Source organism: Lycium ferocissimum, chromosome 6 (assembly GCF_029784015.1).
Source record: "Lycium ferocissimum isolate CSIRO_LF1 chromosome 6, AGI_CSIRO_Lferr_CH_V1, whole genome shotgun sequence".
NCBI lineage: Eukaryota > Viridiplantae > Streptophyta > Magnoliopsida > Solanales > Solanaceae > Lycium > Lycium ferocissimum.
This window is the reverse complement of record NC_081347.1, coordinates 54,386,986-54,459,074: the sequence shown is the minus strand read 5'-3', so window position 1 is coordinate 54,459,074 and position 72,089 is coordinate 54,386,986. Positions and strand designations below refer to the sequence as shown.

General features: G+C 34.9%; 3 protein-coding genes across 5 annotated transcripts; 1 reads left to right on the top strand and 2 right to left on the bottom strand.

Annotated features, from left to right (window-relative positions):
• Nucleotides 1-19,988: 19,988 nt before the first annotated feature.
• LOC132059835 (uncharacterized) lies at nt 19,989-41,609 on the top strand. Of its 3 annotated transcripts, none has more exons than XM_059452629.1 (15): nt 19,989-20,100; nt 21,737-22,162; nt 23,534-23,611; nt 23,834-23,889; nt 24,716-24,835; nt 24,953-25,023; nt 25,233-25,326; nt 25,458-25,664; nt 38,849-39,100; nt 39,322-39,430; nt 39,570-39,637; nt 40,266-40,335; nt 40,449-40,523; nt 40,612-40,703; nt 41,220-41,609. In XM_059452629.1, exons 2-15 carry the CDS (start codon nt 21,860-21,862, stop codon nt 41,293-41,295), a joined length of 1,671 nt encoding a protein of 556 aa, XP_059308612.1. In that variant the 5' UTR covers nt 19,989-20,100; nt 21,737-21,859; the 3' UTR covers nt 41,296-41,609. The 3 variants fall into 3 exon arrangements, with proteins under 3 accessions (XP_059308612.1, XP_059308614.1, XP_059308615.1); XM_059452631.1 differs by lacking the exon at nt 19,989-20,100 and adding an exon at nt 20,469-20,489; XM_059452632.1 differs by lacking the exons at nt 19,989-20,100; nt 21,737-22,162; nt 23,534-23,611 and adding an exon at nt 23,658-23,739 and having other exon boundaries at nt 23,838-23,889.
• Nucleotides 41,610-42,263: 654 nt separating this feature from the next.
• LOC132061400 (pentatricopeptide repeat-containing protein At2g03380, mitochondrial-like) lies at nt 42,264-50,178 on the bottom strand. Its single transcript, XM_059454229.1, is given in 5 exon segments — nt 42,264-43,097; nt 43,100-43,293; nt 43,295-43,637; nt 43,640-44,912; nt 50,044-50,178. Coding segments are annotated over 5 exon segments (2,277 nt in total). The 3' UTR covers nt 42,264-42,765.
• Nucleotides 50,179-50,207: 29 nt separating this feature from the next.
• On the bottom strand, nt 50,208-55,992 carry LOC132059834 (uncharacterized). Its single transcript, XM_059452628.1, has 4 exons — nt 55,558-55,992; nt 53,790-54,022; nt 52,874-53,609; nt 50,208-52,473 (listed from the first exon to the last, which is right to left on the bottom strand). Exons 2-4 carry the CDS (start codon nt 54,018-54,020, stop codon nt 50,474-50,476), a joined length of 2,967 nt encoding a protein of 988 aa, XP_059308611.1. The 5' UTR covers nt 54,021-54,022; nt 55,558-55,992; the 3' UTR covers nt 50,208-50,473.
• Nucleotides 55,993-72,089: the final 16,097 nt, after the last annotated feature.

Sequence of the window (72,089 nt, the reverse complement as noted above, 5' to 3'; positions counted from 1 at the left end):
TCTTAGTTTATATTGTTCAAACATAGCATGTTATAAACGCGGAAACAGTTTGAAAAACGAACATGTAATCTAGACAACGAGCAATTTTTATTTTTATTTTCTTAGAGGATTGTGTAAACCATCACGGACCAATGGTCTCTGACACAAGAATTACAACGAGCAATTTCGAGATACAAAACCATAAAATGAAGTATCTATTCAAGTGTGAACAAATATCATCAATGAGATAGCTTTCCAGTTCCGCGCTCTTCTGTTGTGCTACCCTAATAATTTTCGGACTATGTAATACTTTTATTGACAAATATTTCTCTCCAGAAATCGTATGTATAAAATGGTGGAATAAGACCTTATTTATAACCACACGCAAACAGATTAAAACCCTTCGCGGACGTGATAGGGAACAACTCACACACGTTTTTGGGTACAAACATATCTCCTAGTCGTGCTAGGTAACTGTTAGGTCTTCCTCTGCCACGAAACTTAATTTTGTAAATCCTAATTATTCAGGCACAACAGTGACTGCAATATTAATTATCGAGGCATGCTATTATGGAATTAATTCATTTCTTGCTGAAATACCGTAATAAATTACAAATTATTTCACTAAAAATTCGTAACTACACTTCTCAGTTCAATTTCAAATTCTTCTATTATACCTTATTTAACTGTCCATGTTTAGATTCAGATACTAATCACAGTTTAATTTGTTGATTATTTTCTTTAGACTTTCGCTTAACTTATTTCATGTGACAGATATAAAATCCACATGCACTATTTACACATGAAAATTATAAGCTTTTATAAATGTGTTTCATCAATCTCTAGACCCTGACATGGCTTTCATTACTTCATCGATGTATATAATTATTATCCAATTTATCAGGCATATTGTACCACAAATATATCCGCCTTTTAATAAATTATAATAAAAAAAAAATACACACAATTAATACTAATAATTATCTCAAGATTTAGAGTATAAGTTCATTTAATAGACTAGAGAATTTATTTACTACGTCAATATAAAATACTTATCTCTACATGATCCGTCCAATTCATACAAAATATACAAGCACAAGAAGTCGAAATTATGTCATTCTCATAATCCAAATAAATTATATTTAATCTTGTGCGATAATGATACCGATTACTTGTCCAATTTTTATATTTAGAAATAATTTAACTTACAACTTCCCAGTTTGCCCCTAATGAAATGACTTACAACCACACAAATATCTATCACTTGTTTTAAATTACAAGTTTTAAAAGCCTCCTTTCTTTCTTAAACTCACTGTCTAGTCAAACTATATCACATATATTGGGGGAGGAAGTATTTTATTAAAAAATACTACGACCAAACGCATCGTTTATAGTATAAACGAAAAAGGCTCAAATATGCCATCCAACTATCAGAAATGGCTCATTTATGCCACTCGTCAATAGTTTGGCTCATTTATGCCATCAAACTATAGGAAATGGCTTATTTATGCCATCGAACCATGGGAAATGACTTATTTATGCCATCGAATAACGGAAATGGGCTTTATTTGCCACTATCAATAGTTTGACTCATTTACGCCATCGCTAAACGCTATCAAAATGACTCATCCATGCCATATTTCATTAAAGCTGGTTTTAAAATACCATATATGACACGTGACCTCCAACTAGATTATCGTTTTGGGTGGGTAAGGTGTATGGGTCGAATTTTTTATTAATTTGGTCTTTAAAATTGGGCTGGTTTAATTAAACGACATAGACCTCTAATTGGAGGCCACGTGTCATATCTGGTATTATAAAACCGGCGTTAATGAAAAATGGCATAGATGAGTCCATTTTTGTTAATAATGTGCGTAAGATAAATGAGTCAAACTATTGATAGTAAGATAAATGCCATTTTCTATAACTCGATGGCATAAATGAGTCATTTCCTATAGTTTGATAGCATAAATGAGCCAAACTATTGACGAGTGGCATAAATGAGCCATTTCCGATAGTTGAATGGCATATTTGAGCCTTTTCCGTAGTATAAAAGTATTTGCTGGCCGAATATGAACATGGCTTTGCACTTGCTTCCAGTTGGAAAATGTCCTTGAATGGATCCATTCAGTTGACTATGTGATAAATTTAGAGTATGAATATCACTTAGGAACCCACGTTCGGGAGGTGCTGGACCTATCAATTTATTCACAGAAAGATCGATCCCAGACATATAATTCAAGATGTTTTCTGTGTATGATTCAGACCTACTCTTTGACAAAAATTCTATTTCTTCTGCCACATCTGATGAGAGGAATCTAGCTATAACAAATTGGTTTACAATATTTGTACGTCCTGAAGGATCTCAAAGCAATATTCATTCTCCAAAAGCAAGTTTACTCAGTGTCTTTCTGCATTAGATTGCTAGTACCATCAATATTTCTAGTAGCAAGAGGTAAGATATGTGTTGTTTCCCGTATTCAATATTCATTAAACATCTTATAACCTGTACCAAGTCAAGTGAACCATTGAGTAACAAGAAACTAATTTCAATTTGTCCTCCTAGCCAGTATCTTTCACTCTCTCTCTCTTTTTTTTTTACAAATAAAAACCACATAATGGTAGTTGACTTGCTGAAATAAACAACTGTACAAGCCATGGTGCGGAGCTAGGCCGAAACCCCAATGGATTAAAATGAAAATTCTAACATGTGAGAAAAGAGACAAGCCTCTACTCTCTTTACATTTATTTCCTCAATCCAACTTAACTACAATTGAGTAATAACAAGAGATCTATTAAAGATCCAGTAGCATGATACCAGAATCAGATTTTCATGTAACAAAAGCATAGACATCTTAAACTTCTCCACTAATCACCCCAAATAGCATAGGCACCGCATGGTACTTCTTCTTTTCAAAAATTTATATGGCACTGTTAGTCTGTTACTCTTCTGGAAGAATGTTTTTTATCACTATTTTGTTTCAAATATCTTTTGAATTATCAACAACTGTGACTTATGTACCACTTACTATATTATTTCCAAATATATAAATTCATTTCAGGAAAAGAATCTATATCCGAATTCAGAAACAAATTTAACTAATTTGACCCTAATTCCGCCACATAAAATTGAAGATTATATTAAGAGTTAATGGACAAAAACACACCTGAACTATCATTTTTTTGCGAATTTCACCCCCCAACTGTCAGTTGTTCCCTTTTTCTACCTAAACTAGCTTCGAGGTTTGTTTTAATATAGAGATCAATGGTGACAATTCAGGTAGAATATGGGAACATCTGATAGTTGAAGTGTAAAACTCGCGGAAAAGTGATAGTTTAGAACTTGAGGTATGTTTTTTACCATTATCTCAAGATTATATTAGTTGAAACATAAGCTACAACGAATCCACTTGCATACTAATCAGAAGTAGGGGTGTTCACGGGAAACCAAAAAATGAAACCAAACCGAAAACCGACACGTTGTTGGTTTGGCTTTTGATTTTAAAAATCGTCAAAATTTGGTTTCGTTTTGAATTTAAGCAAAAATAACCGAACAAAACCGACTATATAAAATTATAATTGCACATATATTTACATAAAAATCTTAATATTTTATGATACATATTTATAATCCAAGTGTTCGCCTTTATAGTAATCAAATTCTTTCCTTTAATAATTTCTAGTAGTTTGATTTGTAATCTTTATTTTGATAATTCCAAGAATCTATATATTTCATGTTCAAAATAACTTGTCTTTGAGTCCTTTAATTATTCATCATTGTTTAATTCAATTATTGTCAAGATATCTTGCATGTCACAACTCTTTAAATCTTTGCACAAAAAGATATTCATTGTAAGAAGTTTTATTAAGTTTCTTGGAAATAGCTAAATTATTAGACAATGCATACAATTTTCGTGGAAAAGCTACATATATAACTTGATTACATGTATAGCTCCTCCTTTTTTTAAGGAGTAAATAATTTCGTAGTGTTATGTTGGAATATAATCAATTTAAATATGTGCTTGGACGTATATTGTCATATTTTTTTTTTTTAAACTGAATTAACCAAAACACCGACAAACCGAACCGATGAAAAACATACTTAATTGGTTTGGTTTCAACATTTGAATAACCGACTTAATAGGTTTGGTTTTCTTTTAGACGAAAACCGACCCAAACTGAACCATGATTAACCCTAATCAAAAGAAGGAATAAGAATTGACCTTTAGGGTGTGTTCGGTATGGAGGAAAACATTTTCCAATTTTCTCATGTTCGTTTGGTCAAAAATTTTGAAAAACATTTTCTTTAGAAAAATAAGTTCCTCAAAAATGGGGAAAATGACTTTCCTAATAAAAGTAGGGAAAACAAGTCCACAAGTGCCACCACCTAACCCACCCCCAATCACCAAACCCCAACCACTCCTACCACCCCACCCCCCACCCCACCCCACCCCACCCCTGCCCCCAACCCCACTCCCAAAAAAAAAAATTAATTTTGCTTTTGAAAAAAAAAGGTTTTCAATTTTTTTTTTGGTTTTTTGCACCACCCCCCTCCCCCAATCCCCCAACTATCAAACTCCAACCACTTCCGCAACCATGCACCACCCCACCCCCAACCACTCCCGCAACCCATGCACCACTCCCCCCGCACACCTAACCCCACCCCCATCCCCACCATCGCCCCGCCCCCGACCCTCCTAATTTTTTTTTTAAAAAAAAAATCTTTTAGGTTTCTACACCCCCACATCCCTCCCCCCCCCACCACCTCCCACTCAACCCACCCCGAACCACTCCCCATACCCTACCCCCACCCCCAATTTGTTTTTCTTTTTTCTTAAAAAAAGTTATAAAAGTTTCTTTTTTTATTTTTTTTCACCCCACCCACACCCATGACCACCACTCCTTCCAAAAAAATTAATTTTTTTAAAAAGTTTTGAAAAGTTTTCTTTTTTGATTCTCTACACCCACCCTCCGCACGCACCCCTTATCCCCTCCCGAATTTTCTACTTTCTATTTAATTTTACCTTTATTAAAAAATTGTAAAAATTGAAAGTTTGCATGGTTATTGGAGGGGGTGGGTGGTATAAAAATCCGAAAAAAAGTAACTTTTAAAAAAATATAAGAAATTTTTTTTGGTGGGGGGGGGGGGGGGGGGTTGTGGTGGTGTAGAAACCAAGAAAAGAAAAATTAAAATTTCAAAAACAAAATTGGGAGGGGGTGGGTGGATGTGGGGTGGTGTGGTATGGGTCCACATAGGGGAGGGGGTGGGAGTTTGGAGGATGTGATGGTTTAGAAAATCCAAGTGAAATAATCTTGGAATTGCTGTGTTCTTGAGTCCTTGAGGTAAGAATTCATCTTATTTCCATGTTTATGAGTTTATTTGGTGTTTATACTAGGTTTGGAGGGAAAGAAGTTGGAGGGAATGTTCAAATATGAACTTGAGTTTATGTAAAGTTTATGTGTTTTTGAGATAAATTCTTGTTGTATGGATAGTAGTTGGTATTGAGGTTGTTATACTTGGTGTATTTGGAAGAAGAAGGTGTGTAGGTGTCGTATATGAAGCATATGTCGAACTGTTTTGGTGTATACTCATGTATCTTGATGGATTGAGTTTTAAAAGGAGTTAATTGAAGTCCTTGTTGTTGTTGTTGGTTGCTGATTGTGTGGTAGTTAAGAAGAAGTAAAGGAGGTGCTGCCCGTTTCATTTTAGAATCAAATTATCATTGATATACGTGTATATAGTAACGCTATCTGAGTTCGTATGTGCATTCTTTATTTTAGGATTGGTGCACTAGTTGTGATAAGTTCGTTATTGGATTGCAGTGATGACTTGAGGTAAAGGCTAACCTCTTCTTTCTCTTGGCATGATCATTATCAAACGAAACATATCTGAAGCTCTACATCATGATGAATCTGCTTTTAGTAGCTAGAGATGTTTATGTTGGTTCATGTTCTAGTAATATTGTTCTTAGCAAGCCTTTCTCCAGATTTAGTATGCTTCATATAGTCACATGTTGATGGAAATGCTATCTCATAACGATGTTCGGAGGTGTAACAACCTTACGTCAATCCGACAGATTCAGGATGTATTATATCATACTTATGCATTATATACACATATGATATTATGATGATGATTGCCCACAGAGGCTTGATAGGCGTTATATATATATATGTGACAGGCGTTATATGTATATGTGACAGGCGTTATATACGCACCACTGATCAATGTTTAGGATGATGATGCCCACGGAGGCTTGACATGCATTATATACGCATATATACAATACTTATGCATATCGCGGCCCTCAGAGGCAATCCAGATATACAGGTTGTACCTTTACCTGATGTTGCTCTCATGTCTTCTTTATGTTGCTTTCATGCCTTAAATACTCAGTACTTTATTCGTACTGAAGCCCCTTTTGCCTGGAGGATGCTGCGTTTCATGCTCGCAGGTTCAGGTAGACAGGGTGACGGTCCGCATCAGTAGGTTGTCATTCAGCTGATATTGGAGCACTCCACTTGTACCGAAATTGCTGTCATGTCTTGGTACGGTATTTTTGTTGCACATATGGGTATGGGGGGCCCCATCCTGACCTTATTATGTCATGTACTCCAGTAGAGGCTTTTAGACAGTTATGACACAGTTAGACTTTGTATGGCCTTCTCGGCCAGTATTTTGTTGTATAGATGTCTGTGGCGGCCTTGTCGGCTCGTACTATCATGTTCAACATGTTTATATATATATATATATATATATATATATATATATATATGTCCTTTTGGGTCTTGTCCCTTACTAGTTTATTTCCCATACGAGTTAGCAGGTTATCGTATGATAACCCTCCTGGTCCACCTTTATTATGGTTATGTTATGAAAGGATGTCTAGTGGTGCTCGGCAAGTAAGGCTCGAGTGCCCGTCATGACCCTCCGGTTTGGGTTGTGACAAAGAAATTAACCCTTTTTTAACTTTTTTTGTTCCAAACATCCTATGACCTACTTAGGAGGGAATGAAAAATACAATGGTATATGTGTAATTGCATATAACCTTTTTTTCTAATTCTTTTGATAGAAACTTATTTGAAATATTATTTTATATTTAATAGAAATAAATTCCCAAATTAAAGTTTCAATTAAATTTAATAATTAACAGGTAGTACTATCTAATGACTCCTGAAAAAGAAAGTCAAATAAAACTTGGTTTGAGGGAGGGGCTATGGGAAACATGTAAAAAAAGAGTTTGAAGAATAAGAAAGGAATTAATGAAGTAAAAATTTAACAGAGATTCGAACGTCTAACCTCACAAGCAATTTTGAAGACTCTTTTTTATTTAAAAAGATTCTAACAATGTCAAGGGTGTGCAAAGTTAAGTATATGTTATATTTAATAAATTTTGCCCTTACACGGTATAATTTTCCGACGAAGTGTGTCACTTTAAGTTAAAATCAATAATTAGTTTATTTTCTTGAATGTGTGGTATGTGTTCAGTAAAAATCTCGACCCATTCATTATAAAACTATTATATGTTTATACAATTTACCATGTTGTTTATAACTAAAAGCAACCCAAACTGAAAAAAAAAAAAAACAGATGGTTTGTAATTGGTGGAAAACAAATTATTGACGTCGTACATGGTATAGTCGCTAGGTTGAGCAAGATGGATGTGAACCCACTCACTAATTTTTTTGGTTAGTTGGTTCTTTAAATTTTCTGTAGGTCTTTCGGAAACAACTCTCTATCTTCCGAGATGGGGGTAAGGTCTGCGTACACTTCACCCTCCCCAGACCCGTACTGTGGGATTTCACTGGGTATGTTGTTGTTGTTATTGTTGTTGCTTCTTTAAATTTTGCAAACTTCATAAAAATTTTGGCTCCGCACTAACCACAAAGTAAATAACGAGGCTTCCAATTGTGGCATTAATTTGAAATATGAATGAATTAATCCTACCACGATAAATTACAGATTATTCCACTAAAAACTGTAATTGCACTCCTCAGTTTAAATTTGAATATTTCATTAAATTTTATTTGACTCTTCGACGTCTCGATACCAATCGATAGAACAAGCGCGGTAATAAAGCAAGCAACAATCAATGCTTACATGTAAACTAGACAACAATAATAATAAACGAGATTGGAATCACTAACCTCTTGAAATTCTTACACAACTCGACCGCCGCACAACAACCCAGGTATGTAGTCTTCTGCTATGTAACCTTATTATTCTTTGAACAGAAAATACTTGTGTAAGCGAGTATTATGGCTTAGGAAAAAGTGTGCATCTTAGGGGAATTTTTTTTATTTATAACTATGTTTTAGGGTGTAAACCCTTGTCCAAAACGTTTAGGCATAGCAGTAAATTTCCTCCAAAAAATTTATTTTCCAAGTCCAAGAATAATTAAGTATAGCAGGGGCCACAAAGTAAATAACGAGGCTTCCAATTGCTGCATTAATTCGAAATATGAATGAATTAATCCTACCATAATATATTATAGATTATTCCACTAAAAAGGTATAATTTCACTCCTCGGTTTAATTTCAAAATCGTTCATTAAATTTTGTTTAATTCTCCAAGATGCTCTGATACCAATTGATAGAACAACAGTAGTGGAAGCAAGCAGAATCAGTTACTTACATGTAAACTATACAACGATAATAGTTAACGAGATAAGAATCACTAACCTATTAAAGCTCTTACACAACTCATACATCGCACATCAATCCAGGTCTGTAGTCTTCTGCTGTGTAACCTTATTATTCTTTGAACAATTATACTCGTATGGGTGAGTATTACGCATCATGAAAAAGTGTGCGTCTTAGGGCTGAAAAACATTATATTTATAACGTTTTAGAATATAAACCCTACTCCAAAATGTGTAGGCTTAATTTTTCTCTAAAAAATTATTTTTAAGTCTAAGAATAATTAGGCATAGCAGGTACCGCAGAATAAATAACGAGGCTTCAAATTGTGGCATTAATTCGAAATATGAATGAATTAATCCTACAACAATAAATTACAAATTATTCCTTTCTATTCTTTTTTTTCCTTTTGCATTTAGTTCTTATTTTCCTACTTTAAACGCTATACAACGTTAATACTTAAAACCATCTTAGGAGTGTCAAATTTACTACTACTACATACAAAAATCCAACAAGTTAATACATGGATGGGTAGAGTTATTAATATCTCACATAATAAAGAGAAAGACTTCACCTTTCATTATTCATAGTCTTTAATGGGAAACTTCTTATCCAGTTCGTATTTCAAGCCATAAAATTGTACCTTTTTTCAGTATTAGAGTGAGAAATTAAAAAGTGAAACAAAGAAGAAGGCCTAAATGAGCAGTCCGTGAAAAAGCAGAAAACTCAACAAAATTAATCGGTGACTTATTAAAGAGTAAAATATTTAAGAATGAAATTACTTTACATTTTGTCTTCGCCAATGCTAGCCATCTGCCAATGCAACTTCGTATCGCCTTCCTTTTTGTCATCAATATCGTATCCTACCTTTTTCTACCATTTGTGAGAAATTAAAGAGAGGATAAAAAAAAGTAAAGTAAAAAAAAGGAAGGAATGAAAGAATTTCGTGGCATGAGAAAAATCCTATGAATTAATCCTACAACAATAAATTACAGATTATTCCATTAAAAACTATAATTGCATTTCTCAGTTAATTTAAAATCTTCCATTAAATCATATTTAACTCACCAAGATGCTCTGATACCAATAGATAGAATAAATGCAGTGGAAGCAAGCAAAATTAATTACTTATATTTATATATACTAGACAACAATAATAGTAAACGAGATTAGAATCACTAACCTCTTGAAACTCTCACACAACTCGTCCACCACAGCAATCCAGATCTTCTGCTATGTAATCTTATTATTCTTTGAACAAGAATACTCGTGTAGGCGAGTATTGCGCATCATGAAAAAGTATGTGTCTTAAGGCTGAAAAACATTCTATTTATAATGACGTTTTAGGATGTAAACCCTAATCCAAAATGTGTAGGCTTAGTTTTCCTCCAAGAAAATTATTTTTCAAGTCGTAGAATAATTTGGCATAGCACGGACCACACTGTAAGTAATGAAGCTTCCAATTGCAGTATTAATTCGAAATATGAATGAATTAATCCTAGCACAATAAATTACATATTATTTCACTAAAAAAATTTAACTGCACTACTCAGTTTAATTTCGAAAAATTTCATTAAATCTGATTTAACTTCCCAAGATGCTCTGATACCAATTGATAGAACAAGTGTAGCGGAAGCAAGTAAGAATCAATTACTTACATTTAAACTAGACAACAATAATATTAAATGAATTGGGGGTGGGTGCTGGGGGTGGGGGGTTAGGGTGGAGTTGTGGAGCTTAATTGGGTGAGTATTTTCCTGAAAATGCTTTTTACCAACCAAACAAACATGAGAAAATAAGTAAAAAACTCACTTATTTTCCGCTACCCAAACGAACATAAGAAAATAAGTAGAAATTCACTTATTTTTCAAGAACACATTTTCCTCCATACCAAAACAGACCCTTAAGGAAGTTAGAAGCCAATCTTAACTCCTGCAGCTCCGCAAAGGGAAGAAATAATGAGCTCTCTATGGATAAATCAACACTTCTCCTTAGCTCCTTTGGTCTTGTATCATTGAGTGAAAGTTTTAGTCACCCGCTTTGTGGATTCACTGCAACCAACTTTTTCCTGCTTACAAGAATCTATTTTTGAGCCACCCCAAGACAAAAGACCCGATCCTTGGGTAGTTTAAGGCATCTTTGAGTTTCAAAAGAGCAAAATTTTCTTCTTCCCAAAGAACCTAACAGCTTGTTTGGATGGTTGCTAGCTGTTGTATTGTATCGTGCTGTTAGTTTAAACACAATTTTTGTTTTGATTGTTACTCTAATTATATTGTAATTGTTAAAATTCATCGTCCTATAACAACGAAAAGTCTCATCTTGCGTAACACCAATTTGGTATGAATTGTGTGATTACCATATTTCTTTTCTCATTGTCTTTCCTTATTATCTAATAATCTTATTTCATACAACACAATACAATATATAATACGATATATTATGAAATAATATGTACAACCATCCAAACAAAATGTAAACTTCCATGAGCATGAAGAAGCACATGTAGCAGAACTCATAACTGCAAAATTCCTAAAAAAATCCGTCATGCCTAAAGATTAATCATAACTGTTTAGACTACATTGTCATTATAATATAGTCATAGCAGCAGCTGTTAGGATATACTATTAATTATGCAGTTTAGCTATTGTGTTATTTTTTTATGGAACCATTGTTTATTTATTTTATTCAATTAAATAAAAATAATAATTAAATAGATCATTTGTTTGCATGTGCGTTCTTTACTTATATAGTAGACGATTTAGTCTATGGATCTTTAGCTCATGCACAGAAGATTAAATTGTCGATTCTTATAAGTTATAAAGTTTAAATTCACAATCGAAGATGAAACTGAAAAAAATATCTTGATAATTCCATCACAAGATAAAATATATTTTTTCTTGATTAGGGGAGTGATTTTGTGCTATTACATTTTATGTATTGAACGGACCAAGTAGAGATAAGTGTTTTTTGTACTGAATATATAAAACAGCCTCTCTAACTCATTAAATATACTTATACTCTTAATCTTGATATAATTATTATGATCATGTGATTTGTTCATTATTTTGATTTATCAAAAGGTACAACTCAATTGTAGTGAATGTATACCCGATATATTGGATAGTAGCCAATAACATTTGCGAAATAATAATTAGTTGATAGAATTCATGTCTTAACTTTGAGATTGATGATACCCCTCTATGGATGCTTACAAGTTTTCATGTGAAAATCCTGCATGTGCATTTTGTATCCATCACATGAAATAAGTTAAGCGAAAGTATAAAGGATTGAATAATTAGTCAATGAACTAAATTATCAGTAATTTAATTTAATTAATTTGTATCTGTAATCTTAACAAGGGGAATTAAATATATAAGAGTTAATGAAAGATTTCAAATTAAACTGATGAGACCAATTAAAATTTGTTAGTGGAATAATCTATAATTTATTGTGGTAGCATTAATTCATTCATATCTTGAATTAATGTCGCAATTGTAAGCCTAATTATTTCTCTGTGGTAGCTGCTATGCCAAATTATTCTTGGACTTGGAAAATAATTTTATTGGAAGAAAAGTAAGCCTACACGTTTTGGACTAGGGTTTACACCCTAAAATGTGGTTATAAATAGAATGTTTTTCATCCTTAAAACGCACACTTTTTTCTGAGCCGTAATACTCGCCTAAATGAGTATTCTCTATTCAAAGAATAATAAGGTTACATAGCATAAGACCTAAATTGTTGTGTGGAGGACGAGTTATGTAAGAGCTTCAAGAGGTTAATGATTCTAATCTCATTTAATGTTATTGTTGTCTAGTTTAAATGTAAGTAATTGATTCTTACTTGCTTCCGCTGCACTTGTTCTATCAATTGGTATCAGAGCATCTTGAGAAGTTAAATCAGATTTAATGAAAGATTTCGAAATTAAACTGAGTAGTGCAGTTAAATTTTTTTAGTGAAATAATATGTAATTTATTGTGCTAGGATTAATTCATTCATATTTCGAATTAATACTGCAATTGGAAGTTTCGTTATTTACAGTGTGGTCCGTGCTATGCCAAATTATTCTAGGACTTGAAAAATAATTTTCTTGGAGGAAAAGTAAGCCTACACATTTTGGATTAGGGTTTACATCCTAAAACGTCGTTATAAATAGAATGTTTTTCAGCCTTAAGACACATACTTTTTCATGATGCCTAATACTCGCCTACACGAGTATTCTTGTTCAAAGAATAATAAGGTTACATAGCAGAAGATCTGGATTGCTGTGCGGTGGACGAGTTGTGTGAGAGTTTCAAGAGGTTAGTGATTCTAATCTCGTTTACTATTATTGTTGTCTAGTATATATAAATATAAGTAATTAATTTTGCTTGCTTCCACTGCATTTGTTTTATCTATTGGTATCAGAGCATCTTGGTGAGTTAAATATGATTTAATGGAAGATTTTAAATTAACTGAGAAATGCAATTATAGTTTTTAATGAAATAATCTGTAATTTATTGCTGTAGGTTTAATTCATAGGTTTTTTCTCATGCCACGAAATTCTTTCATTCCTTCCTTTTTTTTACTTTACTTTTTTTATCCTCTCTTTAATTTCTCACAAATGGTGGAAAAAGGTAGGATACGATATTGATGACAAAAAGGAAGGCAATACGAAGTTGCATTGGCAGATGGCTAGCATTGGCGAAGACAAAAGGTAAAGTAATTTCATTCTTTAGTATTTTCCTCTTTAATAAGTCACCGATTAATTTTGTTGAGTTTTCTGCTTTTTCACGGACTGCTCATTTAGGCCTTCTTCTTTGTTTCACTTTTTAATTTCTCACTCCAATACTGAAAAAAGGTACAATTTTATGGCTTGAAATACGAACTTGATAAGAAGTTTCCCATTAAAGACTATAAATAATGAAAGGTGAAGTCTCTCTTTATTATGTGAGATATTAATAACTCTACCCATCCATGTATTAACTTGTTGGATTTTTGTATGTAGTAGTAGTAAATTTGATACTCCTAAGATGGTTTTAAGTATTAACGTTGTATAGCGTTTAAAGTAGGAAAATAAGAACTAAATGCAAAAGGGAAAAAAAAAGAATAGAAAGGAATAATTTGTAATTTATTGTTGTACGATTAATTCATTCATATTTTAAATTAATGCCACAATTTGAGCCTCGTTATTTATTCTGCGGTACTTGCTATGCCTAATTATTCTTAGACTTGAAAATAATTTTTTAGAGAAAAATTAAGCCTACACATTTTGGAGTAGGGTTTATACCCTAAAACGTTATAAATATAATGTTTTTCAGCCCTAAGACGCACACTTTTTCATGATGCGTAATACTCACCCATACGAATATAATTGTTCAAAGAATAATAATAAGGTTACGTTGTAATACTGGCACTGGATTGATGTGCGATGTATGAGTTGTGTAAGAGCTTTAATAGGTTAGTGATTCTTATCTCATTAACTATTATCATTGTATAGTTTACATGTAAGTAACTGATTCTGTTTGCTTCCACTACTGTTGTTCTATCAATTGGTATCAGAGCATCTTGGAGAGTTAAACAAAATCTAATGAACGATTTTGAAATTAAACCGAGGAGTGCAATTATACCTTTTTAGTGGAATAATCTATAATATATTGTGGTAGGATTAATTCATTCATATTTCGAATTAATGCAAAGAATTGGAAGCCTCGTTATTTACTCTATGGTCCCTGTTATACCTAATTATTCTTGGACTTGAAAAATAAGTTTTTTTGAGGAAATTTACTGCTATGCCTACACGTTTTGGACAAGGGTTTACACCCTAAAATATAGTTATAAATAGAATTTTTTTCCCTAAGATGCACACTTTTTCCTAAGCCATAATACTCGCTTACACGAGTATTCTATGTTTAAAGAATAATAAGGTTACATAGCTGAAGACTACGTACCTGGGTTGTTGTGCGGCAGTCAAGTTGTGTAAGAATTTTAAGAGGTTAGTGATTCCAATCTCGTTTATTATTATTGTTGTCTAGTTTACATGTAAGTAGCTGATTGTTGCTTGCTTTCGCTGCGCTTGTTCTATCAATTGGTATCAGAGCATGTTGGAGAGTCAAATAAAATTTAATGAAATATTCGAATTTAAACTGAGGTGTGCAATTACAGTTTTTAGTGGAATAATCTGTAATTTATCGTGGTAGGATTAATTCATTCATATTTCAAATTAATGCCACAATTAAAAGCCTCGTTATTTACTTTGTGGTTAGTGGCGGAGCCAGAAATTTTATGAAGTTTGTAAAATTTAAAGAAGCAACAACAACAACAACAACAACATACCCAGTGAAATCCCACAGTACGGGTCTGGGGAGGGTGAAGTGTACGCAGACCTTACCCCCATCTCAGAAGATAGAGAGTTGTTTCCGAAAGACCCTCGGCAAAATTTAAAGAACCAACTAACCAAAAAAATTAGTGAGTGGGTTCACATCCATCTTGCTCAACCTAGCGACTATACCATGTACGACGTCAATAATTTGTTTTCCACCAGTTACAAACCATCTGTTTTTTTTTTTCCAGTTTGGGTTGCTTTTAGTTATAAACAACATGGTAAATTGTATAAACATATAATAGTTTTATAATGAATGGGTCGAGATTTTTACTGAACACATACCACACATTCAAGAAAATAAACTAATTTATCGATTTTAACTTAAAGTGACACACTTCGTCGGAAAATTATACCGTGTAAGGGCAAAATTTATTAAATATAACATATATTTAGCTTTGCACACCCTTGACATTGTTAGAATCTTTGGCGCAGCGAAAAAGAGCCTTCAAAATTGCTTGTGAGGTTAGACGTTTGAATCTCTGTTAAATTTTTACTTCATTAATTCCTTTCTTATTCTTCAAACTCTTTTTTTACATGTTTCCCATAGCCCCTCCCTCAAACCAAGTTTTATTTGACTTTCTTCTTCAGGAGTCATTAGATAGTACTACTTGTTAATTATTAAATTTAATTGAAACTTTAATTTGGGAATTTATTTCTATTAAATATAGAATAATATTTCAAATAAGTTTCTATCGAAAGAATTAGAAAAAAAGGTTATATGCGATTACACATATACCATTGTGTTTTTCATTCCCTCCTAAGTAGGTCATAGGATGTTTGGAACAAAAAAAGTTAATAAAGGGTTAATTCTTTGTCACAACCCAAACCGGAGGGTCATGACGGGCACTCGAGCCTTACTTGCCGAGCACCACTAGACATCCATTCATAACATAACCATAATAAAGGTGGACCAGGAGGGTCATCATACGATAACCTGCTAACTCGTATGGGAAATAAACTAGTAAGGGACAAGACCCAAAAGGACATATATATATATATAAACATGCTGAACATGATAGTACGAGCTGACAAGGCCGCCACAGACATCTATACAACAAAATACTGGCCGAGAAGGCCATACAAAGTCTAACTGTGTCATAACTGTCTAAAAGCCTCTACTGGAGTGCATGACATAATAAGGTCAGGATGGGGCCCCGCCATACCTATATGTGCAACAAAAATACCTTACCAAGACACGACAAAGAACTCCGAGACAAGTGGAGTGCTCCAATATCACCGAATAAAGAACCTCACGACGCGGACCATCACCCTGTTTACCGAACTCGCGAGCATGAAACGCAAGATCCTCCAGTAAAAGGGGCTTGACGAATAAAGTACTGAGTATTTAAGGCATAAAAGCAACATAAAGAAGACATGAGAGCAAAATCAGGTAAGGGTACAACCTGTATATCTGGATTGCCTCTGAGGGCCACGATATGCATAAGTATTGTATATATGCGTATATAATGCCTGCTCATACATATATGTGCGTATATAATGCATGTCAAGCCTCTGTGGGCATCATCATCCTAAACATTGATCAGTGGTGCGTATATAACGCCTGTCACATATATATATAACGCCTGTCAAGCCTCTGTGGGCAATCATCATCATAATATCATACGTGTATATAATGCATAAGTATGATATAATACATCCTGAATCTGTTGGATTGACGTAAGGTTGTTACACCTCCGACCATCGTTATGAGATAGCATTTCCATCAACATGTGACTATATGAAGCATACTAAATCTGGAGAAAGGCTTGCTAAGAACAATATTACTAGAACATGAACCAACATAAACATCTCTAGCTGCTAAGATCAGATTCATCATGCGATGTGTAGCTTCGTATATGTTTCGTTTCATAATGATCATGCCAAGAGAAAGAAGAGGTTAGCCTTTACCTCAAGTCATCACTGCAATCCAATAACGAACTTATCACAACTAGTGCGCCAATCCTAAAATAAAGAATGCACATACGAACTCAGATAGCGTTAGTATACACGTATATCAAATGATAATTTGATTCTAAAATGAAACGGGCAGCACCTCCTTTACTTCTTCTTAACTACCACACAATCAAAGAACCAACAACAACAATAAGGACTTCAATTAACTCCTTTTAAAACTCAATCCATCAAGATACATGAGTATACACCAAAACAGTTCGACATATGCTTCATATACGACACCTACACACCTTCTCCTTCCAAATACACCAAGTATAACAACCTCAACACCAACTACTATCCATACAACAAGAATTTATCTCAAAAACACATTAATAACATGGCTCAAACTTCTTTCCCTCCGAACCTAGTATAAACACCAAATAAACTCATAAACATGGAAATAAAATGAATTCTTACCTCAAGGACTCAAGAACACAACAATTCCAAGATTATTTCACCTTGAAGTATCCTCCAAAGCTACTACAAGAAGGAGAAACAAGCTTCAACAACACTTCAAAAACTTTTGGCACTTAATTCTCACTTTAATTCCTTAACTTCACTTGGGGGTTGATTACATATGTTAGAGAGGGTTTCTCGGAGTGTTAGGGGTCTGGGGAAATGAAGATAATGAGATATAATGAGCAAAGTACGAATTATATACTAAAAAGGGCTGCCACCGACTTCAATTTACGGTCCATATATACGGACCGTAAATAAAATACGGTCCGTATAATTGGACTGTAAATTGACAACAGTGGCTCACCACTACTGTTATCAAAATACGGTAGGGGTCAAAACAAATATACGGTCTGTAAAATCCAGCCATAAATCCCAATTTTCGTCGAAACACATTCTTGTCGATTCATTTAACCTCTAATCCTTCCAACACATACTAAGAATGAACTTAAACCCTCGTATACTCAAGATGAACACGTCTAATCTTATAAAACCTTAAAGATAATTCCGCTTTCCAAATCTATAACAACTAACTCACGAATTGACTCAACATATAAAAATATGAGGTGTAACATCCTTCCCCTCTTAGAAACATTCGTCTTCGAATGCTAAATTCTCAGGGGTCTACAGAAATTTTGGCAGAGTCTCCGCTATAATCACACCACTGCCAACTTTCCATACAACCCAACAATACAGTACAATGACACACAAGGCTACAATAATCAATAACAATAATGGCCCGATGTGACCAACAAAAGTAACTGACAATATAGTGCATACCAGAAGATGATGGTATCGTGGTCTGCACCTGCTCTGGGGTCAGAAACAATTGAGGATATCTAGACTTCATATCTTTCTCGGCTTCCCAACCTACGAACCTGGCGATCTAGAATAGCAACAGGGACTTCCCTATATGATAACTACTCTGTAACCTGAAAATCATCCACGGGTACAACTCTGGAAGGATCCCCGATGCACTTACAAAGCATGGATACATGAAAGACCGGCTGTACAGACTCAAAGTTTGAAGGTAAATCTAACTCATAGGCTACTTGGCCTACTCTACGTGTGATCCGTAAGTGTCGATATAGGGGTGGCTAGGCCCGATGTACCTAGGGCTAAGCTTGCCCTTATTACCTAATCTCATGACACCTTTCATAGGCATCACCTTCAGAAACACCCAGTCATCTACTTGGAACTCCAAGTCTCGCCGTCGATTAGCTGCATAGGACTTCTGACGACTCTGAGCAGTTAACAATCTCTCCTGAATGAGCTTAACTTTCTCTACCGCCTGCTGGACCAAATCAGGCCCTATCAACCTTGATTCTACGACTTCGAACCATTCGATAGGAGATCTACACTTCCGTTCATATAGGGCCTCATACGAGGCCATCTGGCTACTGGAGTGGTAGCTATTATTATACGCGAACTCAATAAGCGGCAAGTGATAATCCCAGCTACATCTGAAGTTTATCACACATGCTCGTAGCATATCCTCGAGCGTCTGAATAGTATGTTTAACTTGCTCGTCTGTCTGGGGATGAAATGTTGTACTAAGGTTCACCTGTGTCCCCAGTCCCTTATGGAAGGATCTCCAGAAGTTAGCTGTAAACTTCCACCCGTAAACCTCTATGATATCCAAGTACATCTTCGTTGGCCCTGGATGAATAGAATAGCGGAAATAATGAGCTTCCGCCATAATCTGCTGACATAACCCTGCAACATCCGGAACACACAATCTGCCTCCATACTTCAGAACTCAGCTCTACTATAATGGATGGGATTAGATAGAAACATTGGTAATCGGCACATTAAAGTAGGATGGTTGGCAAAGAATGTGAAAAACAACAGGTCATGGGATGCTATAGTGGGATTCCTCTTCTCAGTAGCTGTCTACTAAATTTGGATAGAGAGAAACAACTGCAGATTCAACATGAAGAAGAAGACATACAAGGCTCTCATCAGAGATATTGTATTGCCCTGCAGCTCACATTGTAGGGCAGAAACATGTTAAATGGGCAACCCACTTGCATAGTTTAGATAGATTTCCAAGAGTGTAAGACCAAACTTGAGTTTATAACAGGCTGGTCATTATAGAGTTTCCTGATGTTTCTTTTGTTGGTTAGTATTGAGAAATCTAGCTGAGTCCAAAGCTAATTGTATAGAATTGCTTACTGGTTAAATAAAATCTTTTCATTTGACCGGAAAAAAAAAAATCTTGACCCATCCATTATAAAACTATTATTTGTTTATACAATTTGTTGTGTTTTTTATAACTAAAAGCAACCCAAGGTGGAAATTTTTCTTTTAGATGGTTTGTAGTTGCGTAAAACAAATTATTGACGCCGGACATGGTAAAGTCATAGGTTAAGCAAGATGGATGTGAACCCACTCACTAAAAATTCTTGTTAGTTGCTTATTTAAATTTTGCACACCGTTCGTAAAATTTCTAATTCCGCCATTTGGAGATGAGTGAAGATGACGTGTTGGAAGGTAGGCAGATAAGCATGACACAATCAACGGTTATTCCCTACATCAGGTCTCATTTAAGAACTATTTCCTAAAAATCTAAAAAATTTGACCAAACAGTAAAATTCGAAAACATGACCCCCTCAAAGGAAAATAATTGCACAAATTCGCAATACAATTCGGAGAAGGGAGTCGTTGTTTCTTGCTATATTCACGAAACCCCACATTGATTTCTTCAGGTAGTGCTTGTGTATGTATATTAACTGTGATGTTCAACAATTGGGACAACTTTTGAATTGGGTTTCTTTAACTACATGCTTCATTATTGGTACTAAATTTTGTTAAATTGATCAATTTTAGACTTGTTTATAGAAACTTACTTATATGGGGTTGATTTTAGATTACAATCATGGAGTTGTTGATACTAGTTATTTACTCCTACTCAAATTTATATACTCCCTTTGTCCCAATTTATGTGACATTTTTTCCTTTTTAGTCGGTCCCAAAAAAATAAAAAATTTCTATTTTTAGTAACAATCTAACTTTAAACTTCCATTTTACCCTTATGTTTTCTGTATTTGCTTTGCTTCTTGCTGTATTCACGAAACTGCACATTGATTTCCGCCAGGTAGTTGCTTAGACTTTTCAATGTAATTTGCATATTTATGTGTCTCTGTGAAAACCTGTTGTGTATGTATTTGTGGGTCTTTCCTTTTCTTTTTTTTTATTTAACCTGTGATTTTGAACCATTAGGAGAAATTTAGTACACGCTTCAGTATTGGTACTAAATTTCGTGTAATTGATCAATTTTAGACTTCTTGATAGAAACTTATATGGGGTTGTTGAGTTTGACACATAATGATTTTACTCCCTCTCTCCCAATTTATATAACCCCTTTGTGTCAATTTATGATACATTCTTTCTTTTTTAGTCAGTCCCAAAAAAACGACATCTTTCTTTAGTTATTGACAATTTAACTTTGAACTTTCATTTTACCTCTAATGAGATGATTTATAGCCACAAAAATATCTACAACTTATTTTATACCACAAGTTTCAAAAGTCTTTCCTTTTTTACTTAAACTCCGTGCCGGTCAAACACCTTCACATAAATTGTGGCGGAGGCAGTACTACTTTGGGACATCCAAAAATGTTTGACACCATGTATTTTGTGTGCAATTTTGGCAACTTTCAAGAATTTCAGATTCATTAAAAGTATTCAAATTTTAAACTTTGACACGATGGTTTCTACATTAAACTATCGTTTCGACAGTTACTTTAATATTTTCTTCTATTGTGATATTTAAGTCAATTTAACATCTTAAGCTCTGTCCGGTCAAATGACGTCATATAAAAGAGAACGAACAGCTGTATAATGCGACATATCGAGTATTTCGTGATTGAGCATCAGTTAAATCAGTGTTACTAAATCAAGCCATTCATTCAGAAAATTGTGTGCTTCAAATAATTACGTCCAAAGTGATCTCAACAAGAAGTGGTCGATTCTTTGAATCTCCAACGTTGTGAAGTTGGATTAATATCAGAATTATTGTATTGGATGCTGAAATTGTGAATTTTAATTGAAATTTGATTATTATAGTACTGTATTTATGTATGTTTAGTATTTTTAAATTTTCCTTAAGTTGCGGGCTTCACTTCAAAGAAAAGTGCGCTTCACTTTTCACTTTTCGTTTCAAGCTCCATACATATTGTTGCTTCTTTGCGCTTTTCGCTTCTAAAAATACTGAGTTAAATATGAGAAGCTATTTGGATGTAAAGATTCTATTTTTCTTTGAAATGCTACTGCTCTTTGGGTAACTAGTCATGGTTTGGCATCCTTATATTCTAATACCAAGTCTTTTTTTTTTTTCCTCAGGGATTTGAGTTCTTTTGGTATAAATCCTTGTCGGGTTATTAAGATATTAGTATGAGTTTAACATTAGCAATAATCAAATAAAGGGGAATATTAGAAGAGAAATTTGATAAAGTGTAGCACAATATGTATCGGCCTGTGCCTACTAGTACCCGAGGTGGGGTACCTACAGATAGTGGAGATCCTGTGGTGACATTGGACCAGGTTCCATGTTGGAGTAATGCTGAATTTAGGTATGTATATGAGGATGAAGATCCTACTAATTCGTACTTTCCGGATCCTTTGGCATCTGTTTCTGGGTCTGAGGGCAACGCTTGTGGCATGGTTTCCAAGTTTCCCGTGGATCACGAGATTAACTCCAAGATATACTTGTGGAGAGGAGACCCTTGGAATCTCGAGATAGATGCTGTCGTTAACTCTACTAATGAGGTAAGAGGTGACTCTCGCATACCAGTATTTGTTTCAGATAATTACTTTTTGGGACCGCTCAAAAGAATAATAGCCAGCAAATGCATAGGTTTTGTAGATTGAGGAGCCGTATGGACATGATTTGAAATCATGAGATGAAATCATGATGATTTGAAGTTGAAATTTTGTTTGGACATGCAATTTGGATTTCTTAAGTTGTATATTTTCTTATAGACATAAAAACCCCACAAATTGTGAAAATCATCAAAACTTTTCCAATTCTTATACAATCTTACCAAATGCGAAAGTCATAGTTCATAACAAAATGAATACGCTACTAGAAGGCCTTTTTGAAAAATACAACATCAATTGATCAAACTTTAGTTCAATAAAATGGAAAATTGAACATGAGTTGTAGTGAAACTACTCTTTAATATAATCCTCCCACATGGCTGGTGAGAGTAAATTTGTTATAAATATACTGCCAGCTTGTAGATCCTTTAATATTTCATATTAATGGTTGGTAAACATGATTGGTAAATATATATACCAACTTATGGATCTATTTTTACAAAATATAAACTTATGGTTCAACTTTTACATTTAAAATATTTGGAATCCTAAATCATGCCTTTTTGGATGATTTGGGATTTCATGAGATCGCATGTCCAAACGCTGATTTCATCTCATGATATGAAATCGCATGTCCAAATGCCTATTAAGTATAAATATACATATCATATACATAGTTAGTGTATAGGTTTTGTATATTTTGGCTAGCATCCGTAATTAATTTTGGCTGATGGGCTAAATATGAAAAAAGCCCTATTTGCTTTGCATGTCCATCATAAATGTGAGCATCTTTTGTTGTTTAGCATTGAACATCTAGTTTGCGTGCATTTTTTCATGTGCGACGGCAACATAAAGGTGAACTTGTAGCCAACAGTTCCTAGTAGCTCATCTGTGTATCTCTGATTTAAGTGAACTTTGTCTAACTTTATTAAGCAAGGGGATGACTGTAATTGTATGCTTGTTCTTGAACTGAGATTCAAGGTCCAAAACATATATCTTAAATTTTAATTTTATTTCTCTGAAGGAATGGGGTAGGTAGGAGTGGGTTAGCGTAAAAGTTGATAAGTCTTTTCGGGTTTGCAAGTGTGGAACTTGTCTAGAAATTGAAACATGTAGTTTTTTGTTTTGTCCCATACACGTCTTACTTGTCACTTCCCTAAACACTATGTGGACAAACAATGTAATGGAATTGTCCAAATCAATTGTCTATTTAAGATATGGTTTCACCTGTTTTATACTTTTATGTAGACATTATTTTTATCGTCTATTGATATATATGCTTCAACATGAGATTTACTCCTCTATTTTGGTGGTCAAAAGAACTTAGATGAAGCTCACAGCAGCCCAGGATTGCATGCTTCAGCTGGACCTGGTCTTGCAGAAGAATGTACCTCATTGGTAAGTTCTTTACTCTATTAATTTGGATTGCTTATTTTCTGAGCAGGTTTGCAAATAGAAGTTGGAGTATGACTTGTGGCAAACTGTTGAAGTTCCAATTTGTACATTCCTTCTTCAAACTTAAGGAAGTTATCTCCCACTTTTTAAAACTTATGCTGTTCAATTTCAACTGATGACATTGATGTTGGAAAGACTAATATATGGTTTACTTTTCCTTCATAGGGAGGCTGCCGAACAGGAATGGCAAAAGTGACAAATGCTTATGAGCTTCCTGCTAGGTGGGTATACGGGATTATTTTCTCAGGACTTGTGCTACAAGCTTTTTCATCATCTTCATATTTCTGCATGTGCTAGAAGTAAAGAAATGTATTACAATGTTCTCACTTGTAGAAATACCTGTCCTATGCATTCTTTTTTTGTTAAATCTGTGAACCCAACTAAGCTGGCTGTTCATAAAGGAGCATGTACTCTGAGAAATATACCTCTCACATGGAGCTTGGAGTTTTTCCTTTGGATCGTTACTGCACTCGTTGAACATGTAAAGAGATCCATAATCTTATGTTCTACAGAACAATAGCAAGTGGGTTGGTTAGAAATTTGTGTCTGCCAGCTAATTTGCAATGATATTTGACATATTTATAAGAAATTTCAGTACGCACAAACAGTTTGACACTTTGTTTGGATTTTCTGAAATAAGAATCCAGTACAGTAGTAGTTTTATGAAACGCAGTCTTATTTTTAATTGTACTTTTTAAGTTCTTATCCATTCATTGAAATCATTAGGCCGCTATTAATTGAAGCAATCTTGGCACCTTAACTTTGCTGATAAGAACATGGTGATTCACACTTAACCCAACCTAAAGATAAAGGAAGTGAGAGTTCACTTAATGTTTTAATTGCCATTTTAATTTCGAAGATCTGTATCATGGTTGTTCAGGTGGAGTAGCTATATTCTTGTATCACCTTAAACTGCTAATAGATTATGGTCTGTTAAAGTTAAAAGCAAGAAATATTAAGTGTTCTACTTCCTTTGAACTTTGTTTTACATACATTAGCATCTGCTAACTATTGACCTCATATTCATTTTATTCTTGCATTGTGCAGGAGGGTAATACATACTGTGGGTCCCAAGTATGCTGTAAAATACCATACTGCTGCAGAGAATGCTCTAAGCCATTGCTATCGCTCTTGCCTTGAGCTTCTAATAGAAAATGGGCTCAAGAGGTTGTCTGATTGTCATAATTTCATCTCTTACGTTGCAGTTCCCCTGATGTTATTATTAAAGGAAAATAAAAAAGAAGCGAAAATTTAAAAGACTGATCTTGTACCATGTGGGTGCAGCATTGCTATGGGATGTATATATACAGAAGCGAAAAATTACCCACGTGAACCAGCTGCTCATGTGGCAATAAGTGAGATATCTCTGTTGTCTATTTTCATAATTTCTGCCTCAATGTTTCTTAAGTGATATTCAAGTTGCAGATATACATAACTCTGTTTTTGCTGTAGCACTAATGCTATTGTATCTCCATTATAAAGATGTTTTGATGTTTTAAACGTCTATTCCAATGATCTTTTGCTCCACTGCTTCATAATGACATCTTTATTTCACTTTGATTAGGAACCGTAAGGCGGTTCATCGAGAAACAGAAAGATAAAGTAGAAGCAGTTGTTTTTTGTACTACTACATCACAAGATACAGAGATTTATAAAAGGTATTCTTGTTGCATCAATCTTCCAGTAGATAGATAGCAGAGGGAAGGAATTCCGTCAGTTCCTATTCTTTGGGAAGTCCATCCATCGATCTCTCGAGTGGTATTAATTCATACATATCTTTATTCTGCAGATTGCTTCCACTCTATTTTCCTCGGGATAAGCATGAGGAGGAAGTTGCCCTTTTAAAACTTCCAGCAGATGTTGGGGATGAGAATGGGGAGACAACTATAGATGAACGTAAAATTAGAATAAAACCGTTACCAAATGCAAAAAAGTCCAATCCAAGGATTCCCCAGGCCTCTGTTGATTTGTCTATCAGTAATGTTGGTTTGACCAGGTTAGTGGCCAATGCTGCATCCACACTATACAGGGAGCCATGTTGCTCATATATTATGCAAAATTGAATATATTTGTCCTCCATTATATTTTTCTAATCCTGCACATGTCATTAGGAAAAAGTCTTATTTCTTACCTTAATCTTTAATGGAGCTCCAACCTGAAGTATGACAATAATTTAAGTCATAGTCGAAAATAAGTAAATTTGGATTTTCTTTTCACAAGATATTTTGATACGTAGAGTCCACTCATTTCATGTTGGAGGTTTGTCTAACGACAAGGGTTTAAATAGACCCAAAGTATAACGAAGGGTAAAATTGTGCAATTCTCGATAGTACAATGCAAATTTATACCTTTTCCAACAAACAAACAAAAAAAATCATCCTATCGTTAAAGTTATAACCTACAACTTCATGACCTGCTTATGTGAGGAGGGTAGGCTTCCCAAACTCATATATGAAATTCAGGTTTAAGGTTGAGCTTTAGAGACTCTGTTAGTACAAAACTTTGAGCCGGCCAAAATTATTTCTGGATAAGCACATAGTTGTAATACATCTAAAAAGATGGAAAATCCAAAGTCTATTAACTACTCTATCATGTTGTGTAACTGGTATTACAATTTGTTTAAATCAAGGAAATGGAGCTTCACCGAACACGTTTTAAGTACTCCTGCAATAAGAGTGACATAGATGTTAAATATCACTCAACGACCAACAACAACAACAAGCCCAGTATAATCCCACCATGTGGGGTCTAGGGAGGGTAGAGTGTACGCAGACCTAACCCCCACCTTGAAAGATAGGGCGGCTGTTTCCGAAAGACCCTCGGCTCAAGAGAGGAAAAGAGAGGAAAACAAGACAAAAGGTCAGATAGGGCCAAGCATACCGAAAACAATATGAAAACAAGGAATAACAAAAGCGAGAAAGTCATGGAAGAACAGTCCGGAAAGAAAGGAGCATTAACTACTATAGATAAATAAGATAAACAAAGTACACGGCCCAACAAATATAAGCAGCAGTCAAATGCAGAAATGAGGAATTTCCATACCTTCGTTTGTGCTTATTAATTCGAGTCCAGACAAACCAAATTTCTTTATTTGTACTCGTTAATTTCTTTTCCTAATTATTAGCACAATATTGCTTATTGATGTTTAGTGTTGTTCTGTATGAATGCAACACAAGTTGTAAGGTAAGTTCCGTATGTCTAATTTCCATACATGGCATTGATCGATCATCAATTATATTTGAGGTTGATGGAGCTTCTAGCAAGACCAACTAAATTTGACATATTTTAGTAGAAGAATAAGAAAAAAACTTATGATATTTAGAAGTAATCTTAAGAAGTAAAGGGCTGCATTTCTCATGAATAAGGATTGTTTCCAATCTGATACATACATATATCATACACATTAGTTTCAAAAAAAAAAAAAAAAAAAAAAAAAAAAGGAAGATACATCATACACCTGAGATGTCGATCGTTTGCATTTTCCAACTGGTGGAGGACCCAGGATTTTATTCGAGCAGGGTCAAATAGATATTAAAACTGGGACGGTAATCGATGATAAGATTAGCTTATTTTTATACCTATAATACCCTTGAAATTTCCATTTTGAGCTGGTACTATTTTTATAAAAAATAAACAGTTAGACAAAACTACAATTCTAATTTTAAAATTTCAAGCTCTCTTAGAATTAAGTTAATAACAATAACAATCTAGAAATTTTGAAATACCATCAATAAATAAGATCAAACTAAACAAATAAGTATCCAAAACAATAAATAAATAAATAAGAAGAAAACTAACGTAACCTACATGTATCCCCAAAAAAAAGAAGAAGAGAAAAGGGCACAAAACTTCATAAATTACAAAAGTATAAACTAAACAGATATAGATGAAGAAACCTACAGATACACGTAATTTTTAAAAGTTACATTATTAAACGATAAATAAAATAATCTAGACTATTACAATTTTAGTATAATATTCATAAATTAGTAGAAGCTAATACAACAAAAATAGTACATTCACGTCTGGTAGTACAAGGACGAAAGCAGAGGCGGATCTAGGATTTGAAGTTTATGAGTTCCCATAAATCTCAAATTAAAAACTATTATATGTGCCCAATGGGGAATTGAGCTCTAATACAAAAGGCCACAAAGCTTAAGCAAATTCCATTTCTACCAGTGGACAAAGAGCCTACTTTGTTATTGATTTCCCAACAAATGTATCTTATATATTTAATAGATTTCTCAATATAAATACACAGTCAACGTAAAAGTTACTGGGTTCCCGAGCCAATTACCTAGATCCGCCCCTGGATGGAAGGACCTAGAAATTATCGGAACCAACGCCTGCAACACTTTAATGACTTAAAAAAATTAAAAGTGCATCAAAAAGAGCTGCGCATTGCTAGGTTCGAACCGACTTGACACAAGGTAGGTCCGCCCTTGTTTCCAACTCTAAATATATTCATTATGGAAATATGATTATTTCTCCAACAGTCCTCACGATTGAGTTTTAGGATTTTAACTACATCTGTCTAAGAAAGTAATTAATTTATACCTTAAAATCTAGGTTGTGCAATTAGTTTATTTCTGAATTTGGTCAAATTATCTCAATCAACTTTCAATCACTTAATTATGTGGTATCAGACATCTATATATATAAGTTAAAAACTCTTAATTTATGAAGCATACCATCAGGGAAAATATATTGGGAAAATAGAGCAAATGGCTGCGGAGAAGGAACTGGAGAACCTCCTCAACCAACTTGTTGAAGGAAAAGGCTTTGATGAACTTGAGGCTAGGGAAACTAAAGGTTTATTAAAGTTATTTGTTGTCATTAGCACCCGTTTCATTTGCAACATTCTTATCTACATGTTCATGGAGTTGTTTCTTTCTCTCGTCAAGTTTAATCTGCATTTTTTTCCTATGAAAAAAAGTAGATGACGAAAGGAAGAAAGGAAAAAACGCAGACTAGGCTTGTTGGATGGAAGAAATAACTCAATCAACGTGTAGATAAGAATATTGAAATTGATGCTAATGACAACAATGCTGGGGAAGAGAATGATGGGCATCATTAGGATGTTGATTGAGCATGTAATACTTTTATTTTCTTCTATCACTGTTTTGTCATCTTGTCTTTTAATAGCCATTTACTAATTATAAGTTTGTTGCTCATTGTTCATTTATTTATGTTATCATTGTCATTTAATGATTATGAAGGATATTTTATTTAAGTCAATAACTTAGTTATATGTATCCTTTAACTTTTCATAAAAAAGGTAGTTATATGTGGTCATTTCCCAATTTCTCGCTGACCATCATGTAAAAGGTACGCTGTTAGAGAAGTGCTATTTACATGAAGTAAAGGTCAGTCATTGACTGATAAAGGATCCATTAGTCAATGAGGTGAGCTATAGGTGCTTTCTAATAGACTTAAGTGAGTTCTGGACAAGACCGTTTCTTCTTCGCAAAATGCTTTTGTCAAAGGAAGACAAATTTTGGATGCAGCATTAGTGGCGAATGAAGTGGTAGATTCGAGGAGAAAACAGGGTGTTCCGGGTGTTTTGTGCAAATTAGATCTTGAGAAGGCTTATGATCATATAAACTAGAAGTTCCTGGATTTCATTGGTTTTGGGGAGAAATGGATCAGTTTTTGCATCTCTTCTGTGAGATACTTGGTTTTGGTGAATGGAAATCCTTGTGGTTTCTTCGGTAGTTCGAGGGGGTTAAGGCGGGGAGATCCTTTATCACCTGTGCTTTTTATTTTGGTGATGGAAACTTTGAGTAGGACGATGTACAGAGTTGTTTTAGGCGGATATATCAAAGGTATCAAGGCTACAGTTGGTGGTGCTAGTACCTTGTCGGGTCATTCGTCTTTTATTTGCAGATGATCCTTTGGTGTTCTGTGATGCAGATGGGATCTAGTTGGATTACCTTGGACAAATGTTGACTTGGTTCCAGGTGGTGTCAGGGCTCAAAATCAATCTTAGGAAGTGCGAGATCATTCTCGTGGGTGAACTGGTTAACATTGATTCGTTGGCTCAAGTGTTGCATTGCTGGGTAGGGACCCTTCCTCCTACCTACCTTAGTCTTCCTTTAGGCGCAGCGAACAAGGATCACAGTGTTTGGAACCCGGTCATTCAGAGGGTAGAGAAGAGGCTGGCAGGTTGGCAGAAAAGATACTTGTCCAAAGGAGGGAAGGAAGTGTTGATCAAGAGTACTTTGTCGAGTATCCCTACTTATTATATGTCCTTTTTCAATGCTCTTACTGGTGTTATAGAAAAGATGGAAAGATTACAACGGAACTTCCTTTAGGATGTGGTGCATGGGGCTAAGAAGTTTCACTTAGTATGGTGGGAGATTGTGACATCTCCTAAACGGTGGGAAGGACTTGGGGTTAAAGACTTGAAGGTCTTTAACAAGGCACTTCTGGGCAAATGGTTATGGAGATTCGGGGTGGAGGGAGAAGCTTTTTGGTGAGGGGTGATAGCGGCTAAATATGCTTTTACGGAAGGAGGATGGAGAACAAACGTGATTACTATGCCGTTCGGGTGTGGTGTGTAAAGGAATATAATGAAGGGATGAGAAACTTTTTATGATAACACCGCTTTCAAGGTTGGAGTAGGGAGTAGAGTGAGTTTTGGGGGGCAAAAGTGGTGTGGAGGTTTGGTGCTAAAGGATTAGTTTTCGGTTTTGTATAGGATGTCTTGCCAAAGGGATTCATCGATTCAGCAAGTTAGGGGGACACAAGGGGTGGGACTTTTTGGGACTTGAGGTTTAGGAGAGATTTCCAGGACTAGGAGGTGAACGAACTTCAGAGTTTGCTAGCATTACTTCACAAGCAGTGCGAGCAAGTTGACTGAGTTGGGAGTTGGGGAATAACAAAGTGTTCTCTAGCTCCTTCTACAAGAAGCTTTTGGTGAGAGCGAAGGTTAGTTTTCCACACGTTTTACGTCTGGATTCCTAAGGTGCCGGGGAAGGTGTGTTTTTTCACCTGATTAGCTACTAAAGGGGTGATTTTGACGGCGGAGAATATTAGAAAACGAAATGTTGTCTGCATAAGAATTTGTTTCCTTTGTAAGGAGGCGGCAATGATGTGGATCACATTCTACTTCATTGCAAGGTAGCCACGAGGTTATGGTGGGATATCTTTAGATGGTTTGGTGTTTCTTGGACTATGCCAAGATCTGTGAAGGAGATGATGTTCAGCTGGAGGAGCGGAGCTAGAAGAAGAAGGCACAAAGACGTGGAATGTTCCTCTTGCTTTAATGTGGGTCATTTGGTAAGAGAGGAATAGGAGAGCTTTTGAATGGGTGGAGATGAGCTTTGCTCAACTAAGGAGTAGTCTCGATCCCTTATTTTCTTTTGGTGCGCCCATGTAGTTCCCGTTTGTATAGACGATTGGGTGACGTTTGGAGAGAACCATATCTTGTAGGTTTCTCTCTCTCTTTTTTTTTTTTTTTTTTTTGTGGTATACACCTTGTATATGACCAAGTTGGCCTTATTAATATCAATGAAAACGTTTACCTGATTAAAAAAAAAAAGTCATGAGGTCTGGAGTTCAAATCCTAGCAGAGGCAAAAACACTATGATTTCCTCTCATTTGATGAAGCCTTGGTGGACAGAGTTACCCGATACCTTTGATATTAGGGAGTAGCAGGTACCTATGGAATTAGTCGAGGCGCGAGCAAACTAGATCGGATGCCACGATAATCAAAAAAACCTAGTTATGTGTAAAATTTTGGATTTCGGTCCAGTGAACCTAAAACGGTAATCTCATCCAACCTAAAGAGTATTATTAATTAATCAATAACAACTAGCATGACTTTGACACAATTCTAGTGGATCACTTTTCAATTATGTTTCTCTAATTAGGATGAGGATACTTGCCAAATAAATACTCGTAAAAATCTACTTTGGGATCTCATATGGTCTCATTCGATTCTTCACCACCCGCTGGTTCCCTTTATCCGTCACCTCCATTGCTGCCACGGCCGCCGCACAGTACCATGCCGATGGCAACAACCTTCTTCTACTCTTCCACAAACGCTACCTATTGCCGCTCACTATGCTTCTACCACTGCTAGTGTAGCTAAAAGGGGAGATTTTGAAGATTGCATTATGCTTGTTCTATAAAAATGGCACAAGCCCTATTTTTTACTTGAATTTCTACAGAGTTTTTGTGCAATGACGATTATAACCCTATGATAGTTGAATTGTCGTGCGATTATGTAGTAGTGAATGACGATTATATTCTTGCAAGAACATAATCTCCGTGAGTAATACGAGTAATATGAATTGTTGTTATCTACAAAATTTCACTTATTGCCTTTCTCAATTGGGAAATATTGAAATGCTGGGGGAATTTGACCACCAGTCCACTCACTTTACATTGTAGCTCTATATAACGACAGGGTATAAATACACCTCAAGTATAATAAGGGTCTACAACTTCGTGACTTGCTTATTTAAGGAGGGTAGGTTGCCTGACTCATATGAAATTTGGGTCAGAGGTTGATCTCTAGACCATGATAGTACAAACCTTTGAGCCTGTCAGAAAACTTTACTAGACATGTATATTATCTTAAAACATCTAAAAAATGAAAAATAACCTAATTCTGTTAATTAACTCCTCTATCATATAACCTAAGTCTGTTAATTAACTCCTCTATCATATAGTATAATAGTACTACACTTATTTCAATTTGTGTTGAACACGTTTAAGTATAGGAGCAATAAGAGTGATATAGGTGTTAATATCACTCAACGACCGAGGGACTTAAAATAAAGACTTTCAACCTTTGTTTTTGCTTATTGATTCAAATCCAGACAAACCAAATATCTTTATCTGTACCTGTTTATTTCTTTAACTAATATTAGCATTATATTGCTTGTTGGTATTAAATGTTCTGTGTGAATATGACACGAGGTTGTATGTTACGTTTGACATGTTTAATTTCCATGCATATAATAGGTCAATGTCATCACTTATATTTGAGGTTGATTGAGCTTCTAGCAAGACCTACTGAACTTGAATGTATTTTATTGTAGAAGAATAACAAATTAAGCTTATGATATATAGAAGTAAAGGGTTTCCTCAATCCCTTGGTCGTTGAGTGATATTAACATCTGTCACTCTTATTGTGCCTAATCGACTATACTTAAAGGTGTTCGACATGAAGCTCCGTTTCCCTAAAAGCATGTGTTATACCAGTTATCTTATATAATTAACTGTTAAAATATATAGTCATCGCATCCAAAGAAATATAAATTAGGAACAAATAAATTATCATATATCACTACATTAACGAATAAAAGATACTTCATTTAAAAGTTGATTTTCTTTCAATCTCACATATGTAAATCAGAATGTATTCACGTTCTTTGCCATGTAAGCACTTAGGAGGTCAAGGTTATCAAATTACTAAATTGAGGGGGTAATAGCCTATTTTGCCAAGTCTTTGGAGAGTCCGAAGTGTTTTTCTTAAAAGGTGTTTATTTGGAGAGTTGAGGTGTTACTTTGACCACGCTTTTAGGAAAAAAGTAATTGCCTTTAAGTAGTAGCCAAAGTTGTTTTTCAAAGGTTGAAAAAAGTTGCTTTTACCGAAAGTAGATTTTCCGAAAGCACTTTTGGAACCTTGGCAAAACATAAATTGTTGCTCTGATACCACTTTGTCACACCCCAAATCTGAATGGGGCAGACCATGTTCTATATGCAACTACTATGAATTGGCCAAAGCACTTTTCAAATTGATTAAGCCAAACACAAGATGCTACTTTATCAATGAATCTAATTACTTGGAATATAAGGAGGTTGAATAAGAACTATAAGCAGAGGGAATGAAGTTTCTAAGGGAGATGTGGGTTACTAGTAGTGATTGAGCATAGAGTCAAACTAAGGTATGTGCACTCTAAAGTCAAGAAGTTTGGGCACAGATTGGGATGGTGTTCAAATTATAATGCAAATGGAAAGGGTAGAATATGGATTCTGTGGGACACTACTCAAGTAAGATTTGATGTTGACCAGATCCATGATCAGATCATACATGGTACTCTCTGTGAAGAATAAAAGGTTTCAATCTACTGCTGTCTATGGATTACATATTGTGGCTGATGGAAGAGACCTCTAGAATGAGATAAAAAGGCTTTCAAGTTTAATGCAAGAATCATGGCTTATCAGGGTTGATTTTAATGCTATAAGTGATCCCCAGGATAGAATTAATCGAAGCAATGTACAAGAACTGGAAGTGAGAGACCTCAGGAACCTCATGATTGACACTGGGTTGGCAGAACTCTCATATGTTGGGAGAACCTTCACTTTGGAGTAATGGGCAGATTTTGAGCAGGATTGATAGGGTGACAGTGAACTCAAACTGGATGCTTCAATGGAACATTATTAAATTGGAAGACCAGATATAGAAGACACAAGATTTTCAACTACTTGGTTGACCATGATGAGTTCAAAAATATTGTAAGAGACTGTCGAAACAACAGTGGACCTGTAAGTTCATTGGATGATGTCGGGAGAAAACTGGAGGATGCGAAACAAGGGATGAAGACACTCACGGCCACCGAGTTTAACTCTATCAGAATTAAGGTGGATATTGCTAAATATGGCTAACAGATGGAAACAACCAGGATTTGCTGTAAGAGGAGATACCACAACAGTATGAGAAATGGAGAACAATAGAAGAGAGTAGAGAAAGTATAAATATACAAAGCTTATACATTTGCTGGCTATTTTGTAAACTAGATCACCCAAAGGTATTGGGTTGGTATTGTCCTTCTTTTCTTTTTATTTTAATTTGAAGTATTCAATTTTAAAATTTAGATTCTCTTATATTAAGTTAATAACAATAACAGTCTTGTAATTTTGAAATACCATCAATAAAATAAGATCAAACTAAACAAATAATTTACCAGAACTGTAAATAAATAGATAAATAAAAAGAGAACTAAGGTAACCTTCATGTATTCCCAAAAAATAAGAGAAAAAGGCACAAAACATCTGTCTAAGAAAGTAATTAATTTATACCTTAAAATCTAGATTGTGCAATTAGTTTATTCCTAAACTTGGTCAAATTATCTAAAGCAACTTTCATTTTTTAATTATGTGGTCCTATCATATTTCATATTTTCCTAATTATGAAACATACCTTCAAGGAATAGTGAATGCTCAAGGAAAAAATATTAGGAAAATAGATCAAATGGCTGAGGTGAAGGAAATTAAGAACCTCTTCAATCAACTTGTTGAGGGAAAAAACAAGCATCAATGAACTTGGTGCTAGAGAAATTAAAGATTTGTTAAAACTATTTGCTGTTACTCAAACAAAACTTGACCAAGGAAAGAAACAATTGAATGAACACAATGAAATTGGTGCTAAAGACAGCAATGCTGGAGAAGAGAAGGGGCATCCTTAGGATGTTGATTTAGCATGTAATACTTTTATTTTTTTCTCAGTATTTTGTCATCTTGTCTTTTAATAGCGTTTCCTAGTTATAAGTTTGTTGCTCATTGTTCATCTATTTATGTTATCGTTATTCTATTAAGTTGAGTCAACCTAGTTATGCGTATCTTTTAACTTTTCATAAAGAAAAACTAGTTATATGTGATCTGATCCCATTTTCTCATTGACCCATCATACAAAAAGTACGCTGTTAGAGTGAGTGATTTACAGAAAGTAAAGGTTAGTGAATGACCGATAAAGGATTCATTGATTAATGAAGTGAGTTGAGAGTCATGAGGTCTCAAGTTCAAAACCTAGCAGAGGCAAAAACACTGTAATTTTCTCTCGTTGGTCGAGGTGTGCGCAAACTGGCCTGGATGTCACGATTATCAAAAAGACCTAGTTATGCGTAAAATTTGGAATTTCGGTCCAGCCAACCTATTTGTGCAACGAACGGCAATCTCATCCAATCTAATGAATATCATTAATTAATCAATAACAACTAGTAAGACTTTGACACAATTTTAGTCTATCGCTTTTCAATTAGTGTTTCTCTAATTAGGATGAGAATACTTACCAAATAAATACTCGTAAAAATCTACTTTGAGATCTCATATTGTCTCATTGGATTCTTCACTACCCACCGGTTCTCTTTCTCCGTCACCTGCTGTCGCCGACGATGACAACAGCAGCATTGCCACTCACTATGCTTCTTGTTGTGTAAAAATGGCGCTCGACCCCATTTATTACTTGAGTTTCTACTGAGTTTTTGTGCTAAAGAAAGTGAAAAGTGAACCGAACCAGATTTCAACTTTCACCAAAGTGTGCTAAGATGAATATCATTCACCTGGGATTTTTAGATGATGCATTACTTGTCTGCAGGGGTGATATGGGATCTTTAACGAGACTGTTTGATTGCTTCCTCAACTTCTCAGCTGCCTCTGGCCTGGTTGCAAATGTGGAGAAGAACAAGCTCTAGGTCCAATGGGTACATCTTTACTGTAGAAAAGGCCAAGATATCTGGGCTACAACAACAATATACCCAACGGGATGTATGCAGATCTTACCTCTACCTTTGTGGGGTAGAGAGGCTATTTCGTATAGATCCTCGGCACCACGACGCATTACCAAAACAGGCTAGAAAGAAAAATAACGACATCGAAGTAGCAAGATAGACACGACCAATGAAGCAACAGATAACAATAAAAAATGAAGTAAAAGATACTACGCAAGTACTAAATAATAATAATAATAATAATACTAATAAGGAGAAGAGGAGACTAGCCCCCTATCCCTCCCACATAAAGGTGCTACAACACTTGGCTACCTACTAGCATTCTATCCTAATCCTCGACCTCCAAACCTTCCTATATCTAGGGTCTTGTCATCTGTAAGTTGGAGGTGTGCCATGTCCTGCCGGATAACCCCTCCCCCCTCCCCAACTCTTCTTCGGCCTACCTCTATCTCTCATAACACTCACTATAGCCAACCTCTCACACCTCCTCACTGGTGCATCCGCACACCTCCTCTTCACATGTCCGAACCATCTCAACCTTGCTTCCCTCATCTTGTCCTCTAGGGAGGCCCCGCCCACCTTGCCCCGTATAGCTTCGTTCCTTATCATATCTCTCCTAGTATGTCCACACATCCATCTGAGCATCCTCAAGCATTTTGGATGCCGTAGAAAGTTTTCAAGGTTAGGAAGTTCTTTTAAAAAGCTGATTTGGATGTGTCTATACTGCAGAGAAGTTCTTTTAAGAAGCTGAGGGTTGAGCACCAAAAGGTTCCTTGGGGAATGTTAACATGTAACAACCATGGTGCTGCTAGATGGAACTTTATTCTATATTTGGCTGTTCTTGGAAGGTTATATACCAGAGATAGACTCCAGAGATGGGGTATGATTGAATCAAGCCTATGCCCTCTGTGCGGTGTATAGGAAGAGAGTGCTGATCACTTGTTCTTTCTATGTGATTACTTAAGGCTGTATGGGACAAGATATTGGTAAGGTTTTAGCAGACCTAGTATGGACATGGAGGAGGAAGTAACATGGGCTGTGGCTATTGTGAATGGGAAGAATGCCATAGCTGAGTTGTCCAGAATGGCTTTGGCTGGCTGTGTATACCTGATATGGCAAGAAAGGAACTTGAGAGTTTTTCAAGGCAAGCAAAGGAGGCCGGATGTAATTGTCAAGTTGCTCATACAAGAACACTTGTGTAGAGGAAGTGACAAGGTTAAGCTAGCGAGTAGAGTTTGGGCTTTAAACTTTTATCCTTAATGAGTTGTCTGTTTGCTTGGCTAGTCAGATGATAAGTGTGGCATTGGGGACTATGTCCTAATAGCCATCCTTTTGTAGCTGAGACACTTGTACCTTGGTAATAAAAGTTTTTCATTACAAAAAAAAAAAACTACTTTTTCTAAAAGCATTTCTTGTTTAAAAAATACTTTTCAAAATAAATAGATTTTAGAAGTTTGGTCAAATATGCTATAGGTAGGACCAAAAATAATTGGGGCATGCACCGAATCAAATTGTCAAGTTTAGAAGGTCGCCCGATATTGTATGCCTTTTAACATATTGCAGGGTCTGAGGGTCATAATCGTCATTCCACAATTACACATCCGGAACCTTCACTGATAAACAAAATAATAGTAACGTGGGTGGTGTAAGGAAGTGTTCCGGATATGCCTTCATTACAAGCACCTTCCCCCTTTATTTTTTTTTTTTTCTTTTTTTTTTCTTCCCTCTTTGGCGCAAGGATGAAATTGACAGATAAAGTTCTTGTTTATTGGATTATTAGTAGAGGCTGTCCCTTAAGTAACAATTTTCATATATTCTCCTCTAACAATCTTGCAGTACTTGTCACCAAGGTAATATTACCTTTTCATTATTCAGCACATCACTTGATACTCATTGTGTCAGAATGACAACAAAAGAAATGCAGTTGATGTGATATGAGACTCAAGATAACACACAACAACCAACACTAGATAGAAAGTAGAGAGTAGAGACAGAAATTAAGAGAAATAGAGCTAGAAAGGATTTAATCAATTAAATAGAAGAAAAATTAAGCAATTAATTAAATGATTGTAATCCAAGGGAATGTTTACCCAAGTACGCAAGAGGGTTCAATTGGACAGATAAAAGGGTCTTCCCAAAACTCCAAAGGAGCCTAATCATCAAATGTTCATCCAAAAACTAACTAATGAACTAAAGCCTACTTTCTATTATTTATAATAGTGGATAAACTAACCTAAGCTTGTTACGATAATATCCTTGAGCTAAAAACAAGGAAATTGTTTTGCCTAGCCAATTAACTATTTAAAATGTAGCCACCCGTTGCTTAAATATCCACTTTAGTATGTTGTAGTCTTTCCATGGCATTTTGGATCTAGTTGATAGTCTTTGTATCCATGATGGATAATCCATATCCCATCAGAAGTGAAGCACTTTCAAGCAACTATGCTTGTAATTAGAGCTCAACATGTCTTGTGCACGGTATTCAGTGCTTTATCTGAGTATATTACAGAACTAAAATCGAAGTGAAGTTTGGTGGTAAATTACAAAAGCAAAAGCCATTAAGACAGGAAACTCTTGTTACTTTCACAGTGGAATATTACTTGGATGAACATTTCATTCTTGATGGACTTCGTCTTCGTCTTTCTACATTCTAGTCTTATTTGTTAAGGATACGCCTTTTTTTTTTGTCAAGCCTTACTGAAATGATTTTCTTAAGTAGGAGCTCATCTTATTTGGATGCTTTTCTGGATCCTGCTTTTATGTCCCTGATCAAGGACCCAGATCAGCGACGGAGAGAACAATGGGAAAAAACTGCCCAAGCACAAACTAGTTGGAACTTCTTTAAAATGCTTGGATATGGTAACATCGCAGGACCTCCTTTGTCACCTGCAGAAGAATATTCGCTTCATTCGAGATATCTTGCAAAAGCAAATACTCTGAATCTTTCAGAAATTGCAGAAATGAAAATTGTGTAAGCACCTTTGCTATATATATGTCTCTACAGACTTTATTTATTAGTCCATGGTTTCCAAAATACATGAAAAATCTGTCCAGTTGTCCAAATATTTACTTGTTTGGGTTTAATTGATTTGTCATCTTATGATGCAACTAACGAAGTCTTGTTGACATAGTTAGGAGGAAGTTCAGTTGAACATGTGTAATATTGTGCAACTTCCATTGACTTTATTTCAGCTACCGAGGAGGGGTTGACAGTGAAGGTCGTCCAGTAATGGTTGTTGTGGGAGCACATTTCCTGCTGAGATGTCTTGATCTTGAGAGATTTATTATCCACGTTGTAAAGGTACGTGATACTTGCTTAAGTTTGATCTTGTTTTGTTGACGACTATGGGTTTTCCCCACGAAAATAGGTTAGGTACGATCTTTGATGTAGTTACTGCATGATTTTGCTGTATAAGATTACACTGTATGTCACTTTTCAGGAGTTCGAACCATTGATACAGAAGCCTTACTCTATTGTGTACTTCCATTCTGCTGCAACTTTACAGATGTGAGTATCATCCTTTCTCACATTGGCCTGTCCTCTTACTGAGTACGATGAATAGACATCTTCGTATAATTTTTTGGTGAAGTTGATTCTCTTCATTGACTTGTCCAATTAATTAAAGTTAAAGGTTAAACATCGAATTTGTATTTTGTACTTTCCTTTAATTGGTAGTATTATATAATATGTGCTCTTTTCCTACCTTCTATTAACAAAAACAGCAACGTGGTACATCATTGCAATTTTTTCTCCACTTTTTAATTATAGTTTTTGGGATCCTTCTTCTAGAGAAATGGCTTCCATGACCATATGGTTTGCTGTTAAGTGTCAAAATTCCTAATACAATAGATTATTTCTCAGCTCCATGCTTTTGAGACACTTAACCTATTGCAGTAATCTTTTCTAGAGTTCATTTACAAACTTGTGCTTCCTTTTGCTTAGTCAAGTATTGTGTTTCTTCCTTTGCGGTTACACAGCATAAATCTCTTTAATAATTCCTGTTTATCTCAATTTTTTTTTTGAATTCGACAATTCTTGTTTTATCTCAATTTCCTTTTTTTCTTGGGCTTAAGGTTGTCAGTTCTATTTTGTTTTTTTGATGTTTCTATATATTATATTTTGTTGTACCAAACAGGCAACCAGATCTAGGATTAATGAAGAGAATACAACAAATACTTGGTCGAAAACACCAGCGCAACCTTCATGTATGCAATGCTTCCCCTCTGTTTCCCTTGTTCCTTCCCCAATGTTGGAATTTTACATGCCATCATACAACTGCTTGACTTTCTGTAATGTAAATCTCCTTTTCTCTGGGTAGGCAATATATGTTCTTCACCCTACCTTTGGACTGAAGAGTGCAATTGTTGCATTACAACTCTTTGTGGATAATGTGGTACTTACGGTCCTATTATCTTCCTCCCTTTCTTCTCTCTAATGTCACTCCTGCATTATAATGTTTAACCTATTGCACTAATTCTCAGGTATGGAAGAAAGTAGTATATGTAGATCGTCTTCTGCAACTATTCCGTTATGTTCCTCGCGAGCAGCTGACTATTCCAGATTTTGTATTCCAGTTAAGTCATATCAATCTACTAAACATTCATTTTTCTGATCATAATTATGAATTTCAAGTGCAAAAATGGAAGTTGTTCTACCCATTGTCAGTAGTGTTGCTCCATTGAGAAAGGTGCAAATCAGTGATATCTAATACTGTATGAAATAGTATCGTTAAAGCTCGGAAATAGATGTTCAGACTCCTATAAGGGAAGCACTGCACTTAGCACCCCTGTTTCTTTAATATTTTATTTATGGAACTTGACCCTGTCGAGGGAATTTGTGATGAGGAATCCTAGAAAAGATCGACACTCCTCCATGGTCCCGCAAAGATCTCTATGTATTTGTCCAAGACAAATGAGATCTTCGGTGTGGGAGGCTGGAGCAGCTCAAAGAAAAAAGAGTCTGAATTCATCTCTCTGAATCTTGTCCGGTTCTCTTCGACTGTTCTTTACGTGTAGAGCTGTCGTTTCCCGTAATGTGAGGAAAAGAATTGAGTAGACAACTTGGACTAATAATCATGTTCGCGTTGCAGGCATGATTTGGAAGTAAATGGAGGGAAGGGCCTAATTGTGGATCCTAGAACAAAGTATGTTTATCAGAGACCATAGTGCCATGTCAAGTGAGCTTCGACTCAAACTTCATCGGGACATCCGATAGAAAAAAAGAAGAAGAAATAGATGCTGTAGCAAGCTTGTGGGTTTTTATTTTCAGTTTATTGCTTTTATCTTCTTCTTCTTCTGCTTCTTCTTTTTTTTTTTTTTTTTTTTTTTTTTATAGACTTGTATCTGTTTTGTGCATTATTAGCAGTCATTTAGGTAATTTTGTCTGTAATTTGATTTATTTATGCAACCATATGTTCAGTCCTTTGTGTGCAAATGGCAGTAAATTTCTTTATTTATGTGACATTTTCCCTTCTATGAGATGTTATTTGAGTCCTAAAAGAGGACTTGATCATCCGAATATTTGTGCATGAATGGCCTCTCTTTTATTTGCACATGCTGTTCCTCTCTTTTTGTTGGGTTAAAACCTCTCACAAGTTTTTTCTTTAATACGTATATTCCAGCGAAATTTATATTATCAAAATTGAAATATTGAGCCGTGTGTGCATCTCATATGCAAGCCTACAACATAAAAATCCTTTGGCGATCAGTGAGGATTCGTATAGTTGATTCTACCTTGTTTGGGATTGAGACATTTATTTGTGATCGACAATTGCGAAGTCGTAGAGTAATGCAAGCACTTGAGCACCTCAACTTCTTTCAGTTGCCTAGTTCTATGCTAAAGAAGTGATCTTGATGATAGTGTTAAACATCAATGCCATCTGAAACTGAATCAAGAAAGACCGGAAATTTAATCTATCTGATTATTGCTCCATTCCAGTGCTGATAATGTCTCAAAGAGTTATCTCCAGATAAATTACTCAAAAGAACGAACTGGCATCATGCGCCTGTCTCCACACCAGAGTGAAAAAGGAAAATAAAGAGTAACACTCAGGAAACTTACTGAGTGTCAATGAATTTGCTCCACGGAGCAATAGTTACTTACAAGTTCCTTTTAGGCCTGAGCAATATATCAGTTGGGTAAACAAATCTGCTATTATATTCACAAATTCTTACAATGGTAGCGGGATAATCCACATGACGGTATTTTTCTGTATTCTTCATTCTTTTGTGTCAATCCACATGAGGGTATAACTATTGAGAATCAACGATGTACATTTGAATTGCCAGAAATTCTGCCAAGCAAATTACTCTATACTTGTGTCCAGAAATTCCGTAGCTAATTTCTCAATCAGCAAAACCGAGTAAAATCATACAGGAATACAGTGATGGCACCTTCCAGAGAGACTCATCCTCAAGTGAAAGGCTTTACAGGTTCTCACAAGCCAACATTTTCAGCTCCAATCCAAATCCAAATTTAGAAAGGCCAGCTCTAAGGTGATCTTCAGATTCATGTCTGTCCAACCTTTCCCTAAAAGTTCTCTCCACAAAGTATTGAGAGCCAGCATAGCATTTCTTCATTGCTCCTTAAGTTTCAAAACTTGGTAACTCCAATGCCAAAACAAATTCCATCTGCAATCAACAAGAGCTGTAATTTACTCCTGATGGACTCCCACGACTAGGCACGATAACTTCTTCAGAGGGTAACGATTCATTTGAGGCTGCTATAAAAATTTCCTTGGAAAATAACCAACCAATAGATGACACCTTCAGGCAATCGTTTTCAAAAACCATGTTCACGTGGCTACAGCCAGGGGACTTGTTCAAACCTTTGCTCTTCATCAACTCCCTCATTTGATAAGCCTGACTCCATTTCCCATCAGAGGCATATAAATTTGACATAAGCACATAGTAACAAGCATCATAATGAGGATGCAACTCCATCATTTTTCTCACTGCCACCTCCCCAGGTCAAATCTATTGTGAATACCACATCCATGTAGAATAGCACCAAACACAGAAATATCAGGCCGAATTGGCATTTTGTCAATGAAATCCAGAGCTTCCTTAAGCCTTCCATCACGAGCCAATAAATCAACCATACATGTATAGTGCTTCATGGAAGGAACAAACCTATATGCCTCACACATTGTATAGAAAAATCTCCATCCCTCTATGACTACAAGCAGATAGTATTGAAGTGAAAATAATATCATTAGGTTCAAAACTTTCTCTAATCATATCACTGAGAAGTGCGAAGTAATTCTTGCAGTCCCCTTGCATTGCATAGCCACCACTAATCGAATTCCACGTCACCGCATTCCTATACGTCATCTCATCAAAAACAACACGAGCAGATTTTGCATCACCGGATCTAGCATACACATTAACAAGTGCAGTACCTACAAATAAATTAGACGATAAAAGACCCTCTTCGCTAGTAAAAGCATGAAAAGAAGAACCAACTCTATGATTCCCAAGGGAAGCACCTATTGACAGGACAGCACCCTAGTAAATTCATCTGGCTGAAGATGTTCAGATCTCAATCTATGAAACAACATCAGACCCTCATTAGCAGATCCATTTGATGAACAGGCAGAGACAAGTGAATTCGCAATTACATCATCGCAGGCAAAATTCTCAAATAAGTAACGAGCATTTGTTATTGCACCACACTTTGCATACATGTCTATCAAAGCATTTGTCACAGTATCATCATACAATCCTAGCTTAATTCTGAGAGAATGGGCCAATTTTCCCAACTTCAGATTGTTCAACTGTGTACATGCCGAAAGTACACTAGAAAGAGTGATTGAATTAGGCAATGTTCCTTTCCATGTCTCGTCTGTAAAGAGTTTCAATGCCTCATCTGGATAGCCACTTTGACTATATCCAACAATCATTGCTGTCCACGTAACAAAATCATTCACAGAAAGCTCGTCAAAAATCACACGAGCCTCAGAAATAACTCCACATTTCACATACATATCTATCAGAGCAGTAACTAGGTAGGAATTCAGTTCAATCCCCTTTTTTATGATATAACCATGAACCCATTTCCCTTGATGCAAAGCTCTCAACTTTGCACATGCAGTTACTACACTCACCAAAGTATATTCATTACTTTCAACCAAAGCATCCCTCATTCGACTAAATAAAACCAACTCTTCTTCCGCGCAATCATTATGTACATAACCAACAATCATTGAAGTCCAACAAACAACATTTCTATCCGAAATATCATCAAACACGACACGAGAAGATTCAATCTTTCCACATTTAGCATACATATCAACAAGACCAGTTAATACAAAACTATCAGGATTTCCACCTTTCACAATATGACAATGCAATTTCCTACCTTCATTAACGTCACACAACTCACTACAAGCCTTTAAAACAATCGAAAACACAACATTGTCAAACAAAGTAAGCCCTTTTCTTTTTCTCATACAATCATAAAACCCAATAATCTCATCATACATATCATTCATAAAATACCATCTTATCATTGCTTTACAAGAATCAAGATCTGGTTCAGGAATTTCATCGAACACATTACGAGCATTCTTGAAATTCCCAAAAATACCATATAAACTTATCAACTTTGTTTTTAAGTGAACATTATGGGCTTCACCATTAACTATGAAAAGGGTATGGAATATTTTGAGAGAAAAAGGGGTTTTGCAAAGATCAAGAATTGCAAAAAAGGGGTTTGAAAATAAGTTTAATTCACTTTTGGTGTTTTGTAGAATATTTTGGGTGATTATTGTTGAAGTAAAGGGCTATATTGAGTGAAGTGAGAGAGTTGTTTTTGAAGTTGAATGGAAATTTTCATAATTTATGCTTCATTTGCCACGATGGGATTGGTTTCTTATTTTCAGTTATAGGCTTCTAGAGAAAATGACAAAAATGGTCCTTTTGTTTAATTTACTCCTTTTGTTATAAATAATATTTATAACACAAGTTATAGTAAATCCGAAGTTTACTAAAGTAAATAACTGTCATATTGAAGCAATAAATAATGGGAGGATTAAATATTTTCAAAATCATAGTGGGCATGAAATATCTATGTGAAAGGTTACATGCCTTATTCTCCAAAGTGTACTACAATATAAGCATGATGAAATCACATATCACGGTAACCAGAAGTTTATCGATTCGAAAAAGTATTCATGTCATAGTAAATCAGAAGTTTACTAAAACAAATAGCACATGGCATGGTAACCCTGAAGTTTACTAGTATAGATAATTTTATCAGTTGGCATGAGCAATTTGGCCATCCGATTCAAATATGATGTGCGAGATTGAATATTCGACATATATTGAAGAACTTGAAGATTCTTCAAGAATTTATTTGTGTTGCTTGTTCTCATGATGAGTTTATTATCTTGGTTAATGTTGGGATTGAATCCCTAAATTAGAAAAAATATAAAAGGTGAATATGGGCCCGTTCACATTATGTGATGTCTTAAATAGATGCATCGATAAGACAAATCACATGTGCGTTTATTGTCAATCTGCAGCTTGACATATGCAAAGTTACTTGCTCAAAAATGATTGAGTTGAGAGCGCAATTTTCAGATTATGTAATCAAGATAATTCATCTTGTGAATGCTAGTTTATATCCAAGTCGGTTTGGCATTGAATGCCTCCGATAAAAAAAAGCTAAACCATTGCTTATGAGAACAATGCTTCATGTGCTGAATTATGATAAATTCTCACCTCATAATTGGTTCAGGTTAGGAACCATATATTTCCATCTATTAGTTTTTATGTGTGGTATATGATTAATTAATCTACCATGATGCACAAAGATGGATTCCCCCAAAGAAGATGGAATATATGTTAGTTTTTCTAACATAAGGGGGAGAGAATAAGAAGCTGAGGAATATGTTATGAATTATCATTAGTATGATCCTCATTTAAAGGATAATTCAACTCAAATGCTAGAAGCATTTGCTGACCCAAAATTAATTTCTAACTTCAGCTGCAAAATGCTCCTATTAAATTCATGTCCCTGAAGGACAGAGTCTATAGCATGCATGAAGCGTGGTAGACTAATCGGTTCCAAATGCAATAATCATTGAAAAGAAAGAGGAGCAAATGATCAATGATCATTATAAGGAGGTAATGTGCTCTTGAAGAGCCTACGACATAACACGTCATGAAACCTTATGAGAGGTTAGGTACCTAAAAATAATGGAAGTGATGAGATCTCAATAAGTTATGTCCTATTGCAAACCGATACAAGATAATATATCGTTGACGATATCTTTGGTACAATATAGCGCAATATTGTAAAATATTATGAGGATCTAAATTCTACGTCTATTAAAGCATGATAACGTAGAAATTATTATCAAGTGAAATAACGCATCTTGGTAAGTGTAAAGCTTATTGGACATATTGTCCAGACACCAGAAGATGTCACATATTTAAATAGAAATAGATGTTGTCACAGCTTATATGCATTATTTGATAAAATTATATGAAAATTCCTGAAGAATTTTAAATGCCTGAAGCATATACAAGTTGTAGAAATTTGTTCATAATTCTTATATGAATTAAGTTAAGCAAGGTGAACGCGATTTTATCACCTTAATGAATATTTACTGACTAAGGGCACAAATGACTCTATTTATCCTTACGTCTTTGTGAAAATCAAAATCTGTCATATTGGTTAGTGCAAGTTGATGACTTGAGAATTATTGAAACTCTTGAAGAGTTTTCAAAAGAAATAGATTATCTGCTGAAAGAAGTTGAAATGAGAAACTTGCAAAAAATTTTGGTCCTGAAGTGCTATATCTTTATGCAAATGATTCATTTATATATTTTGCTATGACTATGGAGGATTATAGTCATACGATGTTGTTCTACATGACAGTCAAGTCATATAAAGATTGCATCTGTTTATAAAGCAAGTCAGGAATACACTTGCAGTGATTTCAATAATATCATATACCAATGCAACTCTATCCATAGACTGAAGATGCAGCAGCATACATAGCCCAACTAAAGAGAGGATTCATAAAAGCACAAGTCATGCTTCATCAAAGTTGTTCTTCACAAACGAGCTCCAAAGAATGGTGATATCAAGGTGCAACAAATTGTTCGAGTGATAATATGGCTGATTTATTCGCCAAGTCTATACCAACTGCAACTTTTGAGTGGAGATGTGAAGATTCAAGTTTTTGGATTGAAGTTCTCATCAGGGGGAGTTAATACGCGTTGTACTCTTTTTCCCTTTCAAGGTTTTTGTCCCACTGGGTTTTTCCTTATAAGGTTTTTAATGAGGCAACCAAATGACGTATTATTAGAAATGTGTACTCTTTTTCCTTCACTAGAATTTTTCCCACTGAATTTTTTCCAGTAAGGTTTTAACGAGGCACATTATCTATCAAATAGACATCCAAGGGGGAGTGTTATAAATATTATTTATTATTGTGGATGTCTATCTTTAAGAGAAATATTAGGGTTAGTGACTTTGGGATCAAGTCACTTTTTCCCTATAAATATAGAGGTTCTCCTTCATTGTAAATCAATCCCGAACAAGAGAAATAAAGAATTCCTCTCTTCTCTCCTTCTCTACAAATATTCTTGTTCTTGCTTTATTATTTTATAACACCTTTAAATATATTTTTGAGCAATTTTCGTTTTATATAATTTCCGATTGTGAGGCTTGGTGTCGCGATAGCGATAAAGAAGTATATTGTGATATTTTATTTTCATTGTTACTTAAACTTTAATATATCATATCATTATGTAAGAAAGGAAGATTTTTAAAACTTGTGATCTAAAATAAGCTATAAATATTTGTGTGGCCGTAGATCATTTTATGAAGGATAAAAAGAAAGTTTAAAGTTAAATTATTTCTACATATAGAACTGTATCATTCATTTTGAGACAGACTAAAAATGAGAGTGTATCACATAAATTAGCACAGAGAGAGAGTACTTACTATCTTATGTAATGATGAATTTGGTGGTCACGTCGTTAAGTTTTCTTTTTTCATTCTGAGCTTCCTTATTATTGCTATTTTCTGCTTTACGTGAAATTAAAAATATTTTCTCTAGTTCCTTTCTTCTAATCAAAGAGTTAGAAGACAAGTCCCAAATGCCTTTTTTCTAATCCGCAAATACCAGAATGCATCCCTAATTCCCACCTCCCAAAAACTGCCTTTCGTCCACCGTCCCTCCAGCCTATGCCTTACCATTTTTTTGCTCCGCCACACCCTTCAGCAAATAGGCGACGATCATCGGTGAGGATACACGTGCCAACGTACGAGCCTCCTGATTCGTAATATAATGAGTCAACATGTCTGTAATTTTCTTATTTCCAGATCCAGTAAAAAGGATTCTCTTCGAGCTAAATTTTGACCAGCCTCAAAATTCATATCACCACCAAGACAAGTTCAGTTCCCAGATCAGTCTCTGTGTCAGCACCAGAGATTGATCAAAATTTGGTGCTGACACAGAGACTGATCAGGAAACTGACCTTGTTGCTGATGATGTTATGAACTTTGAAACTGGTCAAAATTTGGCTCGAAGAGAATTTTTTTTTACTGGATCTGGAGATAAGAAATTTGTAAACATGTTGACTCATCATATTAATTACTATTTTGCAAGATCTGATTGAAGTTCTGCATACAAAAATGTATTTTAACAATAAGCAAGGGAATGAGCGATTAATACAAAACACTTACATTAGATGCGCTTACAAATTTAGAAAAAAATGTTTAAAAGGTTAATAAGAAAGTGAAGTTTTGTTTCCTATAATATAGCATCCTTTTTTGTCCTCTTTTTTGTGTTAGACTTTAGGCTGGGTTACCAAATCAAACTCGTATACTTACTCATATGTACAGTCCAAGCAAACAGTTTGCAATGTCCGTAACCCAATAAAATTTTACATCTAGAATAGTTAATATATGTTTGTATTGAGTTTAATGACGCCAAATCTATTTAATGTTATATTTTTAACTTCTTCCACAAGCTACCATGGATCTCGCTTCATTTTTTTATTTTTCATTTTTAGAATCTGTATAATATGATACATAATAGTGTATATACACTTTTATACATTTCATATACACCCTATATATTATATATACATTGTATATGCAGTGTATGAATTATGTATATATTTTGTATAATCATGAATAACAATGTATAACTATGTATAATATGATGTAAATGGTGTATATACACTTGTATATATTATTATACATATCATATACACCCTTAAGTATATGTTTTGTATAATCATGAATAACAATGTATAGCTATGTATATATAATGTATCACACTGATCTACATAAAATTAAAGGTGAACCAAGTGATCTTCATCAATTTCTCAGTTGTTTGAATCAGTTCGAACCAATTTCAATCGTCACCAATCTATTTCCTAAGATAGGTTTTCAGATCTGAAATAATTGATAAATGATTACGTGAAATGATTATAGACATGAAATCAAGAGCTTATGGGTAATCCGAATATATAATTTAATTTCAAGTATTGGCTAGTTTGATCGGGAGTTAAGTTGACTTCTCATTGACTTTGTGTTGTCCTGAAATTATGGAAATGGTTTACTGCCTAATTTGGATGCGTTATTCGATAGTTTCCATAGATTGAGGCCATTGGATGTCACCTTGGTAAAGTTGGACATCTCAGTTGAAGTGAAAGCTTATTGTTTCAAGGCAAGTGAGACTTTTAACTTCTCGAATGCTTGAAATGAATATGCAACACAATATTTGGAAACTCTGTTGTATCATCTATACTTATTCTTGTTCACTTATACATGCATTATTATAAGACGTATATGCTATAGCTTGAACACATAATGCATTGGGTCTCCGAGACTTGCTCCACAATATATGAAAGGGGGCGGGTCAGTATTCTTGATGTGCTTTGGCTCACCTGTATTGTTGTTTTCTGCCTTACACAGATCCTTCCACTAGTGTAGCAGTTGGACAACGTTGACTCTGTTCGAGGCAACGTGATGTCCAGTTGAAGTAAGCCAACGACATTCAGACCGTAATGCCACCTCACCATCATCTATCCGTTATTCAGTTGAAGAAATATTTTGACCTGATATTGCGATTTTTTTCTAAATACATCCAAAAGATGCATCTGGGAATGCTTTTGATCCAGTAACATTAGGCATCATTAGTCCTGAATACAGAATCAATAACCCAATGGACATCACATAATGATGGTGTCCCAAATTATGGGCTACAAAGACATTTACAAGGAAACCCATAGCTAACAACTTCACACCGAAATACATAAACAAACTCCCCAATATGTTACCTCATCTCTATAAATCATGAGTTGATAAATTACTGCCTCATTCACATAGTTTAGTTAATGGGACAGGAGGAGGATGACCTGCCGGGCATCTTTGCCTCCTCGGACGTCTAGTCGTCTTGCCCCATCCTGTTAGGCTTTTGTCCTCCAAACTGGACACAATGTTACTCAATTTCTGCTTTAAAGGAGGGCTTACTGGGGTCCGCCTTCCCCTCGTACCTCCATTTCTGGTGCCATTCCTTCTCTTTGGTCGTGAGTTCCAAGAATGCCCTGTAGCTTTCATCAACTCTCCAAAAGTCTGAATATCTTCAGTCACTTCATGCCTTGATAAGGAAGCCAGTCCAGGAAGGATATCCCTTTGAAAGTCCCTCCGATGTCTTCCCCACCTTCCATTTCCTCTTCGGGGTCGATTTGTTAGTGACCTGGGTCCAACATCTTCCATATGTTGAACTTCGGGAACAAAAGGCTTGGGCAGGTAGTCTTGCTCCTTGGTCTCTTCTAGTTGCAATGTCATTGCCTCGAAGTAATCCATCTCCACAGTAGTAATAGGCCCCGCAACAATCACAGCATCCTCGGATATTATTTCTTTAGACTTGCTTTCAGGTTCATTCTCCAAAGAAACGACTACATCAACAAACCAACCTAGGGATCCCAGAGGATCATTAGATGGATCGCTTGACATTTGATATATTTGACTGGATGATGAAATGGAAACCATTGCTTCCGCTGCGACCCTGACAACTTCATCCTGTGTTAGCTCATTTTGTTGGTCTTTTTCTTCAGACAAATTATCTAGCTCAGTTTCCGGAACAGGAGGAGCTTCCAGATCTATCTCGACAATGGTCCTCACATTGACATTATTGCTTTCGACAAATAATGCATCTTCATCTTCGGTAACACATGAGTTCAAATCGAAGGAATTTCTGATAATGGTAGCTTTTGTCTCCATTGCTGTCTCAGCAACAACCGCTTCCGTAGCAGCCTGTTTCTCGGGATCAACCATAGAAAGGCCACAAGCTATGTTAATGTCAATCACTATTCTCCTCGCTTCATGTTTGCTGTTTTCTTCCTCAGGTGAGGATCGAAGAGTAGCAGAAGTGGAAACAAACGAAGATGACTCATTTTTGGAAGCACATGGAATTTCAGGAATTGAAACTCCCATAATTTTCCTGATACTTCGTGTTTCCCCCAACTCCTTTGTGGCCTTCATGTTGCGATCTTCCACAGCTGATGAACTTGGTTTAGCTTTAAGCCACGGCAACTCCGGTTTACAGTCTTGAGGCTCTTTCTTTGCATCAACCAACTCAAGATCTCTCCTGGAAAGTTCCTCATTTACTTCACTTTTTGATAGTACATTCAAATCGAAATCTCTTTTGGACGTCAAGTCAATACTATCGGAGGTAATAATAAATTTCTCGCATCCATTATTAAAGGAGCGGTCAGATGTCAAATTGTCACTCTTGTTTTGCGTTCGAGAGTCGAAAGCAAAAGAGAAGCAAGGTGGTGATTTTTTGGGCACTGATGAGGACCCATGGTAAAATCCATTCCTGACGGAGCGATCAGTAGCCACACCAAGATTCGACCTAGAACTTCCATCATTATGCCACTTGTCTCCGGAAATGTCAAGGCACTGGGGTGACGTTGGACTCTTACTCACCATGGCACATGAGTTCAATGACTGGTTTGTATGCCCTGATGATAGCCTTGCAGAAAAGCCACTTGGTTTACCCCAAGAAGAGAGTGTGTGTGACAATGAATTATTAAACTCCAACGAATTACCGAATGGAATAGGACTAGCTGTCTGGGAAGTGATAAATGGTCTACCATAGGTATAGTCGAACTTCTCATGATTTCTGTGAAAGCTGTCTAAACCATTCCCTGCTCTCTCTTTCCATATGTCATCCCTGATACTGTGAGGTGATTGAACCCCGGGAGGTTGAGAGGCTTTATCAAGCATTACCTGTGCCAGGTGGCAAGGTGTAGGGAACTTGTCGTGTGAAAAACTATGAGGTACTGGATTCAAGCTACCTTTAATGTTACCTGCAAAAGAAGGAAACACCTGATATACCATCACAAGAAAATCCAAAAAGAAGGAAATTTTAAGGGGGGTTTTTCATTTTTGGCCCATCGGTCAAAAGGTAAGGGTAAGGTTTGCGTACACTCTACCCTCCCCAGACCCCACCTCTGGGTATTTGTTGTTGTTGTTGGCCATCGGCCAAAAGTAACTACAGGTGCTAGCCAAAATCTACAACACATATACTGATTGTGTATATTATATGTATGTTTATGTATGTATATGTATACATTATGTGTATTTATAAATGCCAGCTGTTATTTTTTAGAGCGGTCCAAAAATTAAAGCAACCAAGTCAAGACAGGTGCAGACAACCAAAACTCTGGCAGTTTGTTTCATATACAATGTTTTTCCGGTATTGTTTACCTGTCTCATATGTAGAAGAGAACCAGTCCCTCTCTTTGCCTTTACTAGGGCTTGTCTGATGGAAGTTCCATGTGGTTTCTCTAGGAAAACCCATAAATGCTGGATTTGATTTAGCCGAAGCATTTAGGCTTCTAACCTCCTTATGACTATTACCATATGCAAGAAGATCAACAGGTGATGCGGTTACTTCTTCAAGCTGAGCTGGTTCATTGAGGTCAGCCAACTGGACTGAGCTTTTCAAACATGAATTGGATGCTGAAGCGTCTTTTTTATCACTCTTTTTACAACTGTCTAGGGAAACTTTATCATTTCCATTAGCACGGGAACTTGGATAGAACGATCCTTCATTATCTTGCAACTGCTCAACTTCATCTGTATCTAGGTACTCATCCGCTGGAAGTTGAAGATCAAACATCTTTTTCCGTACTTTTGAGGGCCTAGCCTCCAAAGCTTCAAAGGTCATTGAAGAGAGACCATTTTGCTTTTGAACTTGACCAGACTGTACAGCGTTCACTTTTGCAGAACTCAAGGGAGAATTCGCAATTTCAGTACCAGATATAGATGGTCTTGCATAACTTGAATTTGCCAAGGGGAAGCTGGTGATATGGCGTTTCCAAGCGTCTTTAGGTAGTAGATGGGATCCAAGAATGCTTGATGAAGATGATGGCAATCCCGTCCTTTTAATTTCATACATCATGTTCCTCTGAGTTCTGTAAAGGCGATGAAGTTCAAATACCTACGAGCAAAGATTTAGACAAGTGAACATTTTGCAGTAATGCTGGATAAAATGTGTAAAAAGGGACAAACTACTTCTGTAGACATATGCCACAGGACCAGTATTAAACTAAATAAAAAACTAATAATTTCCTCAAGTTATCAGAAAAATGACGATGACAAATAGAGATAGAAAAATTACCTGATTCTTGAATGTTTCCTCGTGTTCAAGTATTTTCTGCTTTAGAACATCCTTATCATATCCAGGATCTGCATCTATCGTAGTGCTTGACATGAAACCATTACAGTATTGGGCATTTGTATAGATTTTCTCTCCATAATGTAGGGGCCATATATTGTTTGAATCCTCACTAAGGTAGCTCATGGAGTAATGAGCTGGTAAGTAGCCTTTACAATGAACTTGTGTTTCCATTCCTGCCGATGGTAGGAACCAAATCATATAAATAAAACCAGCAGTATACTCTCACTATGAAAATTAAAGCTTAACTTTGAAGTTCCCTTTCTTATTACTTCAAATTTCTCGAGTAGATATCAGTTTAAGTTAGCGAGATATCCACTCATGGTGGAAATGAACTCATGAAAAGACAAACACAAAAGGAAATCTTATTTGACGCGTTCAAATCCTTACTTTTACATTGACATATGATTGCAATATATTACAGCAAACACCAATGCATACAATTCAAAATAACAATTACTAATAATGAAAGAGCGCAACACATCCAATAGTCAGACTGTTTTATGTTTCAAGTGTATCTTTCAATAATTAACTGCAACTTTTCACTTTACATTAGTCTATCCCGTCAAGCTTTGTCAAGACTCATATGAGTGATTTGGAGATGATGAATTGATGATGCCAGGTAAGAACACACAAGATTATATCAATGGAGATTTTAAAATGCTCTTTCAATCGTAGAAAACTTTGCTATGACTCCTTGATCCTTAGCTTGATTGTCGTCATTTAGACGTTGAAACTTGAAACATGGGAAGATAATACTGTGTCTACCAAGTAAACTTTCACCAGAGATTCCGTATAGTGACATTTTTCACTGTTCTGTCACCAACCGTATGGGCAGAAGCGGGAGCATTTTCTCCATAACGACAAGCTATACTTCCTAAATTGAGTATACTGTTTATGATCACTCTTTCTATAGGTGTAAGTTAACGATCCCTTTTTGACTCACTCGCTCCATATAGCACAGGTAGCAGAGGAAACAAGCAAGTCTACTAGTAGCAGAAAACCACAAATATAGCAGCTAATCTAGACATTGTCCTACCAGCAACATCTAAATCCAAACTCTACAATTATCGTTGATTCATAATCTACTAATGAAGATGGCAATCTTGCATCAGTAAATGTATTTGAAGGTAAAGAAAACAGTCCAATTGTCACACACGGAAACCTTATAAAAACTGGTGCATGTGAATAAAACCAGGGTTTGCAGGGATCAACTAAACCAAAAAGAGGCCAATGTAGGCACTTCTGCTAATAAAATGTCAACATTAACTGATGCAATTTAAATCATTCAACCAAAACTAAGAATTAGTAGGCATTTAATTATTAATGCCCCATGAACTTAGACTAACAAACCAACTTATATTAAGAGGTATCAGCCAAAACTTGGTAATTGGCACTACTTAATGAGTTAAAGGCTTGCACACCACAATAAAAAACACTTAAGAAGCACTGAAGCTGAAAAAGATCTCAAATAAAAAGGATCACTACTCAAATTTCATGAACTTAACCAAATACGGAATTGGAAATGTATAAAAATCAGAAAGACAGAAAATATATATTTAGAACCCCACAACAGCTAGATACAAACAAACTTAATTAAATTAACACAAAATGATTTATTGAATTAAAAAATAAAGCAAATATATTTTTCATATGGTCCTAGCTAGGTCCTAAAGTCAAATATGAACAAATCTAAAATGTAAGATTTTACCTCAGACCCACATCTTCTCAAGACCCCTTTCTTGGAGTATTACAGCATATCAAGAATCATGGAGAATTATAGGCCAAAAAAAAAAAATATATGAAAAGAGTGATAGTATTATAGTAATATTAATGAAACAAATATAATGAAACACAACGTGGATAGTTTGGTAAGACCATTGAAGAAGGTGAGATCCTCATAAAACTGAACAAAAGATTAGTCTCACTGAAAGTAAGGTTCTTTAAGACAAAGAAAGAGAAGGTGTTGTGTGTTGTGTGTTGTGTGTTGTGTGTGTGTTGGGCCGGGGTGGGCGGGGGCTCGGGGGTAGGGGAGCTTCTAAAATGCATACACCTATATTATGTAGAGAGAGAGAGATCCCAGATAAGAAATCTAACACACAAACAAACGAACAGTGACATGAAATTTGTCAACATCTGTTCTCTTTTCATTCTCTGTTTTCTTTTTCCTTTACTTCTCTCTCTCTCTCTCTCTCTCTCTCATTTAATACTCCTTTCGTCCCAAAATAAGTATCATTTTAGCACGAAAAGATTTGTCCCAATATTAGTATTAGCTTAAGAATTCAAGATAAAAACTGACAAATGTTTATAACTATGCCTTTAGCATTAAAGAAGTAGTCATATTTAACATTGCTCAATTCTTAAAAAAAACATCTAATAAATAGAGATAGTTTAGTAAACTTCACATTACATTTGTTAATTTCTTAATGGACGCGATTTTTGCTAAGATGGGACGGAGGGAGTATAAGTTGTAGGTTCTCATTGGAAAGAGTGAATAGATTTAAAAAAAAATCTAAATTATCGCTATTACACGCCGGGGCGGATCTAGGACCCAAGGAGGGTAGTTACGGAACACCCTCAGTAAAAGAATTACACTGTATATATAAGTTATTTTTGTATTTTATACACATATATATAGATTTTGAATACACAACATAAAAAGTAGGGGTTAATTCAGTGGTTTAGGGAATTCAAAATTCACCTTGAGGTTTCTAGTTCAAACCTCTTGCACTACATTTTTATTTTTTGAACTCCCTCGGTGAAAATCCTAAATCCGCCACTGATTATACGAGTTTCATATCTAAATTATTGCGTGTTCCTATTATCCTCTGGACTACAATTCTCTTTAGATTGAAACGTTCGATTTTATGCAGATGCAGAGTTAGAATTTCGAGTTTATGGGTTCTAAAAAAAAATCAAACAATTGTTGAGCTCTGGATAAATTATTTACATATATTATGTGATTTTTTTTTATCACAAATACAAGATCTACATCAAAGTTACTGGATACTGTCAAACCCGTAATTGACATGCTAGCTCCGCCCCTAAATATATGACAAAATGTATGAATCCACCGGGCACAATGAGTTCATGATATTTTAGGGGATTTTGTAAACGTCCTATGGTTTAGGTATGAAACTTTCAACAGTGAAAGTATATGGGAGTTCACTCAAAAAAATCCACACGTATTGTCACTTGAAACTCTTTTGAGGAATGTTTGGAGCGTGATATTCACGTAGCATGTTATATTTTCTTCAAGGGTATTTTAATACAGTACGAGTTTATAATAGTTCAGAAAACTTTATTAATACTTGGATATGAAACTTGTAAAACGGTGATAGTTTAAACCATTTTTAACCTATTCACTGAACTACCAAAATAGTGGGTGGTGGTAAGGACATTATCTTTCTTGATTAAATATTTCAAATTCAAATCCTGAAAATGATGTGCTTTAGTAGAAAACCTTTACTTTGTAAGTGAATTTTTTTAGCCCATATCATACTCCATGTTACGTGAATTCAATCACTTTTAAGTATGTAATTTTAGTTGGTGGGGTCCAAAGCAGATGCGAAAACCGAGCCAAAAAGGGGAAAGGAAATGAAAACAGATGAGGATTACCTAAAGGTTCTCTACACCTTCCTTGCTTTTGCAACAGATAATGAAAATGAAAATGAAAATTAATACCACAATTTTATGACAGTGTCCAATTCTGTAATTTCATTAGTCATTTTCCTGAGTGCTGAAGCTCGTGCAGTTAAAAAAATGTTTCCGACGCATTCCATGCATCTAAGAGCCCGTTTGGATTGGCTTATAGGCAAAAGTTTTTTAGCGACATATAAAGTTCTAAAAAAAATAAGTTGGGGTAGTCCAACTTATTTTTTTTTTGGCTTATAAATTTGTTTTAGAACTTATAAAGCTTCTTTAGATAAACTAAGTTAAATGGGTCCAATTATTTTTTTGAGCTTATTTTAAGCGCAAAATGACTTTAATTTAGTAGAAACACTCAAAAAAAAATGAAAACGAACATATAAGCCAACTTATAAGCCAATCCAAACGGGCTCTAAATTTGAAAGAATGGAAGTTGTCGTTTGAAAAGAAAAAGGTTAATTCAGATTTGTTACTTTGTACCAAATCAATGACCTATTATAAACTTTTATCGTAACGGTCCTGGTCCAATTATTAAGATGTTGTCTACTTTGAGCTTAGGACCGTACGAATTTGTCCCTTAATTTGTTACCTAAAAAGCACCTTCACAGTTAATTCGGAACTAATGCTTATAAGGTACCTAACTTTCTTCTTTCGTTCCATTGTGGGATTTGCCGAGATTGTAATATACAGCCCTTCTTCAAAGACTTGACCTCTGTTATGGGTGCCACATTTATATATCACTTTGTATTCAGATATACTCATTTTTACTTTAATTTGTGTTTCTAAATGTTAAACTAATTGGTTTGCCATAAACACATAAAACAAATAGATATTTTCCATGTAATTCTCTTTCATTTTGTGCTTTGAAAATCAAATTCACCAAGTACAAGTTTGTAAGACCTTCAACAACAAACACAAGAACCAACGCAAGTCACGTTACGTGACAATTTCTCTGTGATGTCCAAAAAAAATGGAACAATCTTATATGGTATTCTTTGTTAATCACATTTCAGAGGATTATTACTATTACTTTGTTTAATTGGGTTCCATTTCACAATTATTGTTTTGGATTAGTTAAGGAGGTGTAGTTCAGTGACTAAAAAACTACAGTTTTAACCTAGTCCCGTTTGGCCATGAAAATTTTTCACTTTTTTCGGGAAAACATTTTCACTTTATTTAAAAATCAACGTTTGATCATGGAAATTCCAAATACAAATTGAAGTTGTATTTGGAATTTGAAAAACACCAAAAAACTTGTTTTCACTTTCAATACATTCAAACAACGAAATATTTTTTGCAAAAACTATAACCAAACACAACTCCATCTTCAACTCCAACTCCAAAATACCAAATAAAATGAAAAATATTTGGTTTTCATGGCCAAACGCCTACTTCTCACGAATTTGAATTGTCCAGTTGAATCTTCTTTTTTACTATATTAATTATGTTAAAAGAAATACTCTCTCTGTTTTATTGTATAAAGTTTATTAATTAGACAGATTGCTCAAGATGTTAATTTGATTTATATAATACAATAATTACAATGAAAAGCCTTGTATTTTTATTTTTTTTCATTTTATGGAGGAATGTTTGGCTGAACATGTAATTTAATTTAAAAAATATTGTAAAATAAAAGATAAGAGGCGATAACAGAAAGAGAATTGACAAGAATATATAGAGAGTAAGAGCTATTCTATTTCATCAAGTGTGTAGCATATCACTTCTTATGTTTCTATCTATACTATTATACAAAAGGGTTATAAAAAGGTGATCTTGCCCATGGTATTAATAATCATTGAGATATGGAGGAGGATATAAAAGATGGGAGTTATGAACCTCCACTATAAAAATATTTTTGACATTTAAACTAAATATATCAAAATATATATTTATTATCTTCTAATCTTTAACATGTTATGTCATTCTTATAAAAGCATGAAACTAAGAGAATATAATAATAAGTGAAAAGTAAGTTTGGTGGAAAATTTAACACACTAAAAATTTTATAATATTGATAATTTAACAAAAAATAAAAAATTTAAACATATAAAATTATATAAAATGAAATGACATCAGACATTTAAAACATTGTGAAATCAAAAGCGTGTAATTTGAAGTGAAAGTGAGGGAGCACTAATATTTCACTAATTGACTAAAGACATATTCCTTCCATCACAATTTATGTAATATATTTTTTCTTTTAAGTTAATCTCAATTTTTTTAATTTAATAATAATTTAATTTTAAACTTCTCATTTTACTCTTCATGAAATAATTTATAATCACAAAAATTTCTCAAATTTGTTTAGATCACAATTTTAATTATTTAGAAGAAAAAAAAATTCATACCTACTCAAATATTTTAAGCAAAAAATTTCATATCTCAGAATAAATTTATATCTTCTATCAAATAGGGTATAAAATGAAGTCCAAATTTAATAATGAAATATCTCTTCTTATCTCATTAACTTTAAAATTATTTTATTCTATCTTCTAGATGAGGTAAATTAATTCCTGAATAATTTAATCTGCATATCAAACCACCCGTCAGGACCTAGTGGAGGATAATGTGACGATAGACAAAAAGCAGGACCCAGTGACACTGTGGGGTTTCTTATAAGATTTTGTGTTTCTTCTTATTTTAGGGTAAGGCTTACAATTATTTGCTTATAAACCCTCCAAGTTTGGTTGATTAACAGAAATTTGGGAAGGTAAGATTTGATGCTTTTGAATTCTGATTGGCTGATAGCCTGATACTCTGTTGTTCTGTTACATCGACAGAGAAAGTATAATAAGTTACGTGGGGTACTCAGAAACTGTTCTGTCATAAAGTCATGTAAGAAAATGCCATTAGATATGTAATGTACCAACGTGGTACTTGTAGCAGCACAAACACATTCTCGTTATTTTTTATTTTTTATTCATTTTATTTAGAGTTGTTCAAATGGACACAAAGTGTATTTAATTTACATAATGCATTAATAAATGCTGGATGAAAATATTAAGGTAGTGGCTGAAAAGAAAGAAACATGACATCAAAATTAAAGTGTGCTAATTTCATGAATGTGATGTCTCAAGAGATAATGATAGAAAACACACTTGAATTATTACTGTTTCGCGAATTTCATATTTTAACTATTAGTTGTTTTTTTTTCTACTTGAACTATCACTAGTGTTCCCTCTTTCTATCGGAGTTATCACTATTGTTCTCTTTTCCTGCCTGAATTATCACCACTGTTGTTCCATTTTCCTACCTGAACTATTATCACTTTTCCCTTTTCCTATCTGAATTTATCACCGATGTTCTCTTTTCCTAATTGAACTATCACCATCTACGTATTAAACTAATACTGAGTAGATGGTGATAGTTCATGTAGGAAAAGAGAACATCTGATAAATGGCCTAATTAATTTCGATGTGAATTTTAATACATATATGGTGATAATTCACGTAGAAAAAGGAAACAAGTGATAGTTAGGGTGTGATACTAGCAAAAAAATGATAGTAAAAGTGTATTTTAATTTGGCCAAATCCATAGATAAACACCTGTGGTCGCCCGATTCTTTCACTTGAACACCTCACCTAAACCTTGTTTCATTTAGACACTTGAGGTAGAGTTCGGCTGTGCAATTTAGACACTTTTCGCTGACTTGGCAACTTGCGTGATTTCCACACCAAAATGGCGCGTGAAGAGCCCAAAAAACAGCTTTTTTTTTAATTCTTTTTATTTCCTTCTTCTGCTTTATTCTTTTTCTCTTTCTTCTCTATTTAACAAACCTTCCACTATTGCTATCTTGTTCACCAGAAAAAATCAAGACTGCCACCACCCTCTCTATCCCTAAGCATTTTACGGGACATGAAAGATGATTTTTCTTTGGATAAATCTATTTAATGAACAAGAGAAAAATAAAATTCCCAAAAAGATTTTTTTTAAAAATAAAAAAAAACTTACCATTAATGGAGTCTTTAGAAAGCTTGAAGGCTTAAAATGGGTTAATTGATTTGATGAAAATTTTGAGAAATTAATGTTGGATTGTCTTTGGGTCTTCGTGGGGAATCTTTAGCTGAAGTTATAACAAATTTGGAGAAGTTTCTCTTGAAAATTTGGATTAAAATCGTGATTGTAACAAGAACAACATGAAGATGGTGAAGAACACCAAGAATAACTATTAATTTCAGAATTTTCAATGTGTCCTTTTTTTCTTTTTCTTTTTGTTAATAATGTGTACTTTTCTAATTGGGTGTAAATTAAGTTTTTCTTTTCTTTTTGAGAGTATTACTTTTAATTTGTTATTAAATATTTTAAAATAGTGTTTTTTAAATTAGAAAAGACACATGTTCTCATTTTATTCGTCATTTGCCACGTTAGCAGCGAGTGTATTGCATGCACTTTGTAAATTTAGTTGATTAAGCAAAAAATGTCTAAATGGCACAGTCGGAAGGTGTTTAAATGAAATAAGGTTTAGTTGAGGTATTCAAGTGAAAGAACCAGACGATCATATGTGTCTATCGATAAGTTTGATCTTTTAATTTTGACCATTAACTCAATTTTTTAAAGGTTGTGAAACTATAAAATAGAATGGTGCCAAAATTTTCGAACATCTCGAAATCTGAAGTGTTATATAAATTGAAAAGTGAGAATGTGCAATATACCCCAACACCCAACAATAAACTAAAAATAAAAATTAGCTTTATTTAAATTTATTGTGAATCGAAGTTTCATTTTGACAGATTACATAGACGACATCGTAAGCTTATCAGTAGGCACTCACCATTTTTTGGCTGTTTAAAATTAGGGCAAAGGTGCAAATATATTCCTCAATTTTGCGATGTAGAATAAATATACTCCCGTTATAAAAGTAGTGTAAATATACTCCTGCCATTATAAAAAGGCGATGCAAATATACCCTTTTTGCTGACGATTTTTTTTTAAAATCATTTAATTTGTTTTTTAATTAAAAAAACCACATGGCTTTAAAAAAAAGTACCCATTGTTTTTACAAGATATATTTTTCTAAAGTCACTTGATAATTTTTTTCTGTGAATCGAGTCTGGTTTGTTTGAAAAAATGGATAGACTTATTTTTTTAAAACCACGGAGATATTTATTTAAAGAACCAGGCCCAACCCACTAGAATTTTTTTTACCATGTGGCGTTAGAAAAATATGTCTACTAAAAAAAATGGGTAGACTTTTTTTTAAAAGTCACATGACATTTTTTTTAAATTAAAAAATAGGGAAAAGGGTCACATATACCCTTCTACTTTATTTTATTAGCCAACTTTATCCTCCGTAACAAAATTTACACCTGTACCCCTATTTGGATGGAAAACCCCGAATTAAATTAAATTATCCGATTTTAAGAAAAATACCCAATTTCTTGCATGACCCAACCCGCCCCCGGCCCAAGCCCGATTTCCTCTTTTTCTCCAAGAAGAATGCTAAAAAAAATTGAGCCAATCTCCTTCAATTCTCAATCAAATGAGCTCAAATTTGAGATGCAACTTCCTCAAAATTCAGTGAATTCAACCTCACACAATCAACTCCATCTTGCGCAAATCAAACCGATAAAACTAAATGATCAATTGAAAAAGAAATTAACTAAAACAATGCAGATAATTTATATACAGGCAGACTGTATTATTGGAGTTGGCAATTTTCTATATCATTCTTGAAAGAGAAAAATCATATCTAATGAACAGTACTGTTACCAAAGAAAGAAGGAGCCATAATTCAGCCAACAGGTCTTTTTCTTCAATAGTGACTTGGCTCTACAGAGAAGGTTTCCCCAATTTCTTTTCCCCTCCATTTTTTACCAGCAGCAAGCTCTTTTTTTCTCTTAAGGGATTTGTTCACTGAATTTTGAGGAAGTTGCATCTCAAATTTGAGCTCATTTGATTGGGAATTGAAGGAGATTGGTTCAAATTTTTTGAGCATTCTTCTTGGAGAAGATGATGAAATCGGACTTGGGTCGGGACGGGTCGGGTCGTGGAAGGAATTGGATAATTTTAAAATCGGATAATTTAATGGAAAATTTACTTGTCATATCTACCTCTAAGACTTATTTATGAATAATAACTACCTTAATTTTTATTTAATTTTGGTAGCTTTATTTTTTCAAAATTACATTCCATAACTGGTCCAATAACTTTTAAAATACATATACCCCTCTCTATTCTCCATCACTACACATTTAAAAAAATTTCATCTTCTCCAAACCCTAAAAAAAATTCTCTCCTCTCCTCTCCTTCCCCTCACTGCCGCCTCTCTCCCTTCTTTTCTCTATCTCCAGCCTCTCCTCTCCTTCCCCTCACTTACCCTCCCTCCCTCATCCATATCCACCACCAACGCCACCGTCAGCACCACCACCACCACCACTTTATCCCCCCCCCCCAACCCCAACCCACTTTCTCAGATATGCACAATTCTGTTTTGTTTGTGAAATTAATATTTATCGAAGAAGGGGTCAAATACGATCAATGCTATAAGGACACTGCGACACTGTAACAATTACTGGACTATAGCAAATATGTTTCGTATCTCTATTTGTCCCAGCCTTGCCTGCAACTCCTTTTAAATCCAAAAGCACTTGCCAATGATAAAGGACTATGCTAAAGATTACGTCCCTAAGTTTAAGGGAATTACTTAATGGAGAAAACAGAAACGCATCTTCATGAAAGAGTCTTGATGGAGAGCTAAAACATGTTTTATTACACTATTAATAGTTCCTTTGAATTGTATTTCGCAGTATTTCAATCTATTCATCTTTTTTTGGTGTAAATATAGTGAACGTTCCAAATATAGAGCCTATTTTTTACTCCACTTTATTTTCACGATTTTTGTATTTTGCTGTATTTCAATGTATTCATCTTTTTTTTTTGTGTGTGTAAATATAGTGAAAGCCTGTTTTTACAACTATTCCAAATATAAAGCCTGTTTTTACTCCACTTTATTTTCACGATTTTTATATTTTGCTGTATTTCAATGTATTCATCTTTTTTGGTGTAACTATAGTGAATGTTCCGATGGGACATTGGTAAACAATGATATACGGTATTTGGGACATTTGTATTTATTTGTATTTCAAAACGACGAAATACGATTCTTTGAGGTGTATTTACATGTATTTAAAAAAATTGAAATACAACCGAATCCAAAGAAAAACGATGTATTACGGAGACATTTGTATTTTTGAAAAATTATCGTGCTGAGTTTTTTTGAATTCAAAAAGTTTAGAATGGAGTAATTTGGAGAGAGAAACGTGAGCTGTTATGCGTGATACATGGTTGATTTAATTTGACTTACCATTTAAAATGAAAGAAGAGAATCTGTTTCATAAATACAACCTATTTTTATTCTAGCGGATTTTATATTTTCGTGTATTTCAAAAACGCGAAATACAACCGCATACAACAAAAATTAGCTACGGTTTGTAAATATAGAAAAAGTAGCTATAAATTGTTAGAAGTTATTAAAAGGTAGCTATTTATGTAAGTTTCCTAATTTAATTTGATTTGGGGTTTTCCATCCAAATAAGGGTACAGGTGTAAACTTTGTTGACGACAGAGGTATATTTGTTCACTTTCACTAACAGAGGATAAGGTTGACTAATAAAATGAAGTAGAGGGGTATATTTGACCCTTTTCCCTAAAAAATAAGCTAAATAATTTTTTTTAAAAATCCCGTTAGCAAAAAGGGTATATTTACATTATTAGTGTAAGGGTAGGGGTATACCATTTTATAACGGCAAGAGTGTGTATATATATATATCTCATTTTTTTAACGGGGTATATCTGCTCTAAATCGCAAAGTTGAGGGGTATATTTTCACCTTTGCCCTTAAAATTATAAAATATGTGTTCAGTAGGCATATTCTGGATAACATAAAATGTTCAATTGATTGAGCCTTTAATTTATGCGTCTAAATAAAAACTTTGACAAGTTCATACGGTTGTCTATGCACTCTGCCTTTAATTTTCATAGTCTCCTTATTTGATGATCTTGAATTTCACCTTGGCAAAAGATAACAGGCAAGAGATAAATTTGAATTGCTAGATTAATTAGATTCTACTTGAAATACAAGGTCTGATTTAAACTAAAATGGAAATAAGTATTAGCTAGTTGAATTATTTTTGTCTAATTAGAACTAGATGCAAGTAGTGTGAGATAAAGTGATTGACATTTATGTAATAAAAAAAACAGAATAGTATGTACTTAATACGATGCTACTCTTTTCACATGTCATATCTGACATGCAAGACATGCAATTCAAATTGAGTAACCTAACTGGATATCTTTTTTTCTCCTCCCAAACGTGAATTAGATTCAACGGGAAATGTTCGAATCTGTCTATGAACTCTGCTGAATGTTTAGATGTGTCCTTTGTTAATAATTGTAGTCAAAATTACCGTTGGTACAAAATTGACTTATATTTGCCCTTATTGACCGACTAGTATCTGAATATTTTGAACTAGTTTACTATTAAAAAATCTCTATTTTCCTACTGATTTTTTACATTCAATGGTTATTTCTCACTGAATGTTGGTGGGAAAAACTTAAATAGTGGAGTAGTGTTTTCACACGGAAAAAATAGAAAATTTCCCAGCGTTTCAGTGGGAACATGTTTTCACCATGCATTTTTCCAGTGAGCTAGTTCGGTGAGAATGAAATGGAAAAATCATGTTCTATAATGATTATTTTAAAATATATATCCAAAAAATTATTTAATTAAATGTAGTTTAAAAATATTTATTCAGGTTAATCAAGTTCAAGTGTTTTTCTTTCCCAAAGGCCAATTGAAGTTATCAAGGCGCTATAATGATTGTAATAGTTATGAAATATCTTTGAAATTTAAGTCATCGATGACATACCGAACTTATCCATAAATTTCACTTGGCAAAAAATTTCAATCAAGGGTATAAATGCTATGAATCCTTCAAAACATCTTTTAATGTGCTACTTAAACACAAAATTAATATGCATCCAAACACAAAAAGTGTGGGTCATTCACACGCCATAATAACCAATAACACAGAGACACGTGAATTTAACTTAAACAAATAAAAAAAAAATACAAAAAAAGAAAAAAAAGATATTATTTCTCTTTTTCAACAAAACAGCGGCTCCCCTCGCCACCCTTACCAACCCCCCCCCCCCCGCCCCCCTCGCCCCGCGGCCCTGCTCTTCTCCTCCTCGGCCTACGTGATGTTCTATTTTTCCTTATCATCATTTTCACAAGCTTTAATCTTTGCTTCAAATTAAAAAAACAAAAATTCTTTCAATAAGAGCTTTCCAGTTTAATTCCTTGACAACTTAAGTTAGGTTACCTAGATCCTAATTAATCATTATGATGTTGGCATACTGCAGGAAAAGATGGATTTCTATCTAAGGCAAGGTAAAACTCATACCCATTTGGTATCAATTTTCTTATTCCGTTTTTATTTTAATCTGGGTCTTTCTAATTTGAGCGATGTCGATGTAGTAGTGTTGATGCTTTTCCGGCATTGCTCCGGCGAAATCTACAGGCAACGCCGCTAATGACTGTGGAGGAGTTTTACGCTATCTTACCAGAATACGTGTGGCGGTGAAGTATTACCAGAATAATGATTAAAATAAATTTAAAAAGAAAAAAAAATGGCATCTCACGCCCTTTTGGACCAGTGTAACGCACGCACTGTGCCAGTTCAACAATTGTGTTTAAGTGGCACATTAAAAGATGTCTTGAAGGGTTCATATGGTATGACCTCGCCAGTTAAGAGGTCTAAATGAAATTTATGGACAAGTTTGAGCGTCTGTCTATTAATTAAGCCAATATGCTATTAAAGAATCATTACTATGTCAAACAACGTTAGGCGTCTGAGCGACACGATCCAAGAGATACATGGAAAATGAGATGCTGGAGCAAATCCCATTACGTAAATAGCCATCACCCGGTCGAAAAAAACTTTCAATATTATAACTATATAGGGAATAATGAAGTTTTTTAATCCTCACATCATTCTTTGACCGATGAGGCCTCTAATGTGGTTGTCTCTTTTTTTGTTAAATATTTTCATTTTAGCCTTTATTTTTTTTTTTTTTATGACGATTTCCACTTGGGACTTTGTAATTGGACTATATTGACACTACATATAGTAATTTTTTGTTTAGATTACTCGTTCCTTTCCTTCTTATTTGTTTCTTATATAGTCAAACTTAGATTCTCAAAGCATAATTAGTAAGGGTAATCTAGTATGTTTTACTCTTAATAAATAATTTCTCAAGAGAAGTGCCAGGTAAATAAAAGACAAGTAAAAATGAACCGACGGAGTACCACGCGCCGTCTGTTTCATTTTTTTTGGCCCTTATTTTAAAAATAGATTTTCCTTTTTACTTGGCCATTTTAACCAAATAAGAGAGATTTATTATTTTCTTTCAATATCACCCTTATCATTAAGTAACTATATAAAGTAATTGTAGTCAAACTTATATTTTCACAGCATAATTAATAAGGATAAATTAGTAAAGTAAACCCCTAATGAATAGCTTCTTAATGGGAGTGCCAAGTCAATAAGAGCGAACTAAAATGAAACGTACGAGGTACATTATTTGTTACTCCCTCTGGTTCAAAATAAGTGTCCACTCAGGCCTTATTTGTTTGTACTTATTGGAGGTCTGAATCTGAATGGTTTAGAACTTAAACCATTAAGTGCAGTTATTTGCATTAAAATCTAAGCACTTATTGGGTCTGAATAGGTCTTAATCATTAAGATCTTGAGCCAAATCTTAATATCATTAAGAGGTATTTTTGTATGGAACTTTTTTATCACTAGCTCCAACCCCAACCCCAACCCTCCACCTCAACCCCACCCTCACTTACTCTCCACTCCAGCCCCACCCATCCACCTCAACCCCACCCCACCACCCACCCCGCCTCCACTTCAACCCCCACAACCAACCCCAATCCCGCCCCACACCACCCACCTCTACTCCCCACCACCAACCCCCACCACGCGCGCCGCACTCCCCACTACGCCCACTTCCCACCACCAACCGCACCCCCACTCCCCACTACCCCCACCTCCCACCACCAACCCCGACCCCACTCACCTCCCATCCTCACCCCACCCACCCACCACCCACTCACCCCCACTCACCACCCACCACGACTACAAAACGTCTCCACCATTACTAGTGAACATAAATGTTTCATTTTTTTTATCAAATAATATTTTTTTAATTAAATTTGTAATTATTTTCTACTATTTAGTTAATTTTCAAATCGAATTGTATATTTATTATGTTTAAATAAATATATTATGCACGTTCAGATATTGAAAAACAAATAGTCCTAATCATTCAATATTTAGACCTAGAGACGACATCTTAATGGTTCAGATGTGCTTTCAGATTCAAACGTCTTAATCTTAATGGAAACAAATGAGGCCTTAGTGTTTTTATTTTGGTTCAAAATAAGTGTCCACTTACATAATCAAGAAGAAATTAATTTATTTTTTCAGATTTGTCACTATTTACTCAAGGCAAGAATTTTTAATTAAGAGTAGTGTGGTCAAAATACTTTTTTTTTCTAGGAGTCCGTGTTTTCGTATAGGAGTTGTTTTCTTAAGGGAAGGCTAAGTGAACACTTATTTTGAACCAGGAGAGTATTATATAGTTTAATTTGATAAGATTCATGCAACTTTGAGCCACAGTTTCATTTCCAATCAAAGCATTTATTAGGCTCTACTAATTAGTACCCCATATTCTTCTCTTTGGGTGTGTTCGATATGAAGAAAAATAGGATTACATGTGTTTCTTACTTATTTTTTTGTCTTATGTACGTAAACAAAAAACATTATGCTAAAATCATTTGTATATAGCCTAAACAAGTACCAATGGGAGGTTGAGGTTGGTGTGGGGGTGGGGATGGTGGTTGGTGGGGATGGGAGCTACGATGGTATGTGAAAATTAGGTGTATTGGAGGGTGGGGAGGACATAATAAATGTGGAAGCCATTTGTGGAACTTGATTTTCCTACTTTTATTAGGGAAGTCATTTTTCCTCATTATAAGGAACTTATTTTCCTAACAAAAAAAAAATCAAAAATTTTGACCAACTAAACATGAAAAAATTGAAGGGTAGTGGTGTGGGGTAGGGGTGGGTGAATATGAAGTGGTTGGAGGGTGGGTGCTTGGGGTGGGTGGTGGGTGGTGGGGGTGGGGGTGAGGGTTGGTGTGGTATGGGGTGGTGGGGTTGGAGGGGCATGGGTTGTATTTTCTTTAAAATATTTTCTACCAACCAACCGAACATGAGAAATAAGTAAGAAATTCATTTATTTTCCACCATCCAACCGAACATGAGAATAAGTAGAAATTTAAGTATTTTCTAAGAATACATTTTAAAGGAAAACATTTTCCTCCGTACCGCACACACCCTAAGTCCTGTCAAAATAGCAAACAGTTCAGTTTGAAATACAGTATGCGGTGGGAATGGAGGCTTAGCTTTTTGTAATTGTGGTTGATTGAACTTAAACGAAGAGATTGTATCAATAGTCCCATCTTGTGCTGTAAAATACTTTTTTCTTTACTATCATGAGAAAAAGAAGAGGAAAAAGGGTTGTAACTATGTTTCCTTCAACATGCCAAAATTTTAGAACGTTCTAATTTAATTAGAAAAATTATCATTTCTGTTTTCTAATGTGCTAAAGATGTTTGGTGAAATTAAAAAGAAAAACTACTTCTTATATAACGAGGAAAAGAAAGGAAAACAAATTAAAAATGTATTTTTTAAATCTGCTCCACGTCCAAAAAAAACATTACAATTTCCTCTTCACTTTTGGATAGACGAGAAATAAGCATATGAGCAGCGGAGATCGGAAAGAAAGGCAACTAATTACATCTAAAATTCACCGAAAAATGTTATTTTGGGGGGTTATTATTAACATTCTAAATGTGAGGGGGAGATTACTTGGCAACCATTAATGATTAAGGGGGTTAGGTGAAGTTTATCTAATTATAATATTGTTGTGATCTTAGACCAATAAAAGAGTGCCCACAAGACATGCCATGGTCACTTTCATAGGGGGGAGGATGTGCGACACTTTACCAACTAGCCGAAGATTTTGCTTAGGTTGAAATTATGTGTCCCTTAGCTTGTGATCCAGAAAGTTCATATCCAGAAGATGAAGGTAGCAAAGATGCGGATGCTGAGATGGATGTACGGGCATATCAGGAGAGATATGATTCGGAATGAAGTGATTTGGGACAAGGTGGGTGTGGCCCTAGTGGTGGACAAAATGCGGGAAGGAAAGTTGAGATGGTTCTGTCATGTGCAGCGGATATGCGTTGAGGCTCCAGTGAGGAGGTGTGAGAGGTTGGCAGTGGTGACCTGAAGAGAGGGAGGGGTAGGCCAAAGAAGTCTTGGGAAGAGGTGATTCGGCAGGATATGGCGGGTGATTCGGCAAGATATGGCGCTACTTCAGCTTACCTAGGACATGACCCGTGATTGGAGGATGTGGTGGTCGAGTATCAGGGTAGAGGGCTAGTAGGGGGCCCCGAGGATTTCTTTTCCGTACTAGGAGTATTATTATCTTTGTTCACTCACTTATTTTTTAGATCTCTAATATAGCTTGCTTGTTTCTGTCTTTCTTTCTTTAACTTCATTTATCTAATTATATATTGCTATTACTGCCTATTATTATTGTGTCTTGGCACCTTCTCTTGAGCCGAGGGTCTATTGAAAACAACCCCCCTACCTTGGAGGTCGGGGTAAGGTTTGCGCACACTCTACCCTCCCCAGACCCTACCTTATGGAATTATACTGGGTATGTTGTTGTTGAGTTCATCTAGTCCCTCAAACTTTAAATTGATTTTTTTTTTCTCAAAATTTTAGATCCAGGATTTAAAATTGGAGAAATCAATCAATGATCACTTGAACAAAAGAAAATGATCATAAATTTTTATATTATTAAGATCTCTTACATTTTCATATAAGAATATCATGTGAAATGAGTCATATAATTTGATATATAGCAAAGACATAATTCAAACAAAGGAATTCGAAAAAGAAAAAAAGTTAGGGGATTCAACAACTTATATAAATATAAAAAAAATTATTTTTACCCTATCTACATAGTATAATTTTCAACAAAGAGTATTCAATTGGACCCCTTGCACCCCTCTGCCTCCGCCCTGACAGGAGGATTGATTCAAGTTATTTCTATCACTAAGAGCTAACGAAATGCGAATCACATTGTTAAGGGGAAAAATAAATATTAAGATGTCACAGTTCGAATCTGAGGACATGAATTAAAATTTTAAGTCTTATAGTCAATGCAAGTCAATTGGCTTTATCTATTCTCTAATTAACCATACAAGGAAAAAAAAATGTAAATCAAGGAATCAAAGCTCTATCTGTAATTGTCTGCATTGTTTTTTGGATGTATTAGGTGTTTGGCCAATTAGAAAAACTGCTTTTAAGTAGAAGCGAGCTTTTTCACTTTGGGGAGTTATAAAATTTACGCTTCTTGAAAAAAGCAGAAGCAAAAAATTATTTTTTTCATGACAAAAATATCCCTACCATTAATACGTATTTACCAGGTATACCCCTCGCTAATCCATTT

Coding starts and splice junctions, on each gene's coding strand:
- LOC132059835 (XM_059452629.1), top strand. CDS start 21,860: ATGTATCGGCCTGTGCCTACTAGTACCCGAGGTGGGGTACCTACAGAT. Junction 23,612..23,833: donor CAGAAGAATGTACCTCATTG/GTAAGTTCTTTA, acceptor TTTCCTTCATAG/GGAGGCTGCCGAACAGGAAT. Junction 25,024..25,232: donor AGCTGCTCATGTGGCAATAA/GTGAGATATCTC, acceptor CACTTTGATTAG/GAACCGTAAGGCGGTTCATC.
- LOC132059834 (XM_059452628.1), bottom strand. CDS start 54,020: ATGGAAACACAAGTTCATTGTAAAGGCTACTTACCAGCTCATTACTCC. Junction 53,610..53,789: donor AGGAAACATTCAAGAATCAG/GTAATTTTTCTA, acceptor CTTTGCTCGTAG/GTATTTGAACTTCATCGCCT. Junction 52,474..52,873: donor CTCTTCTACATATGAGACAG/GTAAACAATACC, acceptor CTTCTTTTGCAG/GTAACATTAAAGGTAGCTTG.